We start from the raw sequence: 72,089 nt of genomic DNA, 5'->3' as shown, positions 1-72,089 counted from the left end.
TTTAGTCATCTTGCAGTGACAAAGTTTAAGCAACAATAATTGGTTCATCCTTTTCAGTTGACCAAGTGACCCAAATTCAGTGTCTCCATTCTGTAGGCTAAACTCTGACAGCTGCCCAGCCACATCGAGCACTGCCGAAGGAAAATGAGACATGTTAGTAGTCAAAGAAAGACACTTAAGTCCAGACAGTCCTCGTAAAGACTGTAGACGGATGGATCGATTGTTGGAGCAATTGAGGTTGCCAGAAAGATGCAGTTGACTTAAATTCTTCAAGGAGTACATCCAGGATGGAAGTTCTTCCATGTCTGTGAATCTAACATGAAGCACTTTTAATCTCTCTCTGATGAAAGAAAAAGCTTCAGGGTCCATTTTGACTGAGCAGTGACTGATGTGGAGCTCCAAGAGAGACTTAAGTTGAGACACCGCTCCTACGAACTTCGCAGATGAGATCAACTCAAGCTTGAGAATCTGAATCTCACTCAATTCATAGACATCTCTTGGTATTACAGGGATCATGGCCAGTTGCAGCTCAAAGCGTCCATTTGAGTCCTTGTAAATCATCTGTCTCAGTTTCTCCGCTGGCCACTCAGAATTAAGTGCTATCTCTCTGACCCTTCCTTCGCTTACAGCAGAGAGAAACACAGAGAATCTCCTTGAGTATAGCGTGTCATACAGGTCTACCATGTGCAACATGAAGGCAAAATCGTTTTTGACATCAGGGATATCACTAAATCCAGCACCTTCACTATTTTTTTCAAAGGAGTACACCTTCAGGGAATTAGTCAATAACCAAAATAATGCATAGGCAGACAGGAAAGCGTAGACACACACAAGTATAATATAGGTCACAAGAAGCTTTTCTAGTATGAAGGCCAAGTTGTGTGTACAAGTGAACACAGAATATCCCATGAGATTTTGTATTCCTGGTTTACAAGGATGGTGGAAGCTAAATGAACCTACCAAACTGAGTGAGTACCCAAGGATTATTGCTACTTTAACCACTTTGAAAACAGTTTGACCAACATAAACTCTATATACGACATCTGAGTCCTCAACATGAGCTCGGAAATGTCTGATCTTCTCAAACAAAGCCTTTGCTTGCTCTCCCTCCTTTTTGTCCAAGATTGCAGACACTGAGATCGGTACAAATGACAATGGCATTTCATGTATTAATGGTGTCCTGGGGGAGTAGTCAATGGAACGTGAGCTGCTAGACTTTTGACGGTTATGTTCTGGAGGTGGCTGGTCACTTGTTTCCTCAAGCGCTTTAGTAGTCCATGGAGATTCAAAGCATTTAGCCAAGATAGACAGGAAATGTTCAACCTTTGAAGATGTTTTTGGATACTTAAACCAAAAATTACTGCTCACCAGTAGCATTATAGTGTTAATAAGAGCCAGGTAAGGAAAATATTTGGACTGCCAAGGCATGACTTTGTGGTAACAGACAGCACTCACGTACATATACTGCTGGTAGTCCAAATTGGTCAAGTGGCCGATATCTTTTGGAAAAGTCGGAGTAGGTTGGGTGGCCTCACTAAAGTCACTTGACATGTTCTCGGCAAGCTTTGACTTTGGCATACAGACAACTTTATCCATTATAATAAGAAGTGTTGCAGAGAAGAAAGATGTCATAAGCATAATTATAAGGAGATAATCCATGAGAACGTCCCACCAAGGTTTCACGGCCTTGAAATGAGCCTGGGTGTCGGCAAGCGATGCAGCCTCGCTTACCGTGATCATACCTAAGAGTGGGGAGAAAAAGCAAGAAAATATTAAAAACATTAAAAAAACATTTTTTGGGGGAGATTTTGAAAGTCAATAGTGGTTTTCAATATTGTTTTATTAGAATTTCTAATATAATGTCTAAGTTATGAGTACAATATTACTTGTCAAGTCTTGCTGGCCACTGAATAGAGGAGGAACATGGACACTGTTCCCTTTCGGACCCTAATGCTGTTGGACCACTTAAAAGGTTTTTCCTCACTTACCATTTTTGTGAAAAATTGAACGTTTTTCATGACAATTTTTGCAAAATTTCTGCTTTGTCAAAAAGCAGAGGCCATATGTTACTTTGAAGCCTTTATTGAACTAAACATGTTATCTATAATTTGTAAGATTTATAACAAATGTCTAAAATGAAAAACTTTTCTTTTGCCCGTAGTAATGTCATGGCAAGAGAAGATAGTATACTGCTACAGATGGATCTGGATAAGTTGGAAACTTGGGCTGAAAGGTGGCAGATGAGGTTTAACAATGATAAATGTAAGGTTATACACATGGGAAGAAGGAATCAATATCACCATTACACACTGAATGGGAAACCACTGGGTAAATCTGACAGGGAGAAGGACTTGGGGATCCTAGTTAATGATAAACTTACCTGGAGCAGCCAGTGCCAGGCAGCAGCTGCCAAGGCAAACAGGATCATGGGGTGCATTAAAAGAGGTCTGGATACACATGATGAGAGCATTATACTGCCTCTGTACAAATACCTAGTTAGACCGCACATGGAGTACTGTGTCCAGTTTTGGGCACCGGTGCTCAGGAAGGATATAATGGAACTATAGAGAGTATAAAGGAGGGCAACAAAATTAATAAAGGGGATGGGAGAACTACAATACCCAGATAGATTAGCGAAATTAGGATTATTTAGTCTAGAAAAAAGACGACTGAGGGGCGATCTAATAACCATGTATAAGTATATAAGGGGACAATACAAATATCTCGCTGAGGATCTGTTTATACCAAGGAAGGTGACGGGCACAAGGGGGCATTCTTTGCGTCTGGAGGAGAGAAGGTTTTTCCACCAACATAGAAGAGAATTCTTTACTGTTAGGGCAGTGAGAATCTGGAATTGCTTGCCTGAGGAGGTGGTGATGGCGAACTCAGTCGAGGGGTTCAAGAGAGGCCTGGATGTCTTCCTGGAGCAGAACAATATTGTATCATACAATTAGGTTCTGTAGAAGGACGTAGATCTGGGGATTTATTATGGTGGAATATAGGCTGAACTGGATGGACAAATGTCTTTTTTTGGCCTTACTAACTATGTTACTATGTTACTATGTTACTATGTATAGCTTTAAAGGGGTTGTCTAGTGAAAACACGTTATCATGTATCTACAGGATAGGTAGTAACTTGCTGATCAGTAGGAGTTCCACTGTTGGGACCTGCTACAATAGGCAGAATTGGCATTTTTTTTCCATGACGGAGAACTTTTATCCTTGTTACAAAATGGACTGGTAGGTCAAACGTTGATTCATTATTTAGTGGGCTGTCGGAAAAAGTGGAGCTCAGTGCTCACCCACCCCATAAGGAATGAATGGCACAGCGGTTGAGCACGCATGCTACAACTCCACTCTAACTGGGATGAAGTACCCTATCCCAGCAGCCAGACCCCCGCCAATTATTTTGTGCATAGGTCATTTATTTTTTACTGGCGAACCCCTTTATTTTACTGGAGCTGTATGAAAAAAAAAAAAAATCTTAAAACCTGGGCTCTGATTTTTCGTTAAGGGCAACAAAAACAGTTTTCCTTTAAAACAGTTTTGATCAATGGAGCTCCTTATGTTTTTGTGTTTGTTTTATAGATCAGTGGCGATAAAGAAAAAAAGCAGAATGCTTTCCATAATAAACATTTTTTCTCGAATTTTCCCAATAGGCTTCTTTTTGGACTAGAAAAAAAGAGAAAAGATGCTCATATTACAAATATATAAAAATCGCTATAAAAAATGTTTGTAAATGTCTCTTGAGATTCATACTGAGGGTTTTTTTTTACAATTAAAAAATTCTGAAAAAAAAAATTTCATCATGTTTTCCCCTATATAATCCATTGCCAATGGTGTAGCAAAGTCCCTACAACCCTTCATTTTAATTGTCCCACCAATCGGTCTGATGGGCGTCAGTGATCGCCCCCCCTCCTCCTTTAATTTAAGTGGACGACATATCCTCCTTGTAAAATACATTTTTTGAAGTACATGGGGAAAAGCTGGGTTTATATAAATCTGTTGTAAGGAGGTGACTACAGAAGGAAAAGAGGTGACAACGGTTTATCTAACGAAAACTTGGTGACAAGTTAGCTGTTTGCTACCCTATCACTTATCTTATCTTTCCCAACTTATTATGGAAGTATCTCCGAGATTTCAGCTCTGAAGCCTGCCAAAATGTGAATGCAGCTCTTGGCCATAAAAAGTGATACAATTTTGGATTAATATAATTATTATTATTTATTATTATTATTATTTATTGTTATAGCGCCATTTATTCCATGGCACTTTACATGTAAGGAGGGGTATACATAATAAAAACAAGTACAATAATCTTAACCCCTTTACCCCCAAGGGTGGTTTGCGCGTTAATGACCAGGCCAATTTTTACAATTCTGACCACTGTCCCTTTATGAGGTTATAACTCTGGAACACTTCAACGGATCCCAGTGATTCTGACATTGTTTTCTCGTGGCATATTGTACTTCATGATAGTGGTAACATTTCTTTGATATTACCTGCGTTTATTTGTGAAAAAAATGGAACTTTGGTGAAAATTTTGAAAATTTCGCAATTTTCCAACTTTGAATTTTTATGCAATTAAATCACAGAGATATGTCACACAAAATACTTAATAAGTTACATTTCCCACATGTCTACTTTACATCAGCACAATTTTGGAACAAAATTTTTTTTGTTGTTAGGGAGTTATAAGGGTTAAAAGTTGACCAGCAATTTCTCATTTTTACAACACCATTTTTTTTAGGGACAACATCTCATTTGAAGTCATTTTGAGGGGTCTATAGGATAGAAAATACCCAAGTGTGACAACATTCTAAAAACTGCACACCTCAAGGTGCTCAAAACCACATTCAAGAAGTTTATTAACCCTTCAGGTGTTTCACAGGAATTTTTGGAATGTTTAAATAAAAATTAATATTTAAGTTTTTTTCACAAAAAATTTACTTCAGCTCCAATTTGTTTTATTTTACCAAGGGTAACAGGACAAATTGTACAACAACTTTTGGGGTCCATTTTCTCCTGAGTACACCGATACCCCATATGTGGGGGTAAACCACTGCATGGGCGCATGACAGAGCTCGGAAGGGAAGGAGCGCCGTTTGACTTTTCAATGCAAAATTGACAGGAATTGAGATGGGACGCCATGTTGCGTTTGGAGAGCCACTCATGTGCCTAAACATTGAAACCCCCCACAAGTGACACCTTTTTGGAAAGTAGACCCCCTAAGGAACTTATCTAGAGGTGTGGTGAGCACTTTGACCCACCAAGTGCTTTACAGAAGTTTATAATGCAGAACCGTAAAAATAAAAAATCATATTTTTTCACAAAAATTATCTTTTCACCCCTAATATTTTATTTTCCCAAGGGTAAGAGAAGAAATTGGACCCTAAAAGTTGTTGTACAATTTGTCCTGAGTGCGCTGATACCCCATATGTGGGGGTAAACCACTGTTTGGGCGCATGGGAGAGCTCGGAAGGGAAGGAGCGCTGATTGACTTTTCAAGGCAAAATTGACAGGAATTGAGATGGGACGCCATATTGCATTTGGAGAGCCACTGATGTGCCTAAACATTGAACCCCCCCACAAGTGACACCATTTTGGAAAGTACATTGAAACCCCCCACAAGTGACTCCATTTTGGAAAGTAGACCCCCTAAGGAACTTATCTAGATGTGTGGTGAGCACTTTGACCCACCAAGGGCTTCACAGAAGTTTAAAATGCAGAGCCGTAAAAATAAAGCAAAAATTTTTTCCCACAAAAATTATTTTTTAGCCCCCAGTTTTGTATTTTCCCGAGGGTAACACCTTTTTGGAAAGTAGACCCCCTAAGGAACTTATCTAGAGGTGTGGTGAGCACTTTGACCCACCAAGTGCTTTACAGAAGTTTATAATGCAGAACCGTAAAAATAAAAAATCATATTTTTTCACAAAAATTATCTTTTCACCCCTAATATTTTATTTTCCCTAGGGTAACAGGAGAAATTGGACCCAAAAAGTTGTTGTCCAATTTGTCCTGAGTATGCTGATACCCCATATGTGGGGGGGAACCACCGTTTGGGCGCATGGGAGGGCTCGGAAGGGAAGGAGCGCCATTTGGAATGCAGACTTAGATGGAATGGTCTGCAGGCGTCACATTGCGTTTTCAGAGCCCCTAATGTACCTAAACAGTAGAAACCCCCCACAAGTGACATCATTTTGGAAAGTAGACCCCCTAAGGACCTCGTCTAGATGTGTTGTGAGAGCTTTGAACCCCCAAGTGTTTCACTACAGTTTATAACGCAGAGCCGTGAAAATAAAAAATCTTTTTTTTTTCCCACAAAAATTATTTTTTAGCCCCCAGTTTTGTATTTTCCCAAGGGTAACAGGAGTAATTGGACCCCAAAATAAAGTTGTTGTCCAATTTGTCCTGAGTACGCTGATACCCCATATGTTGGGGTAAACCCCTGTTTGGGCACACGGGAGAGCTCGGAAGGGAAGGAGCACTGTTTTACTTTTTCAACGCAGAATTGGCTGGCATTGAGATCGGACGCCATGTCGCGTTTTGAGAGCCCCTGAGGTGCCTAAACAGTGGAAACCCCCAATTATAACTGAAACCCTAATCCAAACACACCCCTAACCCTAATCCCAACAGTAACCCTAACCACACCTCTAACCCTGACACACCCCTAACCCTAATCCCAACCCGATTCCCAACCGTAAATGTAATCTAAACCCTAACCGTAACTTTAGCCCCAACCCTAACCCTAACTTTAGCCCCAACCCTAACTTTAGCCCCAACCCTAACTGTAGCCTTAACCCTAACTCTAACCCTAACCCTAGCCCTAACCCTAACCCTAATGGGAAAATGGAAATAAATACATTTTTGTAATTTTTTAATTTTTCCCTAACTAAGGAGGGTTATGAAGGGGGGTTTGATTTACTTTTATAGCGGGTTTTTTAGTGGATTTTTATGTTTGGCAGCCGTCACACACTGAAAGGCGCTTTTTATTGCAAAAAATATTTTTTGCGTTACCACATTTTGAGAGCTATAATTTCTCCATATTTGAGTCCACAGAGTCATGTGAGGTCTTGTTTTTTGCGGGACGAGTTGATGTTTTTATTGGTAACATTTTCGGGCACGTGACATTTTTTGATCGCTTTTTATTCCGATTTTTGTGAGGCAGAATGACAAAAAACCAGCTATTCATGAATTAAAATTGATAAAGCAGTTTTATTCTTCGGGTCAGTACGTTTACAGCGATACCTCATTTATATCTTTTTTTTATGTTTGGCGCTTTTACACGATAAAAACTATTTTACAGAAATAATAATTATTTTTGCATCGCTTTATTCTGAGGACTATAACTTTTTTATTTTTTTGCTGATGATGCTGTATGGCGGCTCGTTTTTTGCGGGATAAGATGACATTTTCAGCGGTACCATGGTTATTTATATCTGTTTTTTTTATTGCGTGTTATTCCACTTTTTGTTCCGCAGTATGATAATAAATCGTTGTTTTTTGCCTTGTTTTTTTTTTTCTTACGGTGTTTACTGAAGGGGTTAACTAGTGGTGACAGTTTTATAGGTTGCGTCGTTACGGATTTGGTGATACTAAATATGTGTACTTTTATTGCTTGTTTTTTTATTTAGATAAAGAAATGTATTTATGGGAATAATATTTTTTTTTCTTGATTTAGGAATTATTATTATTTTTTTATTTTTACACATGTGGAAATTTTTTTTTTAACTTTTTTACTCTTTCAGATCAGCGATCTGACTTACAGCGCTGCAGGCTTACCAAGCGCCTGCTCTGAGCAGGCACTTGGTAAGCCACCTCCCTCCCTGCAGGACCCGGATGCCGTGGCCATTTTGGATCCGAGGCTGCTGCAGGGAGGAAGGTAAGAGACCCTCACAGCAACGCGATCACATCGTGTTGCTGCGGGGGTCTCAGGGAAGCACGCAGGGAGCCCCCTCCCTGCGTGATGCTTCCCTATACCGCCAGCACACCGCGATCATGTTTGATCGCGGTGTGCCGGGGGTTAACGTGCCGGGGGCGGTCCGTGACCGCTCCTGGCACATAGTGCCAGATGTCAGCTGTGATAGGCAGCTGACACCCGGCCACAATCGGCCGCGCTCCCCCCGTGACGCGGCCAATCGCGCTGGACGTACTATTCCGTCCTTGGGAAGTAAGGCCCACCCCACATGGACGGAATAGTACGTCCAATGGCAGAAAGGGGTTAAACAATACAATTCATAACTGGTACAGGAGGAGAGAAGACCCTGCCCGCGAAGGCTCACAATCTACAAGGGATCGGTGAGAATACAGTAGGTGAGGGTAGAGCTGGTCATGCAGCGGTTTGGTCGATCGGTGGTTACTGCAGGTTGTAGGCTTGTCGGAAGAGGTGGGTCTTCAGGCTTTTTTTGAAGGTTTCAATGGTAGGTGAGAGTCTGATATGTTGTGGTAGAGAGTTCCAGAGTAGGGGTGATATGCGAGAGAAATCTTGTATGCGATTGTGGGAAGAGGAGATAAGAGGGGAGTAGAGAAGGAGATCTTGTGAGGATCGGAGGTTGCGTGTAGGTAAGTACCGGGAGACGAGGTCACAGATGTATGGAGGAGACAGGTTGTGGATGGCTTTGTACGTCATGTGTTATGATCTGGTGGTTTAGGAGCAACATGGGACAAGCTCTGAAGGAGGTGGTATCTGTACTGACCGCAAACCCTGAACCTAGCAGCGCAACTAGAAATAGCCGTGGGGGGTACCTGACACTCCCTAGACCCCTCGGCACAGCCTAAGATCTAACTTCCCCTAAAGACAGAAACAGGAAACCTATCTTGCCTCAGAGAAAATCCCCAAAGGAAAGATAGCTCCCCACAAATATTGACGGTGAGAGGAGAGGGAAATAACATACGCAGAAATTAAATCAGATTTTAGCATAGGAGGCCATACTAGCTAGATAGATAGGACAGGACAGGATACTGTGCGGTCAGTATAAAAACTACAAAAAATCCACACAGAGTTTACAAAAATCTCCACACCTGACTAAAGGTGGGGAGGGTAAATCTGCTTCCCGGAGCTTCCAGCTTAACTGAATTAATCCATACTGACAAGCTGGACAAAAACATAGAATGTACCGAACAATGAAGTCCACAACATGTGGACAGAAAAGAGCAAGCAAGGACTTATCTTTGCTGAACTGGTCAGGATATCAGGGAAAACCAAGAGAGATGTGAATCCAACCAGGAACCATTGACAAGTGGCACAAGCTGAAGGGGAGAGCCAGGCTAAATAGCCGACCAGAATAGACAATTAGTGGAAACAGCTGCTGACTGCTAAATCCAAGGAGCAGCCATTCCACTTAAAACCACCGGAGGGAGCCCAAGAGCAGAACTCACAAAAGTGCCACTTACAACCACCGGAGGGAGCCCAAGAGCAGAATTCACAACAGTCATGATTAGGGTTTTGTACTGGAGTCTCTGGGCAATGGGGAGCCAGTGAAGGAATTGACAGAGGGGAGATGCCGGGGAATAGCGGGGGGACAGGTGGATTAGTCAGGCAGCAGAGTTTAGAATAGATTGGAGGGGTACAAGAGTGTTAGAGGGGAGGCCACAGAGCAGGAGGTTGCAGTAGTCAAGGCGATAGATGATGAGGGCATGGACTAGGGTTTTTGCAGATTCTTGGTTGAGGAATGTACGGATTCGTGAAATATTTTTGAGTTGAAGTTGGCAGGAAGTGGAAAGGGCTTGGATATGTGGTTTGAAGGAGAGATCAGCGTCAAGGATTACCCCGAGGCAGCGAGCTTGTGGGACTGGGGAGAGTGGGCAGCCATTTACTGTAATGGATAGGTTCGTTGGGGGAGTCACGTGAGATGGGGGAAAGATGATGAATTCTGTTTTGTCGATGTTAAGTTTCAGAAATCTAGCGGAGAAGAAGGATGAAATAGTGGACAGACATTGAGGGATTGTGGTTAGTAGGGAGGTGATATCTGGTCCAGAGATGTAGATCTATGTGTCATCAGCATAGAGATGATACTGAATATAAGAATATAAGCAACAAATTCACAAAAGCTCAAAATAGTAGGCGAGTAATATATTATTCTTCTTAATAACTCACTTTTGCTTATTGCTGTAAAATGTTTGTCATTTTAATATGGATGATATATACTTGGCTTAGGTCATCAATATTAGACTTCTGGAGGTCTGACTTTTGCCCTCCCTCCACCAACCAGGTGTGTGAATGAGCGTTTGGGCAACCTGTTTACATCTATCTATATAATTGTCTAAGGGGTACTTCCGTCTGTTTGTCTGTCTGTAACTAACGTCCGTAACGGAAATCCTGCATCGCTGATTGGTCCCTCCCTACTCTCCTCAAGTCAGTGCCCCCTCCCTACTCCCCTCCAGACAGTGCCAGTGTGTTGATCCATCCCGGACCAACTTTTAACTATTGATGCGGCGTATGCAGCATTAATAGTAAAAAGATATAATGTTAAAAATAATAATAATAAAAAAATTGTGCTATTCTCACCTTCCTCAGCTTCTGTTCCCAGTGATGCATTGCGAAATTACCCAGATGCCTTAGCGGTCTCGCACGCATCGGAACAGCTTCAGTGGACGCCGGAGGGTGAGTATATAACTTTTTTTTTCTTTTTTTTTTAACAGGGATATGGTGCCCACACTGCTATATACTACGTGGGCTGTGTTATATACTGTGTGCCCTGTGTTATATACTGCGTGGCCTGTGTTATATACTGCGTGGTCTGTGTTGTATACTACGTGGGCTGTGCTATATATTATGTGGGCTGTGTTATATACTGCCTGGCTGCTATATACTATGTGGGCAGTGTTATATACTACGTGGCCTGTGTTATATACTGCGTGAGCTGTGCTATATATTACATGGGCTGTGCTATATATTATGTGGGCTGTGTTATGTACTACATGGCTGCTATACACTACGTGGCTGCTATATGCTAAATGGCTGTACTATATACTACGTGGCTGTCTGTTTTACGTGGGCTGTGCTATATACTATGTGGCTGCTATATACTACGTGGCTGTGCTATATAGTACGTGGCTGTTATATACTACGTCGCTGTGCTATATACTATGTGGACTGTGCTATATATTACGTGGGCTGTGTTATATACTACGTGGCTGCTATATACTACGTGGCTGTGCTATATAGTACGTGGCTGCTATATACTATGTGGCTGTGCTATATAGTACGTGGCTGTTATATACTACGTCGCTGTGCTATATAGTATGTGGGCTGTGCTATATATTATGTGGGCTGTGTTATATACTGCCTGGCTGCTATATACTATGTGGGCAGTGTTATATACTACGTGGCCTGTGTTATATACTGCGTGAGCTGTGCTATATATTACATGGGCTGTGCTATATATTATGTGGGCTGTGTTATATACTACATGGCTGCTATACACTACGTGGCTGCTATATGCTACATGGCTATACTATATACTACGTGGCTGTCTGTTTTACGTGGGCTGTGCTATATACTATGTGGCTGCTATATACTACGTGGCTGTGCTATATAGTACGTGGCTGTTATATACTACGTCGCTGTGCTACATACTATGTGGGCTGTGCTATATATTACGTGGGCTGTGTTATATACTACGTGGCTGCTATATACTACGTGGCTGTGCTATATAGTATGTGGCTGCTATATACTATGTGGCTGTGCTATATAGTATGTGGCTGTTATATACTACGTCGCTGTGCTATATACTATGTGGGCTGTGCTATATATTAAGTGGGCTGTGTTATATACTACGTGGCTGTCTGTGTTATATACTACGTGACTATGTTATATACTACGTGGCTGTGCTAAGCGCAACGTACATACATGCATACATATTCTAGAATACCCTATGCGTTAGAATTGGGCCACCATCTAGTGTCAAGATAATCATAAAATAAACGTTTTTTACAACTCTCATTCATGATTATCTTCCGTGTAAAAGTCGCTTTAGGTAGGGTTCACATGAGCGCGTTTCATGGTCAGTATACAGGCTGCAATGTCCAGTCTGATCGCAGGTCTACTGAGTCCAAACGGACATCCTTATATGTTATAGTCGAGAGACCTGTGGTCAGTCTGAGGATTGTGGGCTGTATATTGATTGTGAAATATGCCCGTCTGAACCTGGCCTTATTCTCTAGCATTTTATATATGTTACTTTTCCACATTCTCCCTAATTAATATACTGCTCTCAGATAAAACAAGTGCCAGCTAACAGCACTCCATGCATAGGAGGATTACACAATTTTCTAAAAAGGGTTTGAAATTTTCAAATCATCAAATAATTGTACTATGATCCAGCATCCAAAGCTAGAATTTTCCTAAATGGCTTTCATTTTGGTGGAGAAAAGGGGCCAGATTTACTTAAAGGGACTCTGTCACCTGAATTTGGAGGGAACAATCTTCAGCCATAGGGGTGGGGTTTTCGGGTTTTTGATTCACCCTTTCCTTACCCGCTGGCTGCATGCTGGCTGCAATATTGGATTGAAGTTCATTCTCTGTCCTCCATAGTACACGCCTGCGCCTTTAATGAGTTCTACATTTGCCCAGTTGTACATAGCACCATGTCCTAATCATAGACACAGATATGTATAACTTTTTTCTTGAGAGCTCGCACACACGACTGTAATAATTGGACCAGTACAATCTGTCCTTTATGTTATTCGATATGGATGTGCACATCTGAGTTTTATCTGAAACAGAGTCGGTCTGAGGGAAACATTTTTTTAAAAAAATGCAGAATGCTCGAGTTGCCTCCAATAATTGGATGGCACTCGCCCATTCATGTTTATGGGTCCGTGAAAAAAAATCAGACTGCACTTGGATGACATCTGATATGGTTTTCACAAACACACTGTATAAAGAAGGAGGAGAGTTTTTTTTTATCTAATTTTCCACATTTGAGAATATCGGATCACACATCAGAGTCTGATCAGAGTGTGATTAGCATAATCGATTTTCTCAGATGAGAGAATATCGGTCGTATGACCCTAGCCTAATTGCGTTACATCTGTGTTGTACTAGAAATTTGTTTCTATTCAAAACTGTGGCTATATATGCAGTATGTATTATAGTAAGGTAAGGTCCTGGATAGCGGGTACGTGTTACTGAGATGGCTTTTATGTTGACTGGATTTTGGGTCCGGGCTTCAGGAGCGACCAAAAGAGCCTGGGTGGGAAAGGTCGCTCCCATACTCCAGTCCGGTGTTACTGGCCTAATAAAATGCCGCTGGTCTAGCTCAGGTTGTAGTAGTAGTAGTGTGCTGAGGCTGGAGAAAGTCAGGGTTAGTGCATAGTCTGTACTGCAGCCTGAGAGGTTTCTGTAATACCAAGTTGGTGAGACCGTTTGATTTTCTTTGCTGTAAAGTTCATGAAGGACAATAAACTTTACTCTGTTTTAAGATAAATACCCTCTGCATGTCCATGCGGCTACCAGAGTGATGGAACCCCTACAATATGCAGCGAGATTTTAATGTTGGGCACATCATAATTACCTGTAATGAAAAAAAAAAAAAAATATATATATATATATATATATATATATATACTGATTATTTTGATTATGTGCTGCCACTGCCTCCATAGTTATATGTTTGGCACATATCAAATGTAATAAATATGACCTAATCAGTGACAAAAATAACAAATGTAAAATTTGTTAGAAAGCTTCTGCGCCCACATTTTGATGGAAAAAAAAAGATACCAGAAGGGCGCATGTGCACTAATGAAATCTGCTGCAATCTGATTTTTGTTATAGATCATATCTAGTAATGGAACAACCGGCATCACTAGACTTCTTCTTCCTTATTTTTCGCCTCATTTATAAAGCTGCCCTTTACCTGTGAAGTGGTACCTGGCTTTTTGTGCCTATTTGACCCATGGACGTTCCCATCTATATGAACCATTGGCCTTCAGGGTTCTCCTGCTGAACTCTCGCAGCTCAGCTAGCGTCATCATGACTCCTTACCTTGTTGGAGTCCTGCAGAACTCACAGTCCTTACCTCTGCGGACAGCGAGCATTTTTAAACCCAGGAAGCTGCAGCAAATTCTTTCTCAATCCTGGACAAGCCTCGGCGTGTGCCTTGTACGATCTGTCCTCCTATCTTTACAACGTTTAAAATTGCATTTTCACAACTTCTTTCCCAAGGCTAAAAGTTTTGTCAGAAACTTTGTCTCTCCGTCCAGTTTGCACGCGCTTCTCCCTGCGAGTTACATCTGGGAGTCGGCCGCCTCTCCCACACTAATCTTTGGTTGGTTTAAGCATGAGTCAATCACGCATAACTTGGTTTTCAAATACTGTGTACACATCTGACTATTTATTAAAGGCTTTACATGTATGAGTTTTACACTGTATACCGATTGGTTTATTGAGACCTTACGTGTATCCTGTTCTCGACAAAAGGGTGGACAAGCTTTCGAAATGTGATAGTAATTTTGTCCTTAAAAAAATAAAAAGAGTGTGTGCACTATCAGAGACCTCACTGTGGCTTACTCAGACTAACATACGCTATATGGACACCTCCACGTTGCTCCTACAGGAGCTTTTCTGACTTCCTATTCTAAATCCATACACATTAATAAATATTTGGTTCCTCTGCAGTTAAAGCAGCTTCTGCTCTCTGGGAAGGGTTTCTACAAAATGTTGTACATGTCTGTGGGGATTTTTTACCATCCACAGGACCATTTGTCCATTTGATGCTGGGTCCAGGCTCTATTCTTATTTATCTCAAAGGTGTTGGATAGGGTTGAGGTCCGTACTTTGTAGGCCCTGTCAAGTTCGTCCTCAACAAACTTCCCCAACCATGTCTTTATGGACCTTGTGCACTGAGGACAGTCATGGTGAACTGAAAAGGGTCTTCCCAAAACGGTTTACACAAAGCTGAAAGCTATACTTGTCTAGAATTTTCTGGTATATTGAAGGATTAAGATTTCTCTTCACTGGAACTAAGGAGCCTAAGCTGATCCCTAAAAATTAACCCATAGAGCCTTTATCGCTCCTCCACTATCCTTACAGTTGATGCAATGCTGTCAGGCAGTTAATGTTTTCTTGGCATTCACAAAACCCAAACTCATCCAGTAGATGCCAGATAGAGAAGTGTGACCCGTCACTGTACAGAACACATTTCTAGTGCTCCACAGTTCAGTGGTGGTGGCTTTACACCACTCCATGTCATGAAGCTCCCGACAGAGGAACTGTTTTTGTACTGATGTGAATACCTGAGGAGGTCTGGACTCTGCAGTTATGGAGTCAGAAGAGCGTTGGTGACTTTTTTGTAATTTGCTCCTCAGTACTTTGTGAACCCTCTCAGTGATATTGCATGGTCTTCACTTCATGACCGAGTTGGTGCGGTTCCTTCCGCTTCTCAATATTATCACTCACAGGTGAGGGGGAATAATAAGGGGGAAGAAATGTCATGATCTGGCTCCTATTACAGGACAGCGCTGGTACAAGTGAGCTCTTTACCACCATCCATTCTGTCACATTAGTAAAGGCAGATGGCATGGGGGAACCGAAGGTTATTCATCGGGGTCAATGGGACTGAATGAAAAACCTGAAGTCATTGATTAAGACGTGCAACACAATAGTTTTATCCTTTATATGTATATTGATGTCTCAGAATATCAAAGCTACTCACTGTGGTCTGTTGGGTTTTCGTACTCCTTGCTTTGTAGCATTACACTCCTCTGTTGGCACCGGTCAACCTACAAATGACCTCTGAAGGTTCACATATAAATGTATAAAAAACGATCATTATTTTGCCAAGTCAAACAAAGTGCCAATGTCCTTTCTGTAAACTTTTGAAGTATCGTGGTGACATCAAGCGTTAATTCATGGAGATCTGATTCTGAAAGGCCAAAGATCATTGAAATAAATCGGCAGAATTGCTTAGCCGCCTGCGGTTCCCTCAGAAACTAAAGATGGCTCATAGAATTTCTATTGAGCTAGTCCATTGTCAACCTTGAAAGAAAGTAGCGTTAAGATGGGCGCTTTGGCCCCTTCATTTTAGTGATCGGTGCGGGATCTTGGCAGCTAGACCTCCATTATGGAAAACTTGTCATGCTAAACGTTTGCTTTACCATTTCTGCAAAAATTGAGTCTTGAAGAGTTTTTTCTCACCATCATAAGTGGATAAAGTTATAAATTGCTTGTTAAAACAAGCAACTCTGCAACATACCTCTTATTACAAATCTTCTCCATTCTCAAGAACTGAGGGATGTTTCATTTTGTGTTTTGCTCAACGCTTAGATTACTGTCCAGCTCTGTCTTTTATCAGACATGGCCGGTTCCACAGCATTTGCAAGTACTTTGTTATAGAACGTGCAAGTGCTGCTTCATTGCCCCGTCCTCTTCAGAAACTACAAAGGTAAAACGTCCTATGCTTCTATAACGGGAGAGCGCACAGTTTGGGCAAGCGGCTCAGGCATGCCGCTGACCTGAACTGTCAATCATCAGGAGCGAACTGCCCCTGAAAAGCAGGAAGCTGAATGGTTGTGTTCTCTAGAAGAACAGTCATGAGAACAACCCTTTAGCTTGCCAAGATTAACCGGATGCAATTAAACTGTGATTTCTTTTACCAGCTATCTTATTTTTCTGCTCAGTTACATGAAGTCCTTACAGAGGTTGTCCACTTCTTTTACATTAGGATAAGTCAACAATGTCTGATTGGCTGGGATCCGACACCCCGCACCACTGCAGGTCAGTTGTTATCGTGTTGGAGGCCACCAGAAGTACTCACTTGCCGAGCTGCTTCGTCTACTTGTAGTACTACACATCCGCCTCCTATTGATTTGAATAGGAGGAGTATGTGTAATACCAAGCCCGGTCACTACATGTAGACGAAGCAGCTCGACAAGTGAGTACCTTCCGGCGACCGCCGACACCAATAACAGCTGATCAGCGGGGGTGTTGGGTGTTTTTGACCCTGGCCGATAAGACATTGAACACATATCCTAAAGATAAGTTATCAGTGTAAAAGTAGTGGACAACCTCTAACTTTTTCTCTGATTATATATATATATATATTTTTAATCACACACACACACATACATATAATTATATGTATATATTAAAGTTTAATAGAGGAAGAAACAGATCAAACTTATGATTTTGGGGCCTAAACAAGTTGTATGGAAATTAAAATTGTGAGTTTTCACTTTTCGGAATGAGCTGTGCACCATATACTAAACTTTCTAAAGCCCTTGTAGGTATAAAATATGCAAAAGTGATCAAGCCTGGTGGATGCAGATACTGAAAGAAGTCTCTTTGATGACATGTTCTGTTGTATAAGAGGCTGGATCTGAAAAAAAGCATTAAAAGAGAACATGTCATTAGAATTAACTCCTAGAAGGTATTACGGTGCTTTTACATTACGTTCGTGGGTACTGTCGGGGGCATACATCCGAACCACCCCTGCAAAATGGGATTCGGACGTATGCGCTGACAGGACCATAGACTATAATGATGCAGACAGAGCGAACGTGCTCTCTGATGTGCAGCATTTTCAGGAGGGTAGGCCTACAGGAGGAGGATACTCAGGCGTAGTAGGCTGCATCTGGGTGTACGCCTCCTGTAGACGTACACACCCGAAAATGGTGCACGTCAGTGAGCACGTTCGCTCTGCTGTCACTATTACATCCAATCTTTAACACCATGCTGGGCCCGTTAAGGCATTATCCACCAGCGAACAACCCCGGACATTGATCAACTTGATTGATTAGAGAAGGTCAGAAACAATCTCAGACAGTACCGTAGATCAGTTTTGTATTTGAGATTTGTTTTACCTTGGAAGCTACAGAAGTTGGTATGGTGAGGTTTAGGGACTGTGCCAAGTCAAACATTACCTGTAATCTGCGGGCGTGTAAGTTCCATTAGTCAGTGTGTACTTATCAGTCACATTGTTAGTACAAGAAAGGGGGACAAAGACAGCAGAAAGATGAGGAGCTCATTATTTGTTCATGTCACATGTGAAGAATATGGCTGACAATGCCGATAAACGGGAACAGGCGTTCTTGGTGGTAAAAGTGAAGAAAAGATTGAGACAGGTGACTTCATATTAGTCTACAATGATACCTTTGCAGTAAAGGGACTATGTCAGCATAAAATCAGTGTTCAAACCAAGTACAGACCCTTGGTTGCACCCTAACTTTAAGTTCACCTTCCCACCTATCTCCACCCACACATCAGAGAAACAGAGAAGGGAGGAGATAGATTGAGAATAAGCAGGTGGGAAGGTGTACTTAAGATTTTGGTCATACCACAGTGCATTAAGGGCCTATACTTATCATAGAATCAAAGAATGGTAGAGTTGGAAGTTGGAAGGGACCTCCTGGGTCATCTGGTCCAACCCCCTGCTCAAAGCAGGATTCACTAAATCATCCCAGACAGATGTCTGTCCAGCCTCTGTTTGAAGACTTCCATGGAAGGAGAGTTCACCACCTCTCGTGGTAGCCTGTTCCTCTCATTGATCACCCTCACTGTCAAAACGTTTTTTCTATTATCTCCTCCCATTCAGTTTAATCCTATTGCTTCTAGTCTTTCCTTGTGCAAATGAGAATAAAGATGATCCTTCTACAATGACACAGCCCTTGAGATATTTGTAGACAGCTTGGTCTTATCAGACCCTTTAAGGGCACAGATGGCCGTATAACATGGAAGACAATACTCGGACTGGCCGTCGGCTCTTCCGCCTGAAGAATGGCAGCTGAGCCGACGGCCAGTCCGAGCATTGTGATGTGATCTGTGTATTTGTTATACAGCCATCTAACTACACCATAAGTAATAGCCAGATTATCTGCACAAAGAATAGGATTCAGTCCTTCTAGGAGAAAGCAAGGAGGCCATCAATTTATTATTCCTGATCAACGCCCTTAAAAAGGGTTATCTTCAGATGAATCTTCAGGAGCACACCGCTCTTCTGCCTCCAGCGGAGCGCTCCGGAAGATCGACAGCTCGGTTTGTAGGCAGGGTTGTGCCTCTGGTCTGAACTCTGCGCTCTCCCGGACCTTTAGCATCTTTGCAGTATGGAATAGGCGCAGTAGGAAGGAGGATGGTCCGATCCAGCAATATGGCTAGCTTCACAGTGGCACGGATAGGCTGTAAAGAATAGAGCCTTGCCTGGGACAGCTGTGTGGCCAGTAACCTAGAGAACAAGGTGAAAATTAAAAATCCCTCTACACTGATAACATTGACAGCTGTGTTAGCAACAGGCAAAAGTGGAGCCACAGCGGGTGTAAAGGGAGCAATATTTTTAGGGACATAAGATCCTGCATTTTACAGCTTTTATTATGGCAGTTCTCGGTTGTCAGCACTAGATGTCCCTCTACCATCACACAGGCGGGTCACCAGTCTATAGCCGCCTCTCCCAGTAACACAGTATGCGTGACATGACTCATTAGTCCATGCTGTAATCACAGACGCCACTTTTCCCAATTACAGAGGCGTACCTGTGTCCTCCCTAGTATCCCTGCCACATGCGCACAAGGCTCCGGGAGCAGCGGCCTGCAATGATCTGCAGCACCCAGTAATTTATATAAATATTGTAATACTTTGCGTCTGCAGTGCTATATGATCATTCTTGCACCGATGTCTTAATTTAAAGAACATGCAACATAATGATGCAAAGCCTCTGTCTCCACTGTGTATTCACTGGTCATGGATGAGGGAGCTGCATTTACAGGGCTGGTTGTCAGAGTCATCACATCCAGCGGCGCAGTTGTATGGGTTGACAAACATAGCGGATGCACCGGACCTCTTTGCCAAAGGAGGCCTGAAGGAACCTGCAGTGATGATCGAGAATACTCATTGCTCGGGTTTTCCCAAGCACGCTCGGGTGGTCTCCGAGTATTTATTAGTGCTCGGAGATTTAGTTTTCATCACCACAGCTGAATGATTTACAGCTACTAGCCAGCCTGAGTACATGTGGGGGTTTGCCTGGTTGCGAGGGAATCCCCACATGTAATCAAGCTGGCTAGTAGCTGTAAATCATTCAGCTGCGGTGATGAAAACTAAATCTCCGAACACTAACAAATACTCGGAGGACACCCGAGCGTGCTTGGGAAAACCCAAGCAACAAGTACACTCGCTCATCACTAATTAAAAATGGCACATGGCAAGTGGGGCCCTCTTACATAATTTGCTTTGAAGGCCAAGGAAAGTGCACCGACAAACTTCTGATATATCTTCGATATGCAGTCAACAGTCCCATAGTGATGAGCCTCAAGGACTTTTAAGTGGTATAAACATGGCCTTAACGTGTAACCATAATAATATAACATCAATTAAAGCTACCGAAAATCAATAGTACACATGAAAATAATCAACTTTGTAAGATATCTTATGAGGGAAATCTGCTTCTGTCTCCTCCTGGACTGATTATTCATTCTCACAATTCTCAAATTATTGGTAAAATCTGTATTCATTTACCCCCAAAAATTTACAAAACTTTTTTTTTTATTCTAGGGATCATAGCACATTTGAAGTGACGTTGAAGGGCCTAAATAACAGAAAATACCCCAAATTGACACCATTTTATAAACTGTACCCCTCAAGGTACTCAAAACCACATTCAATAAGTATATTAATCACTTTAGGTGCATCACAGGGATTAAAACCATGTGGAAAGAAAAAAATGACAATTTTTTCCTTAAAAATGTTACTTGAGCCTTAAAATGTTTCATTTTCACAAGGGTAACAGGAGAAAATAAACTGTACAGTTTGTTGTGCAATTTCTCCCAAATATGACAATACTCTTTAAGTGGGGGGAAACTACTGTTTGGGTGCATGGCAGGGCTTGGAAGGGAAGGAGCACCATTTGGCTGGAATAGATAGCGGACACCATGTCACGTGTACAGAGCCCTAATGTCCCTAAACAGTAGAAACCCCCCCACAAGTGACCCCAGTTTGGAAACAACAGTCTTCAAGGAATTTATCTAAAGATGTGGTGAGCACCTTGAGTCCACAGGTGCTTCACAAAATTTTTATAACATTGAGCCGTGAAAATGAAAAAAAACAAAACAGTTTTCCCACAAATATGTTGTTTTCGCCACAAAGTTTCCATTTTCACAAAAGTAACAGGAGAAAATGGACCAAGTAATTTCTTGTGCAATTTCTTCTCAGCACAGGGATACCCCATAAGTGCTCAGAAGCTTTTATTTGGGCACCCATCAGGGCTTGGAAGGGAGGGAACGCTATTTGATTTTTGTAGTGAAAAATTGTCTTGAATAGATTGTGGACGCCAAGGTTCCAAAATAGCAGAAACCCCCACAAGTGACCCAATCCTGCAAGGGTATAGTGAGCATTTTAAACCAACAGGTATTTTACAGAATTGTATAACATGTGAAAATGAAACTTGATTTTTTCCACTAAAGTACTATTTTAGCCCCAAGTTTTTATTTTTCAAAAAGGATGAGAAAATGGACCACAAAATTTGTTACGCAATTTCTCCTCAGTATGGCAGTGTCCCTTATGAGGTCGGAATCTACTTTTCAGGCATAGTACAATGCTCAAAAGGGAAGAACAATTCTGGAGTTCAGAATTTCCCGGAATGATTTGCGGGTGCCATGTCACATTGCAGGAGCCCCTGAGGTGTCAGATCCCAAATTACAAACTACACCTCATAATGAAATCACCTAGGCTTGCACTGAGCATATTGACAGCACATGTGTTTTAGCTCCAAATTTTACATTTTCATAAGGGAAAAATAGAAAAATGTTTGCCTATTTTTTAACACAATATCTCGATAACGTGGCAATACCCCATATGTGGCTGTACAGTACAGGGATGGAGAGCTATTTGACTCTTGGAAAAGAAATCCTAGAATGGTTTGTGGACTCCATCTAAAAAGCTCCTAAGTGCAAGAAGAGCAAAATCCCACCTCAATTGACCCCAATTTGGAAGTTACACCCCTCTGGGAATTCATTTACAGATGTAGTGATGATTTTGACACCGTGGGTGTTTTCCAAAAACAAGCAGCAGTGGATGTTGCCAAGTAGAAATGCAAACTGCCGTTGTAGTGACCAGTACGTTGTAGTGACCAGTACATTATGCCCAGCTCATGCCTTTGGAGACATGGACCCCATAATTTAAACTGGCTCTCATCGCTACAGAAATGCCAAACATGTGGATGCTAACTGCGGATTAGGCACACTGGGGCTCAGAAGGGAGGGGAGCTGTTGTGAATTCTGTGGCCAAGCTCCCTCCTGTGGTCGTGAGTGGTACTGCGGCTGGTTCTGTCTATAAGCTTCCTTTGGTGGATGAAAGTGGTACTGCAGCTTCTGAGTTTCCTTCCTCAGGTGATGAGGTTAAGTCGTTAGGTGCTGCTCTATTTAACTCCACCTGGTGCTTTGATCCTGGCCTCCAGTCAATGTTCTAGTATTGGTCTTGCTTCCTCCTGGATCGTTCCTGTGGCCTCTCTATCCTGCATAAGCTAAGTTCTGCTTGTGTTATTTTTGTTTGCTATATTTTCTGTCCAGCTTGCTATATTGGTTTTTTCTTGCTTGCTGGAAGCTCTGAGACGCAGAGGGAGCACCTCCGTACCGTTAGTCGGTGCGGAGGGTCTTTTTGCCCCTCTGCGTGGTTGTTTGTAGGTTTTTGTGTTGACCTCAAAGCTATCTTTCCTATCCTCGGTCTATTCAGTAAGTCGGGCCTCACTTTGCTAAATCTATTTCATCTCTGTGTTTGTATTTCATCTTTACTCACAGTCATTATATGTGGGGGCTGCCTTTTCCTTTGGGGAATTTCTCTGAGGCAAGGTAGGCTTATTTTTTCTATCTTCAGGGCTAGTTAGTTTCTCAGGCTGTGCCGAGTTGCATAGGGAGCGTTAGGCGCAATCCACGGCTACCTCTAGTGTGGTGTGTTAGGATTAGGGATTGCGGTCAGCAGAGTTTCCACGTCTCAGAGCTTGTCCTATGTTTTTGGTAAATGTCAGGTCACCTTGTGTGCTCTGAACTTCAAGGTCCATTGTGGTTCTGAATTACCTGTTCATAACAGTACTGGAGGCCCAAAGTACTAATGCTTCTCAATAGAGGGAAAAGAGAAGTTCTGAGACCATTTTTTTTTCTTTGCACTGTGATCTGTCTTTCTTTTCCCCTTAACATCAGGGTGGTTCAGAACACAGGTGTGGACATGGATATTCAGGGTCTGTCCTCTTTGATGGATAATCTCACTATAAGAGTACAGAACATTCAAAATTTAGTGGTTCAGAATCCTATGTTAGAACCTAAAATTCCTATTCCTGAGTTATTTTCTGGAGATAGAGCTAAGTTTTTGAATTTTAAAAATAATTGTAAACAGTTTCTGGCTTTGAAACCCCGCTCCTCTGGTGACCCAGTTCAACAAGTTAAAATCATTATTTCTTTATTACGTGGCGACCCTCAAGACTGGGCATTTTCCCTTGCGCCAGGAGATCCTGCATTATGTAATATTGATGTGTTTTTTCTGGAGCTCGGATTGCTGTACGACGAACCTAATTCAGTGGATCAGGCAGAGAAAAATTTGCTGGCTCTGTGTCAGGGTCAGGATGAGATAGAGATTTATTGTCAGAAGTTTAGAAAGTGGTCCGTGCTCACTCAATGGAATGAATGTGCGCTGGCAGCTATTTTCAGAAAGGGTCTCTCTGAAGCCCTTAAGGATGTCATGGTGGGATTTCCTATGCCTGCTGGTCTGAATGAGTCTATGACTTTGGCCATTCAGATCGGTCGACGCTTGCGCGAGTGTAAATCTGTGCACCATTTGGCGGTATTATCTGAGCATAAACCTGAGCCTATGCAGTGCGATAGGACTTTGACCAGAGCTGAAAGGCAAGAACACAGACGTCAGAATGGGCTGTGTTTCTACTGTGGTGATTCCACTCATGCTATCTCCGATTGTCCTAAGCGCACTAAGCGGTTCGCTAGGTCTGCCACCATTGGTACGGTACAGTCGAAATTTCTTTTGTCCGTTACTTTGATCTGCTCTTTGTCTTCCTATTCTGTCATGGCATTTGTGGATTCAGGCGCTGCCCTGAATTTCATGGACTTGGAGTATGCTAGGCGCTGTGGGTTTGTCTTGGAGCCCTTGCAGTGTCCTATTCCATTGAGAGGAATTGATGCTACGCCTTTGGCCAAGAATAAGCCTCAGTATTGGACCCAGCTGACCATGTGCATGGCTCCTGCGCACCAGGAGGATATTCGCTTTCTGGTGTTGCATAATCTGCATGATGTGGTCGTGTTGGGGTTGCCATGGCTACAAGTCCATAACCCAGTAATAGATTGGAAATCAATGTCTGTGTCCAGCTGGGGTTGTCAGGGGGTACATGGTGATGTTCCATTTCTGTCTATCTCATCATCCACCCCTTCTGAGGTCCCAGAGTTCTTGTCTGATTACCGGGATGTATTCGATGAGCCCAAGTCCAATGCCCTACCTCCGCATAGGGATTGTGATTGTGCTATCGATTTGATTCCTGGTAGTAAGTTTCCTAAGGGTTGACTGTTTAATTTATCTGTACCTGAGCACGCCGCTATGCGGAGTTACGTGAAGGAGTCTTTGGAGAAGGGTCATATTCGCCCGTCATTGTCGCCATTGGGAGCGGGTTTCTTTTTTGTGGCCAAGAAGGATGGTTCGCTGAGACCTTGTATTGATTACCGCCTTCTAAATAAAATTACGGTCAAATTTCAGTACCCCTTGCCGCTGCTGTCTGATTTGTTTGCTCGGATTAAGGGGGCTAGTTGGTTCACCAAGATAGATCTTCGTGGTGCGTATAATCTTGTGCGTATCAAACGGGGCGATGAATGGAAAACAGCATTTAATACGCCCGAAGGCCATTTTGAGTACCTGGTTATGCCATTCGGACTTTCTAATGCTCCATCAGTGTTTCAGTCCTTTATGCATGACATCTTCCGAGAGTACCTGGATAAATTCCTGATTGTATACTTGGGTGATATTTTGGTCTTCTCGGATGATTGGGAGTCTCATGTGAAGCAGGTCAGAATGGTGTTCCAGGTCCTGCGTGCTAATTCTTTGTTTGTGAAGGGGTCAAAGTGTCTCTTTGGTGTTCAGAAGATTTCATTTTTGGGGTTCATTTTTTCTCCTTCTACTATCGAGATGGACCCTGTTAAAGTTCAGGCCATTTATGATTGGACTCAGCCAACATCTCTGAAGAGTCTGCAGAAGTTCCTGGGCTTTGCTAATTTTTATCGTCGCTTCATCGCTAATTTTTCTAGCATTGCTAAACCGTTGACTGATTTGACCAAGAAGGGTGCTGATGTGGTCAATTGGTCTTCTGCTGCTGTGGAGGCTTTTCAGGAGTTGAAGCGTCGTTTTCCTTCTGCCCCTGTGTTGTACCAACCAGATGTTTCGCTTCCGTTCCAGGTCGAGATTGATGCTTCCGAAATTGGAGCAGGGGCTGTTTTGTCGCAGAGAAGTTCTGATTGCTCGGTGATGAAACCATGCGCCTTATTTTCCAGGAAATTTTCGCCTGCTGAGCGCAATTATGATGTTGGCAATCGAGAGTTGCTAGCCATGAAGTGGGCATTCGAGGAGTGGCGTCATTGGCTTGAAGGAGCTAAGCATCGCGTGGTGGTCTTGACTGATCACAAAAACTTGACTTATCTCGAGTCTGCCAAACGGTTAAATCCTAGACAGGCTCGTTGGTCGCTGTTTTTTGCCCGTTTTGACTTTGTGGTTTCGTACCTTCCGGGCTCTAAAAATGTGAAGGCAGATGCCCTATCTAGGAGTTTTGTGCCCGATTCTCCGGGTTTGTCTGAGCCGGCGGGTATTCTCAAAGAGGGGGTAATTTTGTCTGCCATCTCCCCTGATTTGCGGCGGGTGCTGCAAAAATTTCAGGCTAATAGACCTGACCGTTGCCCAGCGGAGAAACTGTTTGTCCCTGATAGGTGGACGAATAAAGTTATCTCTGAGGTTCATTGTTCGGTGTTGGCTTGTCATCCTGGAATCTTTGGTACCAGAGATTTGGTGGCTAGATCCTTTTGGTGGCCGTCTCTGTCGCAGGATGTGCGTTCTTTTGTGCAGTCCTGTGGGATTTGTGCTCGGGCTAAGCCCTGCTGTTCTCGTGCCAGTGGGTTGCTTTTGCCCTTGCCGGTCCCGAAGAGGCCTTGGACACATATCTCTATGGATTTTATTTCGAATCTCCCCGTCTCTCAAAGAATGTCGGTCATTTGGGTGGTTTGTGATCGCTTCTCTAAGATGGTCCATTTGGTGCCCTTGTCTAAATTGCCTTCCTCCTCTGTTTTGGTGCCATTGTTTTTTCAGCATGTGGTTCGTTTACATGGCATTCCAGAGAACATCGTTCTTGATTTGTCTTTTTCCTCGGCTTTCCATCCTCAGGCAAATGGCCAGACTGAACGAACCAATCAGACCTTGGAAACATATCTGAGATGTTTTGTTTCTGCTGATCAGGATGATTGGGTGTCCTTTTTGCCTTTGGCTGAGTTCGCCCTTAATAATCGGGCCAGCTCGGCTACTTTGGTTTCGCCGTTTTTCTGCAATTCTGGGTTCCACCCTCGTTTCTCTTCAGGGCAGGTTGAGTCTTCAGACTGTCCTGGTGTGGATACTGTGGTGGATAGGTTGCAGCAGATTTGGACTCATGTAGTGGACAATTTGACTTTGTCCCAGGAGAAGGCTCAACGTTTCGCTAACCGCAGGCGCTGTGTGGGTCCCCGACTTCGTGTTGGGGATTTGGTTTGGTTGTCATCTCGTTATATTCCTATGAAGGTTTCCTCTCCTAAATTTAAGCCTCGTTTCATTGGTCCATATAGGATTTCTGAGGTTCTTAATCCTGTGTCTTTTCGTTTGACTCTTCCGGCTTCTTTTTCCATCCATAACGTGTTCCATAGGTCATTGTTGCGGAGATACGTGGCACCTGTGGTTCCATCTATTGATCCTCCTGCTCCGGTTTTGGTTGAAGGGGAATTGGAGTATATTGTGGAGAAGATTTCGTGTTTCGAGACGGAAACTCCAGTATCTGGTTAAGTGGAAAGGTTATGGTCAGGAAGATAATTCCTAGGTCTTTGCCTCTGATGTCCATGCTGCCGATCTGGTTCGTGCCTTTCATGTGGCTCATCCTGGTCGGCCTGGGGGCTCTGGTGAGGGTTCGGTGACCCCTCCTCAAGGGAAGGGTACTGTTGTGAATTCTGTGGCCAAGCTCCCTCCTGTGGTCGTGAGTGGTACTGCGGCTGGTTCTGTCTATAAGCTTCCTTTGGTGGATGAGAGTGGTACTGCGGCTTCTGAGTTTCCTTCCTCAGGTGATGAGGTTAAGTCGTTAGGTGCTGCTCTATTTAACTCCACCTGGTGCTTTGATCCTGGCCTCCAGTCAATGTTCTAGTATTGGTCTTGCTTCCTCCTGGATCGTTCCTGTGGCCTCTCTATCCTGCATAAGCTAAGTTCTGCTTGTGTTATTTTTGTTTGCTATATTTTCTGTCCAGCTTGCTATATTGGTTTTTTCTTGCTTGCTGGAAGCTCTGAGACGCAGAGGGAGCACCTCCGTACCGTTAGTCGGTGCGGAGGGTCTTTTTGCCCCTCTGCGTGGTTGTTTGTAGGTTTTTGTGTTGACCGCAAAGCTATCTTTCCTATCCTCGGTCTATTCAGTAAGTCGGGCCTCACTTTGCTAAATCTATTTCATCTCTGTGTTTGTATTTCATCTTTACTCACAGTCATTATATGTGGGGGGCTGCCTTTTCCTTTGGGGAATTTCTCTGAGGCAAGGTAGGCTTATTTTTTCTATCTTCAGGGCTAGTTAGTTTCTCAGGCTGTGCCGAGTTGCATAGGGAGCGTTAGGCGCAATCCACGGCTACCTCTAGTGTGGTGTGTTAGGATTAGGGATTGCGGTCAGCAGAGTTTCCACGTCTCAGAGCTTGTCCTATGTTTTTGGTAAATGTCAGGTCACCTTGTGTGCTCTGAACTTCAAGGTCCATTGTGGTTCTGAATTACCTGTTCATAACAGGGAGCATTTGGATTTGGGAGTGCTGATTTCATTGGATTACTTTTGATGGGAGCCATGCAACTTTTCCAGAGCCTTTGTACGTCCAATGATGTGAAAGCCCCCTATATTTCGGTTAACAGATGACAAATCTGAGTGGGGACTTGCTTTTTGTGGGTTGAGTAGAAGCTTTTATTGGCGGCATTTTGGGGTGAAGAACATTTTGGATCAGTTCATATCCAGTGCTCTACACTGCGCACTTTCATAGGGGTTTCCATCTAAATCTGAGTGACGCGATTCGGATGAAACTCTCGAGGAATCCCTTCTGTACAATGAGGCTGCAGAGTTACTATTGACTTCGTGTGGCCTCTGTTCAGCGGAACCCGGATTTTCCGAAGTGCACAAAATGGTGGCCAACGGCACTTCTAAATGCCTAAAAAGACGGACACTGCTGGATCACAGGCCAAACAACATCCACAGTGTCTCCATCTGCCTCATTAGGGTATGTGCACACTTAGTTTTGAGCTCTGCCTTTTACCTGCGGATTTAACACGGATTTTATGTGGATTTTGTGCAGATTCCACCTGCGGTTTTACACCTGCGGATTCCTATAGAGGAGAAGGTGTAAACCGCTGCAGAATCCGCACAAAGAATTGACATGCTGCAGAATGTAAACTGCAGCGTTTCCACACGTTTTTTTCCGCAGCATGGGCACTGCGGATTGTGTTTTCCATAGGTTTACATGGTACTGTAAAAGCATGGAAAGCTGCTGCGGACCCGCAGCTGCAGATCCGCAATGTGGGCACATAGCCTCATAGGGAATCTTCCACCGGGGATTCTGTCTGAATCCCGTATTTCAGAGATTTAAGTGCAAGTGCTCAGCGCAGAGTGAAACGCCCGCCAGGGCCTAGGGGTACTCTGTACTGGGTCCGGTACTGAAAAGGATGTGTCACGGCGGCGACCCAGTCCGTGGCCCTGGGTGCCCAAGTAATAGGGGACAGTCTTTAAAGGGGTTTGTGAAATAATAAAAGTTTGTGACACCACCTGTGGTATTCGGTCAGGGGTGACTGACGCTGCCCAAAGGGGTCCACTGGGGTGATGTTATGGCAACAGGGGTGGTATGGCTTCCCACAGGTGAAGCTGGATCCCCAGGGCTCCCGGTGTATTTGGCGAAGATAGTGTGGTGCCAGAAATAATTAGAGGACACAGAATTGCAGTCTCTTTACCTGGCTTACTGATGGTAAACAGCCACAGTCCGGCCGGCCTGGAGGCAATTTCAAATCCCTTTCTCCAGATGAGGTTTGTAAGCCTTCCTTCTCGCGCTTTGCGGAGAGTCCCTTGCTGCCTATGGCTTCTGTAAAGGTCCTCTCCCTCCTGTCCTGGGACAGTACCCATATGGTATGCAACGCGGACCTTTTTACAGAGTCTCCATCATGACTCAGGCTCGATAAGTGGCTGTACCTTCGGGTTTGGGTGCGGACAGACTACCTACAATCTTGTCCTTCCGGTTCTGCTGTGGGACGTGAAATACTACACAGCCTCGGGCTCCCGATGCCCGGTTCCTGCGCTTCAGCTTGGAAGGAACGCAACCGCAGCTCCCTTCCAGCTCCTTTGTTCTCCTGTGCTTCTCCCCTCTGGCACTTGCTATCAATGCAACGTTCCTGCTTTTCCTCTCTCGCCTGGAGCTGCAGCACTACACGTCGCTGCACGGCCCCAGCTCTCCTGCTCACTTCCTCTCTCCTCCAACTCCTCTCCAGACTGAACTAACTCCTCCTCCTAGCCAGAATATTTATTTATCTGGGGAAGCTCCCCTAAATCCGGGTTCAGAGCTCCCCCTTCTGGCCTGGACACAATGTTTTGCATGTAGGTGTACTACCTGTTAAAGGGATCTTCATTGCTTCCAGGCATGATATCATCCTCCCCGAAAGGAAGGCAACATCACTGTAACAACCGGTTTCCTGGGGTGTTACACAGAGCACAGGATAAATGTGCACTTAGCCTTTCTGGGACGCAGAATGAAAAAAAAAAAAAAACAGGTGAAGAATTGTATTTATTTTTGTGCGGTATAAGTGATTATACGACTTTATTCTTTGGGTCGATGCTGTTACAGCAATACCAGATTTATATTGGGGTTTATGTTTGGCTGTGGTCACACACTAAATGACACTTTTTTTTTTTTTTTTTACAAAACATTTTTTTGCATCACCATATTTATATTTTGAGAGCTATAATTTTTCTACATTTCTGCCAACAGTCATGTGAGGGCTTGTTGACATTTTTATTGGTACCATTTTTGGGCACATGAAGTTTCTTGATCACTTTCTATGCAGAGTTTAGGGAGACAGAATGAACAAAAAAATGAAATTCAGGAATTGTTTTTTGATGCCGTTCACTATGTGGTAAAATTGATAAGGCAGCTTTATTCTTCAGGTCAGTACGATTACAGCGATAAGACATTAAATTTTTTAATGTTTTGTCCCTTCTACACAATACAAATTTATGCAAAAAAATATTGTTTTTGCATTGCTATATACAGAGCTGTAACTATTTTTCCACTGTTTGTCAGCTTGTTTATTATGGGACAAAATGACGTTTTCGGCTATACCATTTTTAGTTACATTTGTCTTTTTTATCTCATTTTATTCCATTTATTTTCCAGCTGTATGATGAAAAAAAATTTTTTTTTGACACCTTTGACTCTGTTTACTTTAGGAGTTAACTAGTGTGACTGTTCTATAGGTTGGGTTATGACGGACACAGCGATACCAAATGTGTGCTTTGTTTGTTTTTACATGTGCAATTATTGGTGTCATTTTTTGTATTCTTTGTTTGAAAAAAAAAAAAAAAAACTTTTTTTTTCTACTTAGTTTCTCTATGGAACTTGAACTTTTATTACTCTAATCACTGGTCTCTTGCATTGCAATGCGCCAGCCCTGCAATGTATGAGACCGGTGATATTACACAGCTAGTTCACCTGTTACACCATGCCTATGGCTGGGTCCAACAAGTCACCTCCGGGTTCCGATGTGGATGAGTGAGCATACGCCTCACAACCTTCCAAATGCCACGATCACCATTGAATCTGGAGGGCTAATCAGCCAGGGGTGGTGCAGGCACAAGCCCTGGTTGTTACCGCAGGAGCTCGGCCATCAGCTGCGCAGAGCTCCCGGCAGTGATCGTGTAAAGGTACCTGCACACAAAGATTTCGTTAACGATATCGTTGCAACGTCATGCTTTTTGTGACGTAGCAATGATCCCGCTAACGATCTCGTTATGTGTGACAGCGACCGACGATCAGGCCCCTGCTGGGAGATCGTTACTCATTGGGGAATGATCAGGACCTTTTTTTGGTCGCTGATCACCCGCCGACATCGCTGAATCGGCGTGTGTAACGCCGATCCAGCGATGTGCTCACTGGTAACCAGGGTAAATATCAGGTTACTAAGCGCAGGGCCGTGCTTAGTAACCCGATATTTACCCTGGTTACCATTGTAAAAGTAAAAAAAAAAAAAAACACTACATACTCACATTCCGGTGTCTGTCGCGTCCCCCGGCGTCAGCTTCCCTGCACTGACTGTCAGCACCGGCCGTAAAGCAGAGCACAGCGGTGACGTCACCGCTGTGCTCTGCTTTACGGCCGGCGCTGACACAGTCAGTGCGGGAAGCTGACGCCGGGGGACGTGACAGACATCGGAATGTGAGTATGTAGTGTTTTTTAACTTTTACAATGGTATCCAGGGTAAATATCGGGTTTCTAAGCGCGGTCCTGCACTTAGTAACCCGATGTTTACCCTGGTTACCCGGAGACTTCAGCATCGTTGGTCGCTGGAGAGCTGTCTGTGTGACAGCTCCCCAGCGACCACACAACGACTTACCAACGATCACGGCCAGGTCGTATCGCTGGTCGTGATCGTTGGTAAGTCATTTAGTGTAACAGTACCTTAAGGGAGAGTTGATGTTTCAGCACTCCTAAATAGACTGACCGATCGCAGATTCAGAGAGCAAAACGTTTTCTGCCCATTTTATTATTAAAAGGAGGCATTGCATGAGATTTTCTCTGGTTGTCGTTATAAACCTGTGTCATGCGCCACTGCCTCGGCCCTTGTGCTGCTCAGTAAGATACAAAACTTGCAAGATGTACATGAATTTCATCTCCCTCCTCCCCAAAAATTCCAAATTTCCAGCACAGGCTGCCATTAAAGATTATAGTTGTAGACCAGGGCAGCATCTCATAACCCCTCTCGAAAAAAAAAATCAGTGGACAGAGCAGCTCGCGAGGGGAACCTAATCTGAGTTGACACATGCAATTCTAAGTTTCACCTATAGTGGCCACTGCAGGAAAAGTCAAGCAGCCAATGGAAATTGCACACTCATATTAAAAGGGGTTTTCTTGATGAGCAATAAACCATTACTATTGGGACGTGGCCTGATAAGTAGAAGTTATCTAATATAAGTGATCTAACAGTATGAGCAAATCAAACAAACACAGGGCAGTACATGATTTTCCCCTCTACAAGGACATGAGAGAACGAGAAAAATGACAATGATTTCTTGAAATGTTTATTTAAAAAAAAAAAAAAAAAACTTCTGGGCCATACATATGCTGGTCAATGTAAAACATGATATTCTAAAGTCGTATGTCCTTTGAGTAACAGTCGTTCTTTTTTAATAAATCAATAGTACACATGAAAATAAGAAACTGTGTAATATATCTGATCAGTGAAATCTTCTTCTTTCTCCCCCTGGACTGATCATTTGCTCTCAATTCACAGGTAAAATCTGTATTCCATGAAGATAGATTGTTACACCACTGAGATAAGAGAAGACAGTTGGTGCTCATAAAGTTCGACATAGAATCTTATCAGCTGACCGGAGGGAAAGGGAGGAGCTAGAGGCAGAGCTCCTCCTCCTCTTCTACTAGTATTTTAAAAACCAACTGTCGTCTTTTATGTAGAAGAGGAGGAGGAGCTCTGCCACTAGCTCCTCCCTTTTCCTCCTGTCGACTGGTAAGATTCTACGTAGAACATTATGAGCACCAACTGTCATCTCTTATCTCAGTAATGGAGAAATCTGACTTCAATGAACGTGAGAATTTTGAGAATGACTGATCAGTTCAGGAGGAGAAAGAAGATACGATTTCCTCGATAAAGATATATTACAAAGTTTCTTTATTTACCTTTTCAAACAAATTTAAAAGGGTTTTCAAGTCAAAAAACAACTTCTGACTAGTGATGAGCAAACGTGCTGGGATAAGGTAATCGGAGCATGACCGGGTACTAACTGAGTGACTTTGGCGTATCTGAAAAATATGTTCCGAGTCCCCGCACCTCCATGTCTCGGTGCTGTTCGACAGCAGCAACATACGCAGGGATTGCTTATCAAATAGCAATCCCAGCATGGATTGCAGCTGTCGAACAGCACAGAGACATGGAGGCACGAGGACTCGGAACATATTATTAGAGCACGCCGAAGACACTCAGAACTCCTTACCCGAGCACGTTCGCTCATCACTAGTTATCACCTATCTTATCTGCTAGATTGCCAGAGGTCCGACCTCTTCGAACTCCACCAATCACCAGAACAGGATATCTGTGTCGCTCCACACATATTCGGTGCAAAGGACTGAAATAGTGCAGCACTCGGCCATCTGTGTCAGTCCCATGGACTTTGAATGCAGAGGCAGCACACACTCAGGACCTCTGTTCGGGCCATAGTGATGGCCCAACCTTAACATGTCCAATCTTCATTTTATTGTAGGGTCTTAAGCAGGAAACCTCTTAAGATCAGCACCTCCTCACTGTATAGGCAGGCAAAAGTGGCTCCTCCATTAGGGTAGCTGGCTTGGTACTACAGCTTTATCAGGCAGTCAAGTATCCTAAGGATAGACCATCAATTATCATGGAAAACCTCTTTAGAGATGGTTAGACCTGTCACGTGTCATTAATATGTCATTTTTTTTACAAAGTATAAATGTCACTGTTCTCCTGAATCTGGTGTTTTTTTCTCTTATTTTTGTGTCTCTCCAGTCCAGAGATATGGTCCCCTCTTCCCTGTATATAAATCTAGTTTTTATCAACTGGAACTGGCCTTCAGGAAAAGTTGAGGCTCATGCCCACTTGGATAACAAGACTAGAATTACATACGAGGAAGAAAGGACCATATATTAGGAATGGAGAGGCGCAGGAACAAAAGAAGAGCAACATCATTCAGGAGGACAGTGGAATATAAAGAAGGTTAAAAGTAAAATAAAAAAACAACAACATGTTTATGGCAAGTGATGAGTCCTCCAAGAAAAACCAAATACATACATGTTTATAGCTTTAACAAAAAAAACCTATATAATCTACTGGCAGCTCTCCTTTATTTTGGTACATGTGGCTTATTCCTGAGCTAAGACTACTACTTGGTCTTGAAGTTACTTTAAAGAATGTCAACTTTTAATAAGGCCATTATTGGAGGTAAGAATACACAATGCATGCGGAATAACGGAAGGAAGACTGATGTCAGGAGGCATTCAGTTAGAGGACCCCTATGGAAAATAATTTGATCTTCTCAACACACGGTTGTTTACTTGTTCATAATCTCTTGGTACTTACTCCATTATTTTTTTTTCAGAGAACATTATCAAAAAGAAAGCAGACTGTAGAACATAAGTTTCAAGTTCCAGTTGTCGCAATCGACCCTTCTATGATTCCTCACTCAGCGCCTCTCTCACATCGAGCGGCAGGGTCTCCAAAAGAGAATGCTCCACAATGAAACCAGATTTTTTAAGACTGGTACATGACCCAAGTTCTGGAGGTAGCATGTCCAGCCTGTTACCTTTTATATCAAGTCTTACTAAGGAGATCAAGGTTCCAATTTTGGGAGACAGACTTGTAAGTTTATTCTGTCCCAACTTCAAAGTCTTAAGTCTTTGGCAGAAAAATAGCTCATTGGGGAGATCCTCTAGAAAGTTCCCCGTTAAAGCAAAGTACTGCAGCATCTGCAAAACTCCAACTTCTGGTGGCAGCTCTCGGATCTCATTGAAAGAAAGGTCAAGGTGACGGAGTTTGGTACACAGGAAAAGTGGAGGAGGCAGTATAAGGATCTTGTTGCGATTTAGACACAGCTCTTCAAGACCCTTAAGCTTGCGGATGTGCTCAGGAATATAGGCAATTTGGTTGTGCCACAATCGTAGAACGCTTAGTTTCCGGCAGTGCTGCAAACTTATGATTTCCTCTATGGTGTGCAAGCTGTTCTCCTTCAAGTCCAACATCTGGAGATTGTTGAGACTGAAAACTGCATGAGGAATCCGCTCTAGATCACATCGAATCAGCTCCAAATCTTTCAACAACGAAAGCCTCTTTAAGGCATTAAGAGTAAGTAGCTTGGTGCCGTCGTTTTGTATACTGAGTTTCTGCAAATGGCTAGCCACATCTGCGACCGTCTGAGGCACTTTGGAAAGATTGCTTTTCAGTATAAGCACCTTGAGACTTTTTAATTCTCTCAAGCTTTCGAGAGTAGCATTTTTGGAGACATCCTGGGACAGGTAGCCGAACAGGTGAAGCTCCTCCAAGGCTCGAAGACTAAAAACCCAAAGTGGAATCTCTTTAACTTCATCAAACTTAATTTGAAGAACCCTAAGATTATCCCGAAGGTAAGTCAGAGAAGCATGTTGTACTTTAGCTGCGCAGTTAATCAAAGACAACTCTTCTAACCTGACCAATTTGGACACCAGAGGAGGGATGACCACATCATTGAGCAGTTCCAGTTTAAGCGACTCCATCTCTGTCACCTCAAACACCGTGTCTGGCAACCCCGGAAGCTTAAAGAGATGAAGTTCTAGTCGGCCTTCTGGAGTATGCTGAAGTTTCTGCCTGAGTTTATCTGCTGGCCATTCATGGTTGAGATTAAGTTGCCTCAGACGACTTTCACTAACTTCTGACAAGAAGACAGCAAATCGTTTAGAGTAGAGGGAATCATATTGATCCACTAAATGAAGTACAAATGCAAAATCGTTTTTTACGTCGGGGATATCCCCAATTCCAGTTTCTTCTCGTACGGTTCTGAATGAATACTCCTTCAAGGGACGACGAAAGAGCCAATAGAGTGTATAAAAACAGGTTAAACCATAAGCACTTAAGAAGCACAAGTAGCTGATGGCCAGCTTGGAGAAGAGGTGGGCTTTAGTGTGGTTGCAGCAAAAACTGTTGTATCCAGTCATGTCTTCCGTATGTACACTACATGGGACAATAAAGTGGATTTGACCCACCAAGGCAGAATTGTATACGGTTATTAGAACAAATTTGCAGACTTTTAATATGGTTTGCCGCATGTACATGGAATAAAGAATATCACCTTCCTCCACATGGTGCCGAAATTTCTTCACCTTTTCAAATAAGGCCTTGGCTTGTTCACCTTCTTTTTTGTCCAGGACGCTAGCTGAAGGAGTCTCAGCAACTAGTTTCTCAGGAACCGGAAGATCGGCAGTTGCTGGGCTCGTTTCATCAAAAGCGGTCTTTGAAATGTCTCGGTCAGCAGTTTTTTCCTGAGTTGTCTCCCCCGAAACCTCAGAGAGAGCTCGAGTTGTCCATGGAGAATCAAAACACTTGCCCAAGATGGAGATGAAGTGTTCAATTTTGGAGCTTGTGCCAGGAAACTTGAACCAAAAATTTCCACAAATGATGAAAATGAGAGTGTGAATGACCACGAGGTATGGGAAGTACTTTGCATACCAGTGTAATGCCGTTTCATAGCACATTTGGTTAATGAAGTTGTACTGCTGAATGTCCAAGTTATTACGTAGACCGTTCATCATACGTGGGGCATCCGAAGATGCAGCTGGAGAAGGAGTGGACATGGCCTGCTCTTCCTCGCTAGCATTTACGACTTGAGAGTCTTTGGAGTACTCTTTGCAGGTGATTTGAGAAACATAGTCAGCAGAGATATGGTTAGGCAGACAGATGATCTTATCCTGAGTTATCTGTGGGGGAAGAAAAACATGAAGTTAGAAGGATTTTCGAATAAATCAAATTGAAGGAAAAGAGAGAAAACAATTGTGAAGAATGGTCAGGAGTTATTGGGAAAAGTGCAAGAGTTAATGCATGGGAGATGAATAATAAACGCTTTAAAGGTTCACTCAAGAAGGAAGATCAATGTGAGAAAATTCTTAATGGAGCATAAAAGTGGGAACACTTCCATTTTTATAAGGCCCATTAGTGGCGTCTGACTGGAGATGCATTCACCCCTCCAGGATCGGTTGTGTTGTAACCAATTACTACAATCAATGATTCATAATTTGTCCATGCCAATTACAAGAACAGATTTTTTTTATTTTTTTTTACTTAACTCTCCATACAGAATATTTTTAGCGGCACTGCTAACTCTGATAAAAAGCACTCTGAATGTTTTCCAGACAGTAACGCTGCTCTTGCGGTGAGGTCGTTGGATAAATTACTATATTGGAGATGGGCTGGTGGCATTGCCCGACATTACCTTCGTCATTTTCAAGACCATTTATCTAAAGTGAACCTGTCAGTAAGGACATACCTGGGGAAGCCGAGATACTGCTGGATATGGCAGGGAAACATGTCCAACCATACTCATTCCAGTCTGCATCCAGTGCTTCGTGTTTTTATTATTCAAATTAGGCATGCAAGTGCAATGGTGGGCACATCAGCATCAGTCCTCGGCTCCTCTTCACAACTCTCCACCAGCGCTGCCCCCGCCTCTCTACTGACGGTGAAGAGCAACAGAACCCCTTGTCTTCACTGTCAATTAAGAAGCAGGGGGAAGCAGGGCTGGCACAGAGTAGGAAACAAAAGTTTTCACTGCTTGTTCTACATTTATGTTGGAAAAGGGGGATAAGGGGAAAGCTGCCACAAGCGATGGAGAAATGATAGATCAAAGTTTGTTACTGCCATCTCTTGTGCAGGAACTTTTTCTCATGTTATCATTTCCTATCTCCCATCACAACCTATTGATATCTCTTGACCAGCCACTATTAACTCCATAGGAAGGCAACAGCAGCTTTTCCTTGTGTTATCACACCCTACATCCCAATAAAACCTGCTAAAGTTGTCCCTTTTACGGCCACTATTATCTACCTTTAACCCCAGGAGACAGCAATTTTTCCTTGTGTTATCACACCCTTCTTCCCAACACAACCTGCTATAGTTGTCCCTTTTACGGCCACTATTATCTACCTTTAACCCCAGGAGACAGCAACAGGAACTTTTCCTTGTGTTATCACACCCTTCTTCCCAACACAACCTGCTATAGTTGTCCCTTTTACGGCCACTATTATCTACCATTAAGCCCAGGGGACAGCAACAGGAACTTTTCCTCATGTCATCACCCCCTTCTTATCAATCTCAGAGGATATGTGCTCGCTCACATTTAGGAAGTGGTGGGGTGGGTGAAGGTGAAGAAATGTCTTTTCTACAAAAGGGGTAAGAAGATGTGTAACTAAAGAGCTCGTCACCCCGTGCACCTAATCAGGACATTTGTCAGGTGTGCGTTTATGGACATCTGGACAATTTTCAGTCTCTTCAGTTTCTGTGAATATATGAAGACAAATCCTGTGCATGCAGACGGACATAAGGCTGGGAATACATGGTTTTGCAACGTCACATTACAAAAACGGTATCTAATGAGCGTTAATAGGGTGATGTTGCAACCCGCGACCTAGAAAGAGATGAACACTTATTTTGAAGTTTTATGTACCTCTGGTTTCAAGTTCTGCTCGGGTAAGAGCTTTAGCCACAAACATGGATTTTTATGTATTTTGTTTTTTATTCATTCATTTTACAAAAACAAAATTAGCACATTACTGCAAAAATAAATGGATGTTGAGGGGGGCATAAGATATTGTAATTGTATAATTTACCGCAGGTTTGATTTGCATTGAAATATTCTGGCATAAAAGGGTTTAAAGGGATCGCAGAGATTAGTAAAAGAAAAATAATGGATCTTTTTCCAGACACAGCTCCACTCTTGTACATGGGTTCTTGCAGAGCAGCTCCACTTTGGGAGGCCAGGAACAGGGCGCAGCCACCAATATGAAGATGTCTGCCCTGGGGACATGTAAGAAAATCGCACATCCAAACCGCACATATGGACACGGGTTACATACGTTTATGCAGGGCTATACATTCAAAAGTGAATTTCATGCAACAGAATAGGATTATTGTAGCAATTCTTTTCTTTCTCGAAGAGCTTCTGCAGCAGCTGTAGTGTAAGGTATAATGTACAATGCCTCAAGCTGCTGCAGAACAGCTTCACAAGGAGTAAAGTATATATTCATATCAATGCTAACATAATTGTAGGGACAGAAAAAAATAAAAATGTGTCCGGCGATCACCTACCTGTAGGGTGCAACCGAAGACCCCGATCATGAGCATGGCTACGGTGATGTACTCGGCCAGGACATCCCACCAGGGTTTGAGCACTTTGTAGGCCGGCTGCTGCTCCGAGAACTGCTTGAACTCGGCCACGGGAATCATGGTGACGGCGACTCAGACTGCAGAGAAGGAGGAAAATGGTGTATGAATTCCCATACTGCCAGCAGTATCCCCCCGCCTGCCATACAAGTGACCCACAGTCTTATGGGTGGTCCTGTGAGGCACACAGGCTCCGCAGCGTCCCCAGTATTACAGCCTTGTGTACAGCCAACATGTTATCTGTGTGATGGCACCCTGCCGTTATCAGGCACCCACAGACCCCTCCACCCAGTCTGTTTAGAGGTTATGTGCCCCCAGCACGGGAAGGGTTAGTGGTAGGTTTATCTGCAACGAGGCGGCTATGGTGAGAACAGACCTGGGATTATACCGATATCTGCACCTATATCATTATCTAGTGAGCCTCATACATGAGAAATAGAAGAGAAACCATCATGTGTGCGTGTATATATAATACTAGATGGTGGCCCGATTCTAAGGTATTCTAGAATATGTATTTATGTATGTATATAGCAGCCACATAGTATATAGCACAGGCCACGTAGTATATAGGAGCTATGTAGTATATAGCAGACAAATACTACGTGGCCTGTGCTATATACTATGTGGCTGCTATATACATACATAAATACATATTGTAGAATACCTGATGCGTTAATACAGGGCTAGTAGTATATAACAGGCCAAACAGTATGTAATATAGCCCACATAGTATCTAACACTGGCCACATAGTATATAGCACAGCCCACATAGTATATAACACATATAGCACAGCCCACATAGTATATAACACATATAACACAGCCACATAGTATCTAACACTGGCCACGTAGTATATAACAGTGGGCACGTAGTATATAACACAGCCCACATAGTATATAACACTGGCCAGTTTGTAACACTGGACACGTAGTATATAACAGTGGGTACATAGTATATAGCAGCCACGCGGTATAAAACACAGCCCACATAGTATATAACACTGGCCCAGGGCCGGCGTCAGCACCCGGCACTCCGGGCAAATGCCGGGGCCCTGGGGAGAGGGGGGGGGCCTGTTATGTTTGCTAATGACAGGTGTTATGAAGGCAATCCAGAAACACAGTGTGCTTAGCGATCAGAGCGCACACAGTGATCTGACAAATACCCAAAAATACAAGAACGAGCTCTGAGACGTGGAAACTCTGTAGACTGCACACCTGATCCTATCCTAAACACAACTAAAAGCGGCTGTGGATTGCGCCTAACAACTACCTAGGCAACTCGGCACAGCCTAAGAAACTAGCTAGCCTGAAGATAGAAAAATAGGCCTGACTTGCCCCAGAGAAATTCCCCAAAGGAAAAGGCAGCCCCCCACATATAATGACTGTGAGAAAGATGAAAAGACAAAACGTAGGGATGAAATAGATTCAGCAAAGTGGGGCCCGATATTCTAGGACAGAGCGAGGACAGTAAAGCGAACTTTGCAGTCTACAAAAAACCCTAAAGCAAAACCACGCAAAGGGGGCAAAAAAAACCCACCGTGCCGAACTAACGGCACGGCGGTACACCCTTTGCGTCTCAGAGCTTCCAGCAAAACAAAAGACAAGCTGGACAGAAAAAAAGCAACAAAAAAGCAAAAAGCACTTAGCTATACAGAGCAGCAGGTCACAGGAACAATCAGGAGAAGCTCAGATCCAACACTGAAACATTGACAAGGAGCAAGGATAGCAGCATCAGGCGGAGTTAAGTAATGAAGCAGTTAACGAGCTCACCAGAACACCTGAGGGAGGAAGCTCAGAAGCTGCAGTACCACTTGTGACCACAGGAGTGAATTCAGCCACAGAATTCACAACAGGGGCCCACTCACGCTGTCATAGATACAGCTGGGAGAGCAGAGCAGGAGATAACATGCTCTCTCCCCCCACAAAGTCACTGCTGGCTGCGTTCTCTTAACCCCTATGTGCCAGCTCTGACACAAGCATCTTCTCACTCAGTCAGTGCAGCCAGGCAGGCACACATAGGGGTTAACAGAAGGCAGCCGGTGTGACATTGTGGGCGGAGAGAGCACGTTCTCTGCTCTCCCCCCTGGGTGGCTGCAGACAGTGCTGAAATTTATCAGGCAGATTCTGGAGCTCCTACAAGTGCCTGAGTGAGTGTTATGGTATCCAGCAGTGGTTGCAGTTGTGGCTCAGTCTGCTGCTGTCTGTCTCCGCTGCCTAAAAATGTGGGTGATGTCTGGAGGAGCAGCTGATGGGGTGCAGCCTGTAGCCGCCCAGCTCACCCAGAATACATGCATGCTGCACCAAACCTGCACCAGTGGGGTAGGAAGAAGCTTAACCCCTTCCCATCTGTATGAAGGTTATTGCTGAACCTTAAAGATAACAATCCGACCCGCATAAATGGGGTTAACCAGATGCCAGGAGGAAGGGGAGCTGCTGCCATGTGGGCTGTAGGTTGGGGCCCCGTGGCCCCAGGCTGGTGACTGGAGGGACTCTGCCCAGTGCTGGCATGTGGGTGATTTCTGCTCCGGAGTCTCAGCTTCTCTCCTCCAGGTCACACTGTGCAGTCACAGCAACATTGATTGTCTCTGTCCAGGTCCCAGCAGCTGCCACTGCTCCCACCAAGGACATGGCATCACTTAACCCTTCCCCTGCAGCCACCGGCAACAAATCCACATTATTCCTTGATTAAATCAGTTTCCAACCCAATAGAGGAGCAGACATTTCCTGCTGCCATTAGGGTCCGGGAGGGGGTGACATTGGCTGCCCTGCTACTCTGTAGTGGGGGGTGACAAGTGTAACATGGGGTAACGATGATGGAGAAATGCACAGGATAATAGTGAGCGCGACAGAGGGCAGTGTATGGTATGGAGCAGTCAGGGGGTGGGCTGCAGGATCCCCCCATACTGTACATGACTGCTCGGGACAGGGAGGCGTTTAATAAGCTTCTAATGACAGGGCACTAATTGGGTCATTAGGGTTTGTGGAAAGGATTCAGCATCAGGTCCCTCATTAATGCCCGAGCCACCTGTTACTTTGTAGCACAGATCTGTCGGGGCCGCAAAACCAAACAACGTTGTTTATGTAGAAAAGTCTTTGTTTCATAGAAAAACTCAAAACAGAAAAGCACTCTCCTGTATATATACACTGCACAGCACCTTTCCTCCTGTATATATACACTGCACAGCACCTCTCCTGTATATATACACTGCACAGCACCTTTCCTCCTGTATATATACACTGCACAGCACCTCTCCTGTATATATACACTGCACAGCACCTCTCCTGTATATATACACTGCACAGCACCTTTCCTCCTGTATATATACACTGCAGAATCTACAATAGCTGTCACTCATGTAAGAAGTGAAATCTGGCATTGTACTATACATTTCTCTGCGTATCTGTGCATCATAAATCGGGGTATGTGTTAAAGGGGGGGGCCCACTTTCGCCCGGGGCCCTCGAAAACCTGGAGCCGGCCCTGCACTGGCCACGTAGTATACAACACTGGCCACGTAGTATACAACACTGGCCACGTAGTATATAGCAGCCACGAAGTATTTAACACAGCCCAATGAGACAGTGATAAAAACATTTAAAAACAAAAAACATGGTTCAATACCCATGATAGGGCAATAACCAACCTTCACTGAATCCGACCAGCAATATACTAAAGAATGTCTCTACTGTAGAAGTATTATATGAAGTATCACATATATGCAATCCGAATGTATGGCTATGTCAATAAGCTCATAAAAGCGCAACGTGTCAGACAGCCAAAGGCTATGGACCCCTATTCACAGCACCATGTTATGAGCCAAACAAATGCAGGGAATATGCTGAAGTGCATATGTGCAGCTGGTTAAGAGCGAAATAAAGCTATCCTATTGCACAATCCCAAATGCAAAAAGCTGTAAGAAGTGAAATAATGGTGCCGCTTGCAATAAACTGCAATTACAGAGAACAATCAGGGTTCAAACCTATTGGTGTCCAGATAGAAAGTTTTTGCCCAAAGACAAATTGGTCAAGGAGGGATAAAGGGAGGCACAGACCCTCTATTCTTGATAACCAGCCTGGCTGAAGCCGATGGTCGCAGCCCCAGCTGTGAGTTTTGCCTGGCTGGTTATCAAAAATACGGGGGAACCAATGCCAGGTTTTTTTTTAATTATTTATTTACAGCGCAGGAGCCAGCTAATGAATCTCCCATCAGCCACTCCTGCTGTCACTTATTAGCGGCAGCAGGCGTCTGATGATGGGAGCAGTAGTCCCATCAGCTGACACCAGTGACCGGAGGTGAACTTTGTACCTCCGATCACAGCTGAGCACTCATGGTGTCTTGACAGCGTGGGAACCACGGCTCTGTGACCAGCAGGGATGATTTCCCCGCCGACCAGAAGCGGTGTTTGCTGCACTGTCATGCACATTGTGGTGTTCGGGCAGTCAATTACAGTAATGCCACACCAAAGATGGTGCCGGAATTAATGTGATTGGCAAATAAAGCGCCAAACATGCTGGGCAGGTCACCCGAATATACCAAGACGAATACCAAATTACTCACCGAGTAACGAATAGCCAACTATTTGTGCGAGTAAAAAATAGTGCCGAATATATTCGCTCATCACTAGTAATAACCACATACAGGACAGATGTGGAATACATACGTGTGCAGATACAACCACATACAGTCTGTAACACACATACCCACTAACGAAACATCACTTGTACAGACTATAAGCTGACACATACAACAATCGTGCAACTTAAAGCTTTTGGTCCCAATGCAAAGACTCCATCAGGGACCCGAACAGTCACCGATCTTAATTAGAAATGGTCATCTCATACGCCCAAAAGGCCCCTAATCACCAAAGCCCCTGTATCCAAAAGTATAAATATATATATTACATATGAACACATGCGCGTGCGTATATAATATATATGACAAACCCCAATATAGTAAATGGGACCCAGAGGTTACAAGAATGAGTTGAGGGCCAATGCCGCATCCAGGCCTACGCTCCCACTGACTACAAGGTGGAGATCGGCACATTTCAGTGGAGCACAGAGAATAGACAGACGGTTTGCATCTTCTTCCTCCCCGACATCTTGTCTTGTAGGTATGCTCTATAGCTCCATGGCCCGAGCTCCAGTCCTGTGTGGTACCTTAATCAGCGCAAAATGTCCTACAGGCTCTACATAACGCTTACGCCGAACAATATTTTTTTTTTTTGCACGAAGGGTCGGGTGTAAAGGAAACCTTTTATGAAAAAAAACATAGATTCACCCTGGAAATCCTACTAAGCCTTCATCAGAAAAAAAGAAAACACACACAGACGACATCGACCTGTGGCACAATGATCCAAACACAGGACGACCATGGAAGTTCTTGCTCCGACAAGCTCCACCACAAGACAGATGATACTGCAGCTATGATGCCATTTTGGGATTTTACAGCTGAACTCAACCTCATCTGTGCACACTCCTTTGGTGATCCCTGCTCATCATATTACAAGAAGTCCAGATTTATTTACACCAGGACAGTGTGAAAAAATTACAGGACCCTATGAGGGGGTTATAGAGAGGCACCCATAAAATAGGGTAAGGAATAGTGATGAGCGAGCGTGCCGAGATAAGGTGTTATCTGAGCATACTCGGGTGCTAACAGAGGGTCTTCGGCGTGCTCGAATAATAGCTTCAAAAAATTCAATGGAAGAAAATTAGGTGGATCAAATACAGGCACGTAATGTTTATTTTAATTAGTTGTGCCCTTTAAGCCAGCATCCTATAATCCAGAAATTGTAACAACCTGCCACTGATCAGATCCCCTACCAAAAGAAGTGAAGTTCACTACTTATCATAGAAAGCCATGTCACGTCATCCAACCACAATGGGCATTGTGCAGTCTCTTCCAGTAACCAAAAACAACGCGGAACAATAAAACTATGCACAAAAAAAGTCGTTTGATTTTATTCCGAATATTTCTAGAAAAGAAGGAAATGATAAAACTGGTTAATGGACCCCAGTTGGCTTGCAAGCTTCCTTACAGTGTTGTCTCAGGATATCAAACAGGAGTGGACGTCTCACAAAACAGGACGTGAGGAATAAAGGAAAACTGCCACCTCCAGGAAGAGTCTTAATGGTTCCACAGAGACATTATCAATCCCCATTCACGCTCGTAGCCCGGGTCTCTACAGAATTCTGCTCTTGGGGGCATTGGGCATGCCTTGGTTACTACTTAGGTGACCAAAACCTTTACACCAAAGTTGGGTCCGATCAAAAAAGGTATAAGCACCTTCAACTGTTTATTATCAGGAACTCTTATTCCGGTCATGTTCTGGTGGAAAATATTCCTCCCTCGTGATCAAGGACAATGGAGGAATTAACATTCTTCTGATGCATTTCTTTACTAAAACCTGGAGCAGCAGCCAAGGATTAAATGCTTCTTATTTTGAGGAGAGTACGAGACCTGTGCTCCGACACCACGCAGAGCGTAGGTCATGTTGCCCGTTCTCATCCTCCAGGCCTCCTGGGTCTTCAGACCTTGAATGGGTCATTTCTTTTTCATTAACTACACATCTACATCTTCAAATAGAAAAATTGAAATGTTACATTTTAATTCTTAGTTTTTTAGTTAATTAGCAGAAATTGTGCCTAGTCGCAGTATGGATGTGGTTGTTTGGGTGTCTGCATAAAACGATCCATTAAGTCCAGGAATGGACATCTTGCTTGTCCGCCAGCATCAGAACGAGGCGATGATCAGGAACGAATATCCTTATAAACGCTAGCTCACCGATTATCGTCCCTTGTAAGTGAACCTTTAATTAGTAGGACCATGGGAGCGTCAGGACACTTTTGGGCTTTAATCGGTGCTAGTATTTCTTGATGTGCGTAGCGTGGGCAGCGATTACGTTTTTTGTCGCCTCTGGTTTCCTGCAGATCACCGAGGTGGAACAGACTTATTGTTCACATTACCTAATTAGTCTCGGCTGAGCGCCTCGGGGTTAACTACTTTCTTTACAAAACAGTTCACCAATTCTGGTTTAATTACCAATTTGTATTAGAAAGATTTTTTTTTTCTTTAGACCTTCCAGTCTCCTTATTTGTAGTGTCGGCCGGAGATCAGAGGCCCTTGGTGGTAGAAAACTACAAATGGGAGTGACGTCATCCACCGTGGATTTACACACATGGCTAGAGACCCTCAACACTCGACAAAATTTCCAATGCTGCCAGACAACTCATCGGGCATGTTGAAATCCAATATCCCTTATTTCCTCCCCAAACACAAGGCGTAATCTTGAGTTTAAAAACACAACATTAAAGGCGTTTTCCTTTTTTTTTTTTTAAAGTGGTCAGCAAAAGATGTTTATACTTGTAATATAACAAAAAGGAGCCGATACTGACTATCCGCGGATCCAGAGCCAAGTCTTCGCTTCTTTTCCAGTCTCTTTTTGGTCCCAGCGGTGATATCCCGTTGACAGTGCTGCAGCCAAGTCATTGCGCTCAGTGGCTCTGCCGATGTAGATTATATGAGCGGCGGAGCTCAACGACTGGCTGCAAGGCTTTCAACAGGACTTCACCGCTGCAGCCAATAACTGCAGATCAGGGCAGCGGTGACCTTGCTTCGAGTCCGTAAAGGGTAAGAAACGCTCAGGCTTATTTACTTTTTTAATTTATTTTTGTATAATCCTATTGTGGCAGCGGGGCAAAGTTTTCTAATAAGGGAAAAAAAAATAAAATTATATATATATATATATATATATATATATATATATATATATATATATATATATATATATATATATATATATATATATATATATATATATATATATATACACACACACACACACATACATATACTAGCTATTGAACCCGTTCTATGCCCGGGTGGCGAGCATTTATATTGGTATATGATCTCCATTCTGTCATGTGCTGCACCCATCCTGCGCCCCCATCCTATCATGTGCTGCACCCATCCTGCGTCCCCATCCTGTCATGTGCTGCACCCATCCTGCGTCCCCATCCTGTCATGTGCTGCACCCATCCTGCGCCCCCATCCTGTCATGTGCTGCACCTATCCTGCGTCCCCATCCTGGTATGTGCTGCACCCATCCTGCGTCCCCATCCTGTCATGTGCTGCACCCATCCTGTGTCCCCATCCTGTCATGTGCTGCACCCATCCGGGGGCCTGAGCAGGCGGGGACACCGGCGCGCTGTGGGGGTCAGGTGCCGGTATCGCCGCCAGCTCAGGCCCCCCAGCACTTACTATATTCACCTGTCCTCCGTTCCACCGCCATCTTCCCGGTCTCCTGGCTGTGACTGTTCAGTCAGAGGGCGGCGCCGGCGTGCATTAAGCGCGTCATCGTGCCCTCTGAACTGAAGGTCGCAGGCCGAAGACCGGGAAGATGGCGGCGCTCAGCTGTGGAACGGAGAACAGGTGAATATGGCCGATACTCACCCTCCTAGCGGTCCCTGCTTCTCTGTTGGAGATCGCGGTGTGCGTTCAGTGTGAACGCATACCGCGATCTCCCGGGAGCGTCACTCTGTGAGGCCCAGACTGCGCCGGCGCTTGCGCCTGCGCAGTCTATAAAGGCTTCGGACAGAGTGACGCTCCCAGCGTTATATTATAGATACAGTGGGGCAAAAAAGTATTTAGTCTGTCAGCAATAGTGCAAGCTCCACCACTTAAAAAGATGAGAGGCGTCTGTAATTTACATCATAGGTAGACCTCAACTATGGGAGACAAACTGAGAAAAAAAATCCAGAAAATCACATTGTCTGTTTTTTGAACATTTTATTTGCATATTATGGTGGAAAATAAGTATTTGGTTTAAAATATATATATATAAAATTTTCCCCCATGTGTTGCCATTTCATCCTTCTCGGCTAGATTTCTAAAACCTTAACATGGTCATAACAGAATTCATCATCTTTCTCCCCCATCTCACGCGACCCCCCCTCCCACCGGACCTATCCATTACAGTAAACGGCTGCTCATTCTCCCCAGTCCCACAAGCTCGCTGCCTCGGGGTATTCCTTGACACTGATCTCTCCTTCAAACCGCATATACAAGCCCTTTCCACTTCCTGCCGACTTCAACTCAAAAATATTTCCCGGATCCGTACATTCCTAAACCAAGAATCTGCAAAAACCCTAGTCCATGCCTTCACCATCTCCCGCCTTGACTACTGCAACCTCCTGCCCTGTGGCCTCCCCTCGAACACTCTCGCACCCCTGCAATCTATTCTAAACTCTGCTGCTCGACTAATCCACCTGTCCCCCCGCTATTCCCCGACCTCTCCCCTCTGTCAATCCCTTCACTGGCTCCCAATTGCCCAGAGACTCCAGTACAAAACCCTAACCATGACGTACAAAGCCATCTACAACCTGTCTCCTCCATACATCTGTGACCTCGTCTCCAGGTACTTACCTACACGCAACCGCCGATCCTCACAAGATCTCCTTCTCTACTCCCCTCTTATCTCCTCTTCCCACAATTGCATACAAGATTTCTCCTGCACATCCCCCTACTCTGTAACTCTCTACCACAACATATTAGCCTCTCACCTACCATCGAAACCTTCAAAAACAACCTAAAGACCCACCTCTTCCAACAAGCCTACAACCTGCAGTAACCACCGATCGACCAAACCGCTGCACGACCAGCTCTACCCTCTCCTACTGTATCCTCACCCATCCCTTGTAGATTGTGAGCCCTTGCGGGCAGGGTCCTCTCTCCTCATGTACCAGTCGTGACTCGTATTGGTTAAGATTATTGTACTTGTTTTTATGTATACCCTCCTCACATGTAAAGCGCCATGGAATAAATGGCGCTATAATAATAAATAATAATTTTCCCCCTTGTGTTTCAGTTCTCCTGGAGGCTTTGTCCCTGGGAATGAAGGGGGGGGGGGGGGGGGGGGGGCAGGGCTGTCCATTAGGAGAACAATCATCAGCCTAGGGATACAGTTTGCACTACACAGAAATCATGCAGTTAGTATAAAGATCAGCTTATTAGTGGAGAAGGGTTAGATTTATAGTGAAAGCACTTCTTAGTTGGGGGTCAGTCAGAGAGTCAGAGTGGAGGAGAGCGCGTGAGGAGTCTGGGAGAGTCAGGTTTGTGATGTAGTTCTGAGGAAGTGCTAGATAATGAAGTACCAACAGGTTCCCAAAAAGCAGATGCATCAGAGGCGAAAGGGTTCTTTCAGTACAAGCCTCCTAACAGTATGAAGACACATCCGAAGCTTTGTGTGGAGGCCGGGACAGTCTTGGGCCTAGGGCCCGGAAGAGGTATTGAGTGCCACATGCCTGTCTTCTCTGTGAGGAAGACATCAATCGGGTCACAGCGAAAGGGAAGGATGGTGTGCTTCAATGAAACGGTAATGTCGGATAGGAAGCACCTGGGACTAACAGAAGAGGTTGAGGAGGGGGCAGGTCTGGCAGAACGACATCAAGAACTGATAGTACACAGTGGAAATGGAACATCACCAAAAAGGGACTCTGTCTCAGAATTGTCTGCTGTCATATTCGAAACCAGATCCAGTCCCATGAACGGGTAGGCAACAATGACTCCCGAACTACAAGTGAGTAAAGAATGAACTCCGCAGCACAATACACATCAGTCAGATTCCTGTTTAGAAGAGATCTTTCCGGGAAAAGAGAACTCCGTTCCGGCCCACAGCAAACTGGCCCTGTACCGCCCTTCATAAACACAATTGCCCTATGGTCTGACAGTAAACCAGGACTTAGGTGCCTATTGTATGGGCCACTTACTACAAATACAAATTTCATTTATCTTAAGAATTTGCGACAACTAAATATTCCCAACCAGTAGCAAATAGTCACATGAGACACAGATTGCCATGTAGGATTCATTATTGAAGCATGCAAGGGCATCTTCATTCATAGTTAGATGTCATCACTCCTATAGCTACATATTCGAGACTCCTTTTTGACCAAACCTTGGAACTCAAGAATCAACGATTCATTGGGGTCACTCATCAGTCACCTTGCCTTGGGGGGGGTGGGTCACCCACTAGTTGTTATGCACTTGTCAAAATTACAATTAAGCAAATCTTCATTTTGGCCAAGTGTACATGCTATTTCAATAGAGAATGGGGTAATAATTGGGTGCCAGACAACTCTACTCATAGTCAAGCTAAGCAAATAAAACAAGAAAAATCTGAGCCTTGGCTACTTCTCTACAAGGCCTTAGACAGTTTATCTGATGGTCCCATCTGGATGTGACGTCTCCCAACAAATCTCATAAGCCTACGGCTACTTTTAGGAAATCTACTGACTTAAGGTACCGTCTCACAGTGGCACTTTGGTCGCTACGACGGCACGATCCGTGACGCTCCAGCATCGCTCCAGCGTCGTAGACTGCGGTCATACTTCGCAATGCACGACGCTGGAGCGATAATTTAATGACGTATGTGCGATGTAGAAGTCGTTGGTTACTATGCGCACATCGTATACAATATCGTGCACACCTTTGTTACACCATGTGATCATGCCGCCACAGCGGGACACTAGACGACGAAAGAAAGTTTCAAACGATCTGCTACGACGTACGATTCTCAGCGGGGTCCCTGATCGCAGGAGCGTGTCAGACACAGCGAGATCGTAAGTATATCGCTGGAACGTCACGAATCGTGCCGTCGTAGCGATCAAAATGCCACTGTGTGACGGTACCCTTACGTATGGCAATGCTTAGACAAGAGCACTACACTGTACATCAATTGGTATACAGTCAGGACCCATTTCCAGTCTTCCTTATTGTAATGAATGATGTCGTGTGATCTCTGTGTTACAAGAACCACAAGCATCAGATCTTACAAATTAAATATCGGGAATTAGCAGAAAGAAATTACAAAAATGAGGAAACTAAAGGACCTGGACAATGTCAGCATTACCTCTTTGCTGTTCCCAGCCATTTTAGGTTTTAAAGACTTCCTCATTTAATTACCTAGTGAGGCTGATGGGAAGAGAATATGTGACCAGGGCATGCCCTGATGACATCTCACAGGGCTTCCCATTAACTAGTCCATAGCCAGAGGGCAATCACATCATGATGACTACAGAAGCAAGGAAATCATCTGTAAAGTACAGTAATACATCATCCCTGCGAAGTGTCGATGTGCTATCTGATATATAAAAATCGGATAGCACACAGATCTATTGTGTATGTCCAAGTCTGATCCTTAAAACTGGATCAACATACGAACTGCTCAGAGTCTCATGGAGGTCACACTCGGATCTGTGATTTGTTAACAGATCCATGAAACTATTTCACACAGATGATTGCTTTACTGCCAATTTGCCAAACTTCTTAGTTCCTAGCCATTAATAAATAGTATTCAATATCAGCATAAATGATTATAAATAAGAAGGGGGTGTGTTATCTAGGCGATACTACCCCTTTATATGAACCACTCTTTTTTCCCCCTCTACCTCCTCCCCAACCCTAAACATGTGCAACTCTGCATGAAACCCAAGTTGGGCAGCATGTGGCAGAGGGTAGTCTTTTTGAGACAGCTATTGGGCACAGGAGGGAAGGCTCATATCCCACTGCAACCCCGATGCATCCTCATGGACTCCTGCACAGTCAAGAGCATGTCGGTCAGGAGGACCCAGGCGCACAATGAGCATGTCAGTCAGAAGGACCCAATATAGAAATAAAACCTGGTGCACAGCCAAAGAACAAGAGGTGCTCAGGTAGGTTCCAACACCATACCAAATGTAAACAAAAACCTGGCACTCAACTTTATATGTCTGAGGAGATTTTATTGTTCAGCAACAAAAACGTTTCGGTCCTTTACAAGTTGGACCTTCATCAGTTACGTGCTATTGAGCATGTAGTTGTGGGCAGTGTACTTCTATGAGTGCGCATTAATAGGGATGGCTGTCAGAACGCTGACAATATAAGTGCAAAGGCTCAATCCAGATGCTGTAGTCGGAGTAGACGCGGTGTCCACCGCTGGTCCTAACGCTCGTGCTGGGAAGACGCCCTTCCCAGCACGAGCGTTAGGACCAGCGGTGGACACCGCGTCTACTCCGACTACAGCATCTGGATTGTAAAGGACCGAAACGTTTTTGTTGCTGAACAATAAAATCTCCTCAGACATATAAAGTTGAGTGCCAGGTTTTTGTTTACAGTCAGAAGGACCCAGGCGCACAAAGAGCATGTCGGTCAGGAGGACCCAGGCGCACAAAGAGCATCTCACTCAGGAGGACCCAGGCGCACAAAGAGCATGTCGGTCAGGAGGACCCAGTCGCACAAAGAGCATGTCGGTCAGGAGGACCCAGTCGCACAAAGAGCATGTCGGTCAGGAGGACCCAGTCGCACAAAGAGCATGTCGGTCAGGAGGACCCAGGCGCACAAAGAGCATGTCGGTCAGGAGGACCCAGGCGCACAAAGAGCATGTCGGTCAGGAGGACCCAGGCGCACAAAGAGCATGTCGGTCAGGAGGACCCAGGCGCACAAAGAGCATGTCGGTCAGGAGGACCCAGGCGCACAAAGAGCATGTCGGTCAGGAGGACCCAGGCGCACAAAGAGCATATCGGTCAGGAGGACCCAGGCGCACAAAGAGCATCTCACTCAGGAGGACCCAGGCGCAGAAAGAGCATGTCGGTCAGGAGGACCCAGGCACACAAAGAGCATCTCACTCAGGAGGACCCAGGCGCAGAAAGAGCATGTCGGTCAGGAGGACCCAGGCGCACAAAGAGCATGTCGGTCAGGAGGACCCAGGCGCACAAAGAGCATGTCGGTCAGGAGGACCCAGGCGCACAAAGAGCATGTCGGTCAGGAGGACCCAGGCGCACAAAGAGCATGTCGGTCAGGAGGACCCAGGCGCACAAAGAGCATGTCGGTCAGGAGGACCCAGGCGCACAAAGAGCATGTCGGTCAGGAGGACCCAGGCGCACAAAGAGCATGTCGGTCAGGGAGGACCCAGGCGCACAAAGAGCATGTCGGTCAGGAGGACCCAGGCGCACAAAGAGCATCTCACTCAGGAGGACCCAGGCGCAGAAAGAGCATGTCGGTCAGGAGGACCCAGGCGCACAAAGAGCATGTCGGTCAGGAGGACCCAGGCGCACAAAGAGCATGTCGGTCAGGAGGACCCAGGAGCACAAAGAGCATGTCGGTCAGGAGGACCCAGGCGCACAAAGAGCATGTCGGTCAGGAGGACCCAGGCGCACAAAGAGCATGTCGGTCAGGAGGACCCAGGCGCACAAAGAGCATCTCACTCAGGAGGACCCAGGCGCACAAAGAGCATGTCGGTCAGGAGGACCCAGGTGCACAAAGAGCAAGTCGGTCAGGAGGACCCAGGTGCACAAAGAGCAAGTCGGTCAGGAGGACCCAGGTGCACAAAGAGCATCTCACTCAGGAAGACCCAGGCGCAGAAAGAGCATGTCGGTCAGGAGAACCCAGGCGCACAAAGAGCAAGTCGGTCAGGAGGACCCAGGCGCACAAAGAGCATGTCGGTCAGGAGGACCCAGGCGCACAAAGAGCATCTCACTCAGGAGGACCCAGGCGCAGAAAGAGCATGTCGGTCAGGAGGACCCAGGCACACAAAGAGCATCTCACTCAGGAGGACCCAGGCGCAGAAAGAGCATGTCGGTCAGGAGGACCCAGGCGCACAAAGAGCATGTCGGTCAGGAGGACCCAGGCGCACAAAGAGCATGTCGGTCAGGAGGACCCAGGCGCACAAAGAGCATGTCGGGCAGGGAGGACCCAGGCGCACAAAGAGAATGTCGGTCAGGGAGGACCCAGGCGCACAAAGAGCATGTCGGTCAGGAGGACCCAGGCGCACAAAGAGCATCTCACTCAGGAGGACCCAGGTGAACCCATTCCAACACCTTATATAGAGCAATTAACTCAATTAGGAGGGAGAAATGCTTAATTCGTCCTATGGTGGTGCTATAGGGCAATTATCTACTCACTGATCTGGTTCTTCCTCAGATCATAACTGATTGTTTGGGATCCCAGTAGAAGGAGATTCAGTGATCTGATATACTTTATTTTAACAAGCAATATATCCAACATATCCATATTACCTACAGCTCCTGCGGATGTCATCACCCAGCTGTCGCAGGCTCCCGTTGAGATGCATGACTGTATATATGGAGAAGAGCTTCCACTCAGGAGAGCATTTTACCAATTACATGTATTGATTTGCACACCAGATTTCTCTGAAAATTCCACTCACTAACTCTCTGCCAAGGACAATTACGGTATACTTAACCATCAAAAGTGACGAAACATTCCAAGAAGGGATACGTTTCCACTTATTACTCAGCTGTTCCTCTGACTGAATGTGCCATTTGTACTGGATTCTGCATCTCACGACATCCTTGTACAGTTATAGGGCTGCCCTGCCAGGCACGGACCAAGGAGAGCTTTCCAAGGATGAAGAGCAATAACCCAAGCTTATGGACAAGTGATGGCTTGCGTAATTAGTAGATCATCTCATGAAGGTAAGGGTGGATATTGGCATGAGACGGAGGTCTTCACCATAGCATTTATATATGATAGATAAGGTAAGATATTAAGCTTATACGTTGCAAGGTGAAGCTTTTCCATGTCGACCAACCATCAGACATAATGATACAATTCTTATATCCTCTATACATAGAACACTACAACCCCCAACAAGACCAACCCAGAACATTAAACTTACCACATCATACAATTTTGCTGAGCGATAAGTTACTTCTGGTCAGTAATGCATTTCCTGGTCATTATAAAACAGCAGGCGGGTTTTCAGGACACATGCTGGAAGTCTGGTCTTGTCCCTGGACCTAGTAGGACTTGTTCTAGTCTTCTATAGTTTTCCTATACCATTCTCCTCCTGCACTGCATGTAGGTTGGGCTGTTTTGCTGGAAGGCTTGCGTGTAACTTGAGAGCTTTAATAGGTCTGGTATTTAAAGGGACAATGCCTGCTTTCAGCGTATTAATGACGGGAACACAACATCGCTCAGTAACGTTCAAGCCAACAAGCACATCTGGCGCCGTTTTACGAGACGTTTTATGGAGGAAACCTCTCTCCCCACAATCTACATTCTCTATGCACGTAGTGTTATCGCGCCTACCATAAGCCTGCAAGAGGCACAAATTTCACCAACGCAAGTAACGAAAAACAATACAGGATATTCTAGCCGCTAATTTTCCCCATTTAGGCAACTTATCGGGAATTTGTCATCAAAAAATTACTTGTCTAAATCAAGTGTTTGTTTAAATATTTTGGGTTCAATTTTCATATGCAATATATTTAAAAAAAAAAAATCAGAAATCAATTGTGAATGGTGGATCCCGTATTATCTACTGTATATAGAGCAGTAATCCTGTCTGTAAGGATAATGAGACTTCTGAAAAGTCTTCTGTACAGGATAGCATAACTAGAATTTTGCTAAAGTGGCCAGTGTGAAAATTGCAAGTATGATGACACATTCTCTTTAGAAACACCAGTCACTAGATGGACGTATATCTATAAATCCCCTCAAGTAGTTAATCCAACTGGAAAACTGTAGACCGGAAATCTATAAATCGTTTTTTGCCTATTCCCTATTGTTTTAGGCAACTTTCACACTAGCGTCGGAATCTCCCCGTCGTAATGCGTCGGGGAGAGATTCCGACGCTAGCGTTTATCGCACTGCACAACGGAGGCAGCGGATGCATTTCTCCGGCGCATCCGCTGCCCCATTGTAAGGTGCGGGGAGGTGGGGGCGGAGTTCCGGCCGCGCATGCGCGGTCGGAAAAAGCGGACCGACAGGAGCAAAAAACATTACATGTAGCGTTTTTTGCTCCCGACGGTCCGCCAAAGCACGACGCATCCATCGCACGACTGATGCGACGTGTGGCAATCCGTCATTCAATACAAGTCTATGGGGAAAAAACGCATCCTGCAAGCACTTTTGCAGGATGCGTTTTTTCTGCAAAACGACGCATTGTGACGGATTGCAGTTAACGCTAGTGTGAAAGTAGCCTTAGTTGGGTCACATCATGCATGGTTTTTTTTAACAACATTTTTTCAAGAATTAAAGTGATTCTGAAAAAGCTGGAAAGGGAACTATGCGTTTCAGAGGACTAGTCCAAAAGAAAAGGACGGTCTCCGGCAATTTCTCTGCCCTGCTTCCCCTACGTGTGTGTGTGTATAGGGAGAGACCTGTCCCTCAAGGGGAGCGGGGTGGAGAGAAGCTGCCGGGGATCACGACGTTCAGATAAGTAGTCCAAAAGGCCTGCCTCCGACGGTTTTTCTGCCTTGCTTACCCTATGTGTGTGTGTATAGGGAGAGGCCTCTCACTGACGGGGAAGAAGGTATCGAAACGCCACTGGGGACCATGATGTTCAGATGCGTAGTCCAAAAGGCCTGTCTATGGCAGTTTCTCTGCCCTGCTTACCCTATGTGTGTGTATAGGCAGAGGCCTCTCACTGACGAGGAAGAAGGTGTCGAAACGCCACTGGGGACCATGAGGGTTCAGGTGAGTAGTCCAAAAGGCCTGTCTATGGCGGTTTCTCTGCCCTGCTTACCCTATGTGTGTGTATAGGCAGAGGCCTCTCACTGACGGGGAAGAAGGTGTCGAAACTCCACTGGGGACTATGACGTTCAGATGAGTAGTCCAAAAGGCCTGTCTATGACGGTTTGTCTGCCCTGCTTACCCTGTGTGTGTGTGTATAGGGAGAGGACTCTCACTGACAGGGAGGAAGGTGTCGAAACTCCACTGGGGACCATGACGTTCAGATGACTAGTCCAAGAGGCAAGTCACCGAAGGCTTCTCCCTGCTCCACTCCCCTTCAGTGGCTATTAGTGTGTGTATGGGGAAAGACCTGTCAGTCATGAAAAGTGGAGTAGTGAAGTCGCCGGGAGACTAGTCACATGAGCGCCATGATCCCCATCTGGCTTTTAAATCTATATTTTTTCAGAAAATGTTCCGCTCCGCATAAAACATACCCGGCTGAAATAATGGAGCCGGGAGTCTGATTCATGCTGCCTCCCATGGTGCGTGCAGCACAAATCAGCTGTCAGGCTCCCTTTAACATGTAGTTGACATTTCTGGTGTGGGAACATATGTTTAATGTTACAAACCATAGACATATTTTGCCAACAATCTTGAATTTGCCAGGAATAACTGGATTTCCTGGAAATAATCAGTCAGTCCTGGGTCAAAACTGGCAGAATTTACGTAAACCCCCAAAGTGGGCATTCATGTTCCAGTTGGGGGCCTTACCATAAATGTTGTTATTAGCCAATAGCAATGTAAGCAAGTATGGACCATGGACATGTGAGTTCTCCTCTCTATGAGGGAGGATAAGAGGAATCCTTATTGCGTAGATTTGTGAGGGTCCGAAAAGTTCTGTTTGCCAACTATGAAGGGTCCAGGTAACGTAAAGTCAAAATCAATTAAATACTATCCCAAAAAAGCAAATTGCTCCATGATATCCCATTTTTTTTAGAAGGTTCTAAAAATTAAGTAAGACAGGAACCCCCCACGTTGCAAAAAATGTCCTCAATCCAGTTGAAGAGCTGAACAACAAAGCTCTTGAGGTATGAGGACCCACATTTTTTGGCAGCAGTGAGTCTCTCAGAAGTCAACCCAGACTAATCTCACCTGTAAAATTCCCCCAATAACTTCTAGTCATGGCCGCAGAGATTCACACAGGAGATTGTCGTAATTATAATAATATATATTTTCATAAAGCTCATGTATAGCATCACTGATGTCTCATCACCACATCTCTGCGCCTCACCCTTCGTTAGAACATAGAAAAGTAATTAAATATAATTATGTCCTCTAAGGGGACAAGTGGCATGCAAATACATTTACATGAAGAAGCAACCCAAGCCTGAACGCTATTAATCCTCACATTCCTAATTATAATTAGATTTCTTCCTCTAGCCGTACAGCTATGTCGGCCATCTCTCCCATACACAGGAGCTCTCGTTCAGCCAAGCTTTCCTATGTCCTATGTGACAGAGCCGATGTCAGACATCTCTGGTGGCTTATGTCCAGAACGAAAATATGGACAGTCAGAAATCGGGCATGCTAGATCCTTAAGTACCTGAGCATCAATTGTCCAGGCTACCATACACACACTGCTGGCTGAACCCTTCGATATCAGTGGGTTCGGTCTACGTTACTAATTTATGATGGCTTCTACACATTTATTTTTAGGCCATATTCAGTATTTGGTCAGTATTTTACCTCAGAATTTGTAAGCGAAAACCAGGAGTGGGTGATAAATACAGAAGTGTTGACGTGTTTCTATTATACTTTTCCTCTGATTGTTCCACTCCTGATTTTGGCTTACAAATACTGAGGTAAAATACTGACCGTGTGACCGTAGCCTAAGGGTATGTTTCCATGTTCAGGAAACGCTGCGTTTTTGACGGAGCGTTGAGCCGCAGCGTCAAAAACGCAGCGTCCAGATGTTACAGCATAGTGGAGGGGATTTCATGAAATCCAGTCTCCACTATGCATTAAAAGACGCATGCGGCATACCCGCAAAAACGCACATGCAGCGCGTCTTTTAAGAACGCAGCATGTCCTTACATTGCAGAAAAAACGCAAGGACAACGCAGGTGACCTGCCAGTGACCTCAGGTGCAGATTTGGTCAGGATTTTACCTGCATAAAATCCTGACCAAATCCTGATGCAATCCTGAACGTGGACACATACCCTTGGACATCGGATAGGACATCTCTGCAGCAGCAACCGGCCTCAATACTTGTAAATACACCTAAACAAATCCCTCAAACAACGCCATGAAGTGATCATATATAAATGACACCTACAAACAAAACTTTACACTGGGCCAATTCAAATGAACATGATTTTTATTAGAAAAATATTATAGGTATTAAAAATGGGCAAAACCACAAGCACAAAAAGGGTGGGTAGCCCAAGGAGTAAGCCAACAACAAAGTGTGCACATAAGGTAAATACAATCAAATAAATAATATTAATATGTGCACACAAAAAGATCAAAAAGGTACTGTGTAACTATGCACCCAAGGCACATGTAAGCGCCACTCCATACCAGTGTATGTACCAGCAATAGATATAGTTACCTGCGGAGTACTCCTGGGGGACCCACCACACCCGACGCGCGTTTCGCACCGAAATGCTTCGTCCAGGGGTGGTTGGGTACTGGCCAGATAAGGTATATATACAAACAAGGACCAATAGAAAGAGAAACCCTAATTGCATAGATATAATACCTCTGTGCTAGAGTGTCCTGAATAGCGTCACAATCTAATTTTATTGGTTACCGCACGGTTGTCACAGAAACTCGGTGGTAAACTTGGTTAAACTCAATACTTGGTCAAAAACGGGCCATTAGGTAACGGAAGCACCGCACCTCGGTCAGTCCAGTCAACCCCAGAAGTGATGAGAAGAACAAGGACCGGTCTTGTTTTCCCAAGTAGTAGTATTTGTTCCTGGTGCTTTGCTATGCCTTATTGGCAGGCGTGGTTTAGACGCGTGTTTACTTTATGACTGTTTTTTCCCTTCCTTTAATGGATATTTAAACAATGACGGTCGGTTACGTCACCATCAGCCACCGCGTGTAATGACAGGCAGCTCCTGCACCCTTCCGTGGTGAATCTGGACCCATTCATGTGTGCAACTTTGGTATATGCCTGACCCCACCGTATCAACGGCCGTGTGACCCCCGACTAAGACAGTTTCAGATGAGTACAATTCTTTTTTTTTTTTTTTGCACCTGTATTACAACTGCAAATCCTGGCTCTTCCTGATGTCTCCCAAAAACCCATAAGAATGCAATGAATCTTATCGGAAACTTAAAATGAAGGTGGACTCACTTTTAGGCCACGTTAGGTTAACACCCATCGGTTGATTCATCAAAGCTTTTACGCTGGAAAAGTGGCAGGAAAGTTTTGAAAATTTGCAAAAAAAAGTAGCGCAAAAATTTGGGGACATTCTTATAGTTTTCACACCATTTTGAATCGGCTTTGTCAAAATGGTCAAAGCTGGGGAGGACCTCAGGGTCAAGACCAGAAAAATTTAGCACCAAATTAAAAAAACAAACCAAACAAAAAACACCCAAAAAATAGATTACTCAGGAAAGCAATGGGATCAAAATAAGGCCAAAAACTGGTCACTTGTAACCTGGTCACGGGTCCTGTAAACGCCACTGATGCCATTTCTGAGAGGTTACTACCTTCCGAGTACCTCTTTAGCGTCAATGGGGATCACATGCCGGTTGCAGGATCTAAGCATGTGTATGAATGGGTGCGCCGTGGAGGCTACCGGTTATAAACTGTAGTAATGAGGTTCTTATAATCTTATCGTGCAGATAACATATCCACAGTACCTGTGGGGAGATCTCTAGTCAAATATTGACCGGCGCACATTCCTTCTTGGAATTCCGTTTTCCCACAATGAACTACAGAACCCGATTACGGACAGGACCAAAGTGTGCCCTGGATCTTAGAGAAAGTGACTGATAAACCATCTATGTGAAAGCTACCCCTCCCCCAACTAGAGATTATTGACCACAGACTGAGGTATTGTTCTCTGTTATCAGCTCTATCAGAGACAATAGATAAATGTTCAGTTGTCCATTAGAAAGGCCTACAGAGATGCACATGGAAATCACCATTAGGTTTGGCGCTGTACAACCCCCTCCATACATTAACCATGCATTTTCAACAAGGGAGAGAGGAGAGAGATATGTCAGCGGTTTATGTCCCGGGAAAACAAAAGGATTGGAACTGAAATTCCAACAATTTGATTTTACTCCCCCTTGAGTCATACAACTCAGACCTGATGAAATCAAGACATGAGGCCTGATTCATCATTTGCGGGATTTTTTCTTATGTCAGTTTTCTTTTCATCAGCTGATTGAGCACAAAAGTTTGCTTTCTCCAGTTTCAGTCCTCCATTCCCAGTAAAGATTTAGTTTTCTCCCGTCAGAGCCTTTCTCCAGCAGCTCTGGTACATGTGCTTACAATAAAGTTCCTCTGTCAGTTGAGACATGTATCTCAGGAGCTGTGTTTCTTCATATTGCAGCTCATTTGAATTATGTGAGGGGGGTAGCCATTGCGGCTGTAAAACAGGTCTAATCTGAAGTAGACAAGGTGGAGTTATGACACCAATGCAGGACTATGGGTGCATACACACATGTACTGTACATTGGTAAAATTTTGCATGCTTCCCTAAATTCAGAATTGCCCTCTTGTCATAAAGGATCACATTGCTCGTGTTGAATTACTACTGTGAGCAATGAGTATATTAGAAGTGCAAACAGTCATTTGGTGAAACAGCACTCCCTGTGGTCACATGGAGATATTGCATTCAGACAAAAACTTCTCACAGCTGAGGTTTTGTTACAATCGTCTCCAACCCAAGATCTAGCACAAAACTCTATCCTGTCCTGATATTTTGCCACCATGGGTGTCTCACAGACGATCCCAGAATACACGCAGCTGTCGCAAACCCTCAGCTGTGAGAAATAACTTCTGGGCAGGGCTTTTAGTTTTATATTATATTAGAAAGTTGCAGAACTTTTCATCCCTTTATGTAGGAAGTGCACTTCTATATGCACGCAAGAGCGGACAAATTAAAGGCACGGCCTGTCGCAGCACGTTGTGTCTGCGGTGTAGTGAAGCGCTATAGGGGCTCGTCCTTTCTTGCCTACCCATTAACCCTTCCCTTGCTTTAAAAAAAAAAAAAAAAAAAGGACCTTTCTGGTTCTGGAATCCAACAGCTGCTGTTCTTCGCTGACAGTGGCTTTTTAAAGACACATTCTCTATTTCTCCATATGTGGAAACCAGGAGGTCACACAGCTGTAGTCAAGTGTTTGACCCCCATTTTAGGGGGATCATAACGCCTCTTCAATGACCAACCAAAGTCTAGACGCCATGACCATTTGCACTCATGTAATGCCTGAAGCAAGCGTTTTGGGCAACCAATTTGAGTTGTGTCTCCATCTTGGTTATCAATAGAAGAACCCCTATATTTAAGGCCCTGTGGAAGGGTTGTCCAACACATCACTTCTGCGTCCGGAGGACAACTAGGGCTGCTCACCTCCTGATGGAGAAAGTGATTGGTGCTGAAATAGTCCAATTAATTCAAATAAGAAGCGCACGTACCTGCCAAGATGTGCACACTAGTGATGAGCGAACGTGCTGGGATTAGGTGTTATCTCAGCATGCTCCGCTGCCAACAGCGGCTTCACAGCGCTCGATTACTATGTTTGAGCTCCTGCGGCTGTTCGACAGCAGCAACATGTTTGTTAGGCTGTCCATACAAGGTGTCCCTGCATGTGTTACAGCTGTCGGACATGTGTCGGCTGTAGACTTCGGTGACTGTGGACACATATGGAGCCCGACTGGACCCAGGACAGAGGCAGCGCTGTAAGATTTGCCGTCTAGCCCTTATTTGTCATTTTGTTTATGTGTCTACAGGAAGTCGGCAGATTGCGGAGTCTCTGAGGTAAGATATTGACATAGGCGACATGTAAGAACGCAGAGAAAAATACATTTTTTTCAGAAAAGGCAATTTTGATTTTGCACCATTTTTTTGTAGAATTTTGCCCAGAAAATGTCAGTGAAAACCACAAGACAAAATAAAAAGTGACTTCGATAAATAGCAAATGATGAATCGGCCCCTATATGTCCTGGACCTGCGGCATTTTGGGGTTTTGGTTAAATGTGTCCACTACTCAGACAACCCCTTATAGAATGAGGACACCTATAGTAGTGGACAACCCCTATAAAGAGAGGATAACCTACTGATTGCTGAGACCCCCAGAACGGTCTCTTCAAGAGTCCCGGCGGGTGGTCCCGCAACGTTCAGGACGTTCTCCCCCATCCTATGGATAGGTGGTGACTTCTAATCTTAGTACACGCTCTAAGTTTGTTTTTTTAATACTCTCGGGTACTATTATCTATATTATAATTAATTGGGAAAATTTTGGAAGCAATTAAGTTAGAAATTTGGAACTTGTAAAATGCTCCAGAGCCGCAATCACAATTCTGCTCATTGATTTTGGGGAAAAAGGTCAACAAAGTGGTTGTCAGATACCCACCTGAACAGATGAAGTCACGGGTACAGTGTTCTTCCGCTGAGTACTATGTCGGGGTTTCGGAACCCCCGGCGGAGTCAGTGTGGACGCCGTCTGCGCTCCATCCTGGCAGAATTCGTCTTTTTCACGCATGGACAAAAAAAAAAACAAAAACTTGGTCTGCCGAGGATACGAATGCTACCAGGATAGGGATCAGACGACGTCCACAGGGACACCGCCATCCTCAATCAGGGTAACGGCTACGTTGGGGGTTCAGTTTTTGGGGAGGATACTAGTAGAAACCCCAACATGGTGCGCTATTGTGAACAGAGACTTAGCGGAGCGCCTATTATGCACCATGTTTCCTTCTCGGTGCCCGGGGTAAAGACAAAAACCAGGGAAAGCTCTGAGCAAGCAAGAAAGGCTTCGTGATTTCAGCGGTGAAGCCCATAAGATTGTGACTGGATCTCTGGACGGTGTCACAGGTATAATCATGGGCCAGGTACGGACCGGCCGCGGCCCCCCAATCTCACCTGTGTGGGCTCAGGTCAGGAGACCCCCATTCCCAGTCCGGATATTGGGATTTGTGCTCGGACCCTGATGACTGGCGGACGGATCCAGTTGATAAACCCGGCGGACAGACCCCACTTTGGATTTTCTGACACCATGAAGTCGAATATGAGGCGGCCGTATACCAGCAGCATGTACAAGGGGTATACAGGACAGGACTACTACCCCCATCCCACCCAGAACCCAGGCACTGCAGGCTGTATCATCAGTATAGGGTCAGTGCCCCACTGCACTACAAGTACTGTCCTGCAATGGAGCCCCATCTGCCACTACTCATCCTGCTGGGATGGCAGTGATGTACTCATAACTGCACATTACTGCTGGGAGTTGTAGTTCTCTGAACACTCACATCAGCAGATGACATCATGGAGGTCGGCGGTGATCACACACAAGGCGCTGAGAAGTGCACGAATAATAACAGCGATCCCCCCCTCCCCCTCCACAGATAGAACTTACCAGGACCGAGCCCAGCTCAGGACACACAGGCAGGACAGAGCCTCATCTCCTGCCGGACCGCACCACGCTGCAGCTACAGGAGGGGGCAGCGACCGACCGGCCGCTCCGGGATCTCCTGGCTGAGCGCTCAGTGAGGGGGAGTGAGACAGGGAGGAGCAGACGCCACAGCGGCCACACAACAACACACCACACCTCCCCCAGGGCGAGCGGCACGTGTGCTGAGTGCTGTACTGCCGGCTCTATAGGGGGCAGGGGATCATCAGAGCCAGTTACAGGTGTGCTCAGTGCTGTACTGCCGGCTCTATAGGGGGCAGGGGATCATCAGAGCCAGTTACAGGTGTGCTCAGTGCTGTACTGCCGGCTCTATAGGGGGCAGGGGATCATCAGAGCCAGTTACAGGTGTGCTCAGTGCTGTACTGCCGGCTCTATAGGGGGCAGGGGATCATCAGAGCATCTACAGGTGTGCTGAGTGCTGTACTGCCGGCTCTATAGGGGGCAGGGGGATCAGCAGAGCTACAGGTGTGCTCAGTGCTGTGCTGCCTGCAGTAACCTGCTATAGGGGGCAGGGAGTCACCAGAGCCAGCTACAGGTGTGCTCAGTGCTGTGCTGCCTGCAGTAACCTGCTATAGGGGGCAGGGAGTCACCAGAGCCATCTACAGGTGTGCTCAGTGCTGTGCTGCCTGCAGTAACCTGCTATAGGGGGCAGGGAGTCACCAGAGCCATCTACAGGTGTGCTCAGTGCTGTGCTGCCTGCAGTAACCTGCTATAGGGGGCAGGGAGTCACCAGAGCCATCTACAGGTGTGCTCAGTGCTGTGCTGCCTGCAGTAACCTGCTATAGGGGGCAGGGAGTCACCAGAGCCAGCTACAGGTGTGCTCAGTGCTGTACTGCCTGCAGTAACCTGCTATAGGGGGCAGGGAGTCACCAGAGCCATCTACAGGTGTGCTCAGTGCTGTGCTGCCTGCAGTAACCTGCTATAGGGGGCAGGGAGTCACCAGAGCCATCTACAGGTGTGCTCAGTGCTGTGCTGCCTGCAGTAACCTGCTATAGGGGGCAGGGAGTCACCAGAGCCAGCTACAGGTGTGCTCAGTGCTGTGCTGCCTGCAGTAACCTGCTATAGGGGGCAGGGAGTCACCAGAGCCATCTACAGGTGTGCTCAGTGCTGTGCTGCCTGCAGTAACCTGCTATAGGGGGCAGGGAGTCACCAGAGCCAGCTACAGGTGTGCTCAGTGCTGTGCTGCCTGCAGTAACCTGCTATAGGGGGCAGGGAGTCACCAGAGCCATCTACAGGTGTGCTCAGTGCTGTGCTGCCTGCAGTAACCTGCTATAGGGGGCAGGGAGTCACCAGAGCCAGCTACAGGTGTGCTCAGTGCTGTACTGCCTGCAGTAACCTGCTATAGGGGGCAGGGAGTCACCAGAGCCATCTACAGGTGTGCTCAGTGCTGTGCTGCCTGCAGTAACCTGCTATAGGGGGCAGGGAGTCACCAGAGCCATCTACAGGTGTGCTCAGTGCTGTGCTGCCTGCAGTAACCTGCTATAGGGGGCAGGGAGTCACCAGAGCCATCTACAGGTGTGCTCAGTGCTGTGCTGCCTGCAGTAACCTGCTATAGGGGGCAGGGAGTCACCAGAGCCAGCTACAGGTGTGCTCAGTGCTGTACTGCCTGCAGTAACCTGCTATAGGGGGCAGGGAGTCACCAGAGCCATCTACAGGTGTGCTCAGTGCTGTGCTGCCTGCAGTAACCTGCTATAGGGGGCAGGGAGTCACCAGAGCCATCTACAGGTGTGCTCAGTGCTGTGCTGCCTGCAGTAACCTGCTATAGGGGGCAGGGAGTCACCAGAGCCAGCTACAGGTGTGCTCAGTGCTGTGCTGCCTGCAGTAACCTGCTATAGGGGGCAGGGAGTCACCAGAGCCATCTACAGGTGTGCTCAGTGCTGTGCTGCCTGCAGTAACCTGCTATAGGGGGCAGGGAGTCACCAGAGCCAGCTACAGGTGTGCTCAGTGCTGTGCTGCCTGCAGTAACCTGCTATAGGGGGCAGGGAGTCACCAGAGCCATCTACAGGTGTGCTCAGTGCTGTGCTGCCTGCAGTAACCTGCTATAGGGGGCAGGGAGTCACCAGAGCCATCTACAGGTGTGCTCAGTGCTGTGCTGCCTGCAGTAACCTGCTATAGGGGGCAGGGAGTCACCAGAGCCAGCTACAGGTGTGCTCAGTGCTGTGCTGCCTGCAGTAACCTGCTATAGGGGGCAGGGAGTCACCAGAGCCAGCTACAGGTGTGCTCAGTGCTGTGCTGCCTGCAGTAACCTGCTATAGGGGGCAGGGAGTTACCAGAGCCAGCTACAGGTGTGCTCAGTGCTGTACTGCCTGCAGTAACCTGCTATAGGGGGCAGGGAGTCACCAGAGCCATCTACAGTTGTGCTCAGTGCTGTGCTGCCTGCAGTAACCTGCTATAGGGGGCAGGGAGTCACCAGAGGCATCTACAGGTGTGCTCAGTGCTGTACTGCCTGCAGTAACCTGCTATAGGGGGCAGGGAGTCACCAGAGCCATCTACAGGTGTGCTCAGTGCTGTGCTGCCTGCAGTAACCTGCTATAGGGGGCAGGGAGTCACCAGAGCCAGCTACAGGTGTGCTCAGTGCTGTGCTGCCTGCAGTAACCTGCTATAGGGGGCAGGGAGTCACCAGAGCCATCTACAGGTGTGCTCAGTGCTGTGCTGCCTGCAGTAACCTGCTATAGGGGGCAGGGAGTCACCAGAGCCAGCTACAGGTGTGCTCAGTGCTGTGCTGCCTGCAGTAACCTGCTATAGGGGGCAGGGAGTCACCAGAGCCATCTACAGGTGTGCTCAGTGCTGTGCTGCCTGCAGTAACCTGCTATAGGGGGCAGGGAGTCACCAGAGCCATCTACAGGTGTGCTCAGTGCTGTGCTGCCTGCAGTAACCTGCTATAGGGGGCAGGGAGTCACCAGAGCCAGCTACAGGTGTGCTCAGTGCTGTGCTGCCTGCAGTAACCTGCTATAGGGGGCAGGGAGTCACCAGAGCCAGCTACAGGTGTGCTCAGTGCTGTACTGCCTGCAGTAACCTGCTATAGGGGGCAGGGAGTCACCAGAGCCAGCTACAGTTGTGCTCAGTGCTGTGCTGCCTGCAGTAACCTGCTATAGGGGGCAGGGAGTCACCAGAGGCATCTACAGGTGTGCTCAGTGCTGTACTGCCTGCAGTAACCTGCTATAGGGGGCAGGGAGTCACCAGAGCCATCTACAGGTGTGCTCAGTGCTGTGCTGCCTGCAGTAACCTGCTATAGGGGGCAGGGAGTCACCAGAGCCAGCTACAGGTGTGCTCAGTGCTGTGCTGCCTGCAGTAACCTGCTATAGGGGGCAGGGAGTCACCAGAGCCATCTACAGGTGTGCTCAGTGCTGTGCTGCCTGCAGTAACCTGCTATAGGGGGCAGGGAGTCACCAGAGCCAGCTACAGGTGTGCTCAGTGCTGTGCTGCCTGCAGTAACCTGCTATAGGGGGCAGGGAGTCACCAGAGGCATCTACAGGTGTGCTCAGTGCTGTACTGCCTGCAGTAACCTGCTATAGGGGGCAGGGAGTCACCAGAGCCATCTACAGGTGTGCTCAGTGCTGTGCTGCCTGCAGTAACCTGCTATAGGGGGCAGGGAGTCACCAGAGCCAGCTACAGGTGTGCTCAGTGCTGTGCTGCCTGCAGTAACCTGCTATAGGGGGCAGGGAGTCACCAGAGCCATCTACAGGTGTGCTCAGTGCTGTGCTGCCTGCAGTAACCTGCTATAGGGGGCAGGGAGTCACCAGAGCCATCTACAGGTGTGCTCAGTGCTGTGCTGCCTGCAGTAACCTGCTATAGGGGGCAGGGAGTCACCAGAGCCAGCTACAGGTGTGCTCAGTGCTGTGCTGCCTGCAGTAACCTGCTATAGGGGGCAGGGAGTCACCAGAGCCAGCTACAGGTGTGCTCAGTGCTGTGCTGCCTGCAGTAACCTGCTATAGGGGGCAGGGAGTCACCAGAGCCAGCTACAGGTGTGCTCAGTGCTGTACTGCCTGCAGTAACCTGCTATAGGGGGCAGGGAGTCACCAGAGCCATCTACAGGTGTGCTCAGTGCTGTGCTGCCTGCTCTAGAGACGGGTATCAGAGTCAGCTATAAGTGTGCTCAGCGCTGTGCTGCTTGCGCTAACAAACAGGCAATCCCTTCATGTGTTGCGTCTGTCGAACAGACCTGCAGCTGCGAGAACGCAAACATATTATTGGAGCGTGCCAAAGGCACTCGGTTAGCACCCGAGCATGCTGAGATAACACCTTCTCAGAGCACGTGCTCTCATCACTATTACAGAAGCCTAAGATACCGCGCTATGAATTTATGGGGGTTAAAAAACGGAGCTTCTAATGCCAATGTGAGAAGAGCCTTATTCACATAACCGATTTTTCGGTCTGCGTGATGCACATGGGCACAACACTCGGGTCCTATAATAGTCAATATCAGAAGCCACATGAGCAATTTTTCACGCAGTCCTTGAAAAAAAAATCTTAGCATGTACCAGAACACAGAAGAAAGTCTGATAAATAAAATTGTGCCAGGTGACAACACGTGATGCGTACCGGCACATGGAACACCACACACCGACTGTGTCCGCCTCCTCCCTATGTGGTTCATACAAGGGCTCGCTTACACATCCGATTTTTCCACGTACAATAAAAATGGACCAATGATTCTAATCAGACTTTGATAAGTGTTCGGTCCAAATGTCATCTGGTTTTCTCGTACGTGCAGAAATAGAAAAAAAAAAGTTTCTCCACCGCCTTCCTGTCAGTCCGTGAAAATCGGACTGCAATCAGATGTCATCAGAACGCAGTCCAATTTTTTTTTCACGGCCCCATAGACTAACATTGCCGATATTGATCCGACCCTCGGATTTTCTGGAAAATATGGACATGTGAATGGCCCCATAAACTATCACAGGTACGAGTGCTACCCATGAAAAGATAGCGGTGGTCCCATGGCCCAAAGCATGTGATCTGTATACAGGCGGACACAGGCAGACTAGACGTGCGTGGCCTCACTCAATGAAAGCATATTGAGCGAGGCCAGACATGTCTAATTGGAACGTGGCCGGAAGTATGCAGATCACATACTTGCGGTCACATGACCACCCGCTCCCGCCGGCATGCGTGATGTGAGGATTCACAAGTATGCAGTCACACGGATTGACTGCAGACTTGTAGCCTGAGGCCAGACAACCCCTTTAAGGTCTGTGGTAATGTATTGGCGCCACTCACACCTGACGCCTTCAGAAATTTAGCATAATCCATGACTTAAGACACAGTTATAGTTTTAATATAATGGCTGATCGGTATATTTATGTGTTTGTGTTACTGGAACATATGTGGAAACTGCCTTACAGAAAACATGGCATTGTCTACAGGAACCAATCAGAATCCAATTCTCATTTTTCCAGGACTATTTAGAAAATAAACCCTGCACTCTGATTGGTTGCTGACACAATAAGGTTCCAGTTTCTCTGAGGCAGTTTCCACGCATTGATATAAATGGCCTATTCCACTTCTTGAGGACAGACTGTACGGAGCTCCATGTTGTTTTACACATTCTTTCCATAAGACTGTGGTTTTCCGGCAGTATAAAAATAAATGAGCACCAGTTCTGCCAGTTTATAGCTTATTACCAGTGACGTACTTCTGCTGGGCGGGTCATGTGTGCCTTATCCATGGACGCCATCACCATCTTATTTCATATACCGTACTAATATTTATTACCAAAGCTTTCATTTTGGTCTTTTCGATGAGGGTCGTATAATAAAATTTATTGAAGAAATCTCATGCTTCTTCCCTAAGCATCATCCATTTAAATGCAAAAGTGCAATCTCTGTAGCCCAAAATCAAAGCTTCCAAGCCAAGTTGGCCCCCGCGGTATATGACAGTGTGTGGATACATGCCTCATGCACGTACCTGATTTCTGTCTAGTACGGGAGGACCCCTTTAAAATCTTGGCATCTCCAGGGGTCTGAATGAGAGAAAAACAATGATGAATGAAATATGGCTCCCTAATTATGCCTTCTTTGTTCCATGACAGAGAATTTAGTCGCACTGGACAATGTCCCTCAAGAGCTCGTATTACCTTTCTCTGTGTCTTCAGACTGTGGGAAGAAATCGGAGAGTTCATCATGGAAATCCTTCTCCAGTTAAATATAAAAACAACTACCTGCTGTACTGGGAATAAATACTGGGTGACAACCCATAATGGCTAGGCACTAGTGATCAGTGAACGTGCTCGGATAAAGTGCTATCTCAGCATGCTCAGGTGCTAACCGAGTGTCTTTGGCGTGCTCGAATACCATGTTCGAGTCTCTGCGACTGTTTGACAGCCACAACACATGAAGGGATTCCCTATTTGTTAGATAATCCCTACAGAAGAAAGACATGCAGCTGGGGGGACTCGAACATATTTTTCGAGAACGTCAAAGTCACTCGGTTAGCACCCGAGCATGCTGAGATAACGCCTTAATTGAACATGTTTGCTCATCACTCCTGTGCATGCATTTCCCCCATTTGCGGGGGGGTTGGGGGGTAGGTTAGCGGCGTAGCTTGATATATGGACATTATTTTTGCACCCCCTAACATGTGAACGTTTACCACACCAAGCAGCCCTTCTACCAGTTCAGTATTGAACCCCTTATCCCCCAAGCACATTATATTGTATTTTCAGAAAATATTGATGTAATTATAGTTTTCCGTTTGGACCTTAAACTGGTATTCCCATCTCCAAGATCCTATCCCATTATGTCGTAGGTGAAATAATAATAATATTAGCATATACTTTCAATTAGTATTATAGTTCTTCTGATTAGCTATGTCACTTATGCCATGTGCAGGGCATTGCAGTAGCTTAGATATCCATGGTTATGACCACTAATAATATGTTCACCCGTTCAGTATTTGGTCAGTATTTTACATCAGTGTTTGTAAGCCACATTGAAGAGTGGAACAATCAGAGGAAAAGTGTAATAGAAACACGTCTCCGCTTTTCACCCACTCCTGGTTTTGGCCGACAGATACTGATGCAAAATACTGACCGAATACTGATCGTGTGACCATGGCCTGTCACTATATGAGTGGTCGTAACAATGGCTACATAAGCTACTTTTATGCCCTACACGTGGAGTAATCGACAGCCAATCAGAATAACTATACTACTATACTATAATTATACTATACTAAACTAACTGTACTACTAGCTATACTGACTAGCTATACTAACTAAACTATACTAACTATACTAATAGACATGGAGTCAGCCATAAAACAAATAATACAATACAACACCACGTATCCACAGCCGCGTATCAATTAAAATAGTAAATTTTTATTGAAAAACTTCATAAAAAGATTCAAAAGGTAGAATAAAATACCCCAGGTACAGAAGGGCTTTAGGTGGGAGAGCGCGGGAATGTTAGTAGTCATCACAGGATAATACTGCACAAGCAGGTAAGTACAATCCGTAACATAGAATAATTTTTAATTATGCATAATTTATGTGCTAAATGCTATTTCGTAATAAAGATGGAAAGCCCTTAATATATTAAAAGACAGTAATAATAAGGACGTGCCACAGCATCACACACCATAGCACACATATGCAAATAGCAAAGTTGCACAGATCAGCATAAATTA

General features: G+C 45.2%; 2 protein-coding genes across 4 annotated transcripts in view; both read right to left on the bottom strand.

The window, feature by feature from the left end:
• LOC138677017 (volume-regulated anion channel subunit LRRC8D-like) overlaps positions 1-14,234 on the bottom strand; it is a 14,859-nt gene extending 625 nt beyond the window's left edge. Inside the window, exons 1-2 of one of the 2 annotated variants that reach the window (XM_069766803.1) lie at positions 13,991-14,234; positions 1-1,742 (exon numbers count right to left, since the gene is read on the bottom strand). The exon at positions 1-1,742 is cut by the window's left edge and continues 625 nt beyond it. In XM_069766803.1, coding sequence (XP_069622904.1) covers positions 1-1,740 — 1,740 coding nt within the window. In that variant the 5' untranslated portion in view covers positions 1,741-1,742; positions 13,991-14,234. The remainder of the gene's footprint in view (positions 1,743-13,990) is intronic. The other variant, XM_069766802.1, reaches the window with a different exon arrangement.
• An 18,247-nt stretch (positions 14,235-32,481) lies between these two features.
• Positions 32,482-64,542, bottom strand: LOC138677016 (volume-regulated anion channel subunit LRRC8E). Of its 2 annotated transcripts, none has more exons than XM_069766800.1 (3): positions 64,407-64,542; positions 39,281-39,435; positions 32,482-36,897 (listed from the first exon to the last, which is right to left on the bottom strand). In XM_069766800.1, exons 2-3 carry the CDS (start codon positions 39,416-39,418, stop codon positions 34,621-34,623), a joined length of 2,415 nt encoding a protein of 804 aa, XP_069622901.1. In that variant the 5' UTR covers positions 39,419-39,435; positions 64,407-64,542; the 3' UTR covers positions 32,482-34,620. The 2 variants fall into 2 exon arrangements, with proteins under 2 accessions (XP_069622901.1, XP_069622902.1); XM_069766801.1 differs by lacking the exon at positions 64,407-64,542 and adding an exon at positions 55,032-55,212.
• Between the last annotated feature and the right edge of the window lie 7,547 nt (positions 64,543-72,089).

The sequence above is a fragment of the Ranitomeya imitator genome, chromosome 4, assembly GCF_032444005.1.
Source record: "Ranitomeya imitator isolate aRanImi1 chromosome 4, aRanImi1.pri, whole genome shotgun sequence".
In the NCBI taxonomy this organism is placed as follows: Eukaryota; Metazoa; Chordata; class Amphibia; order Anura; family Dendrobatidae; genus Ranitomeya; species Ranitomeya imitator.
This window is presented reverse-complemented; position numbering and strand designations above follow the sequence as displayed.

What these genes read in the sequence shown, in the direction of transcription:
- LOC138677016 (XM_069766800.1), bottom strand. Translation starts at nt 39,418, where the DNA reads ATGATTCCCGTGGCCGAGTTCAAGCAGTTCTCGGAGCAGCAGCCGGCC. An exon ending in TCTTCGGTTGCACCCTACAG is followed by an intron (nt 36,898 to 39,280) that starts GTAGGTGATCGC and finishes CTTCCCCCACAG; the next exon opens with ATAACTCAGGATAAGATCAT.